General features: G+C 45.0%; 2 protein-coding genes across 2 annotated transcripts; one reads left to right on the forward strand and one right to left on the reverse strand.

Moving 5' to 3' along the window:
* Positions 1–23,065: 23,065 nt before the first annotated feature.
* LOC119317416 (F-box protein PP2-A13-like) lies at positions 23,066–26,245 on the forward strand. The gene is made up of 3 exons (XM_037591865.1): positions 23,066–23,832; positions 24,044–24,162; positions 25,469–26,245. The coding sequence occupies exons 1-3, from the start codon at positions 23,485–23,487 to the stop codon at positions 25,896–25,898; spliced, it is 897 nt and encodes a 298-aa protein (XP_037447762.1). The 5' UTR covers positions 23,066–23,484; the 3' UTR covers positions 25,899–26,245.
* A 1,358-nt stretch (positions 26,246–27,603) lies between these two features.
* Positions 27,604–33,119, reverse strand: LOC119317417. The gene is made up of 6 exons (XM_037591866.1): positions 32,996–33,119; positions 32,620–32,706; positions 30,468–30,728; positions 29,237–29,368; positions 28,899–29,015; positions 27,604–28,183 (listed from the first exon to the last, which is right to left on the reverse strand). The coding sequence occupies exons 3-6, from the start codon at positions 30,726–30,728 to the stop codon at positions 27,845–27,847; spliced, it is 849 nt and encodes a 282-aa protein (XP_037447763.1). The 5' UTR covers positions 32,620–32,706; positions 32,996–33,119; the 3' UTR covers positions 27,604–27,844.
* Positions 33,120–72,089: the final 38,970 nt, after the last annotated feature.

The following is a 72,089-nucleotide window of genomic DNA, read 5'->3' on the forward strand; positions in this document are numbered from 1 at the left end:
CTCTGTCCATATGAACTTGGTATCCTTTTTCAACAACTCCGTCATAGGCTTCGCAATCTTTGAGAAATTCTCAATAAATCTCCGGTAGTATCCTGCGAGTCCAAGAAAACTCCAGATCTCTCCAACTGTTGTTGGGGCTTCCCACTTGGTCACGGTATCAACTTTAGTGGGATCAACTGCTATACCTTCTCTAGATATAACGTGTCCGAGGAATCCTACTTCCTTCAACCAAAATTCACATTTGCTGAACTTGGCATATATTTGATGTTCTCTGAGCTTTCCAAGTACCAAACGCAAATGCTCCTTGTGTTCCTCTTCATTCTTCGAATAAACCAGGATATCATCAATGAACACTACGACGAACTTATCCAAGAACTCCATAAACACTTTGTTCATCATGTTCATAAAATAGGCAGGTGTGTTAGTCAGACCAAATGACATAACGGTATACTCGTACAGCCCATACCTGGTGGTAAAAGCTGTCTTAGGAATATCCTGTTCTCGAATCTTCAACTAGTGGTATCTTGATCGTGGATCGATCTTGGAAAATACCTTAGCTCCTTGCAATCGATCAAACAGATCGTTGATCATTGGTAGTGGGTACTTGTTTTCGATCGTGACTTCATTCAATCCTTGATAGTCAACAACCATCCTTAATGATCCATCTTTCTTCTCCACTAGTAGTACGGGCGATCCCCAAGGCGAAGAACTTGGGCGGATATATCCCTTATCCAGTAACTCCTTAATCTGCTTCTTAATTTCCACCAAATCCTTTGCTGGCATCCTATATGGTCTCTTTGATATTGGCCCTGTGCCTGACAATAGCTCAATCAAAAACTCAATATCTCTATCCGGTAGCATGCCTGGCAACTCCTCTGGAAATACTTCAGGGAAATCCCTTACCACTGGTACTTCCTCCTGCACAACTCCTGTTAGGCAATTTACTTGAGTCCTCTTTGGCACATGTCGGGATACATACTTGATCCTTCTCCCTTCTGGGGTGGTAAGCAAAATTGACTTGCTAGCACATTCAATATTCCCTTCATACTTTGATAACCAATCCATGCCTAATATCACATCCAATCCTTGGGATTCCAACACTATTAGGTCTGAGGGAAAAACATAGTTACCAATCCTTAATGGTAACCGATCACACCATAGACTAGCCACATACTCTGCTCCAGGCGAGGTTACTAACATGGGTGACCTAAGGGCTTGGGTTGATAGGTTATACTTATCCACAAATCCCCTTGAGATGTATGAATGTGATGCACCAGTATCAAAAAGAACGAGTGCAGTAAATGACTTAACCAAAAACTTACCTATTACTGCATCGGGCTGAGCTTCAACCTCCTCCACGCTAACGTGGTTCACCTGTCGCCTGTTGAAAGGGTTCGGCTTCTTCCCAGAACTTCCATTGCCATTTTGGCCTTCAGGACATTCATTGGCATAATGTCCGGTCTTCTGACACTTAAAGCAAGTGACTTGGCTTAGATCCTTCTTGGCTGGGGTTGATGGGTTGGTGCGGTTCTGGCCGTTGCTTCCTCCATTGCCATTACCATTCTTGGTGCCATTGTGATTGTGCGAGCTACCTCCTCCATGGGTATGCTGAAAATGTCCTCCCGGTCTAGGGGTAAAACATGGTTTCTGCTGAGCTCCTGAATTGTACTTTCCTTGTCCATACTTCCTCTTGCGATTCTCAATTTGTTGTTGCTTCCCTTCAATCATAAGGGCACGATCTACCAACTCCTGGTAGTTGTTGAAGGTTGCTACCATCAACTGCATGCTCAACTCATCATTCAGTCCTTCCAGAAACTTCTCCTGCTTTGCTGCATCCGTAGCGACGTCATCTGGGGCATAACGTGCTAACTTACTAAAGTCCTCCACATACTGGCCAACTGTCCGTCCTCCTTGGCGCAAGTTGCAAACTCACGGTTCTTCATGGCCATAGCTCCTGCTGAAACATGTGCAGTACGAAAAGCCTGCTGAAACGGGTCCCATGTGACAGTGTCGACTGGGAAAGTGGCTGTGAAATTCTCCCACCATGATGTTGCGGGTCCTTCTAGCTGATGCGCGGCAAACTTCACCTTCTCCGCATCTGTGCATCCTGCTGTGGTCAACTCCCTTGCTGTCTTGCAGAGCCAATCATCTGCTACTATCGGCGTGGTGCTACTGGAAAACACCGGCGGATTCAGCCTAAGAAAACGGGCTAAGTGGTCAACAGGTAGTGGTGGTGGTGGTGGGTTGTTGTTGTTGTTCCCCTGATTCTGATTCTGGACTAGCAACTGCATCAATGTGTTCTGCTGCTGGATCAACTGGGTGAGCTCCGGTGGAAAGGCAAATCCGGGGTCACGTCTCGGAGGCATCTGAGGGTTTAGAAAAGATGAGATGTAAGAATAGAGGGGGTCTAAAGAGAAAACACTACCCATATGCACATGAGGCAAAAGCAAACAATTCACTTCATTCAATCAAACAAGGGCATACAATCGATCTATCTATTGCAAAAGTGCTCGGACTACTATATTTACATGGTGGACTACTACTACTGATGGGGTGGTCTACTAGAAATATTCTTCGGTTGTAGACTCCATGATATCTGCTCCAGCTTCATCAACATAGTCATCATCGCTACTATCTCGATCCGAGTCGGTGTTGTCGATGATGATGTAGTCTTCCGGGCTAATATCCTTGGGTTCTTCGTCTTCATCTACTGGCGTAGGGCCTCCCATAAACATTCCAATCTTCTTGATCAGGTCGTCATTCTTCTCCACCAATACTTCAATTTCCTCTTCATAATCTTCACGTGTAGCCTTGAGTTCTTCCTCCAGTTCCTTGATTCTTGTCCTTGCCTTCTTCAGGTCTATCATGTCGGTGCACATCTGGTTCTCCTGTCGTCGAATGTGCTGATTTAACTCCTGGATAAAAGCTGCAATTGATCTATCCTTCCTAGTGTTGATCATCTCCCAATGCTCATCTCGGCGACCACAAATCTGGTAGATAGTGTCCTTGAGATCCTTGCGGTAGACTTCTTCAATGCGTCCCATGGCGATGTGAGCTGCCATGCTCTTTCCTAGACTCCAAGTTGGTGCATCAAAAGAAAACTCTATGGGATCAGTGACTGGCATGAACGTCCTTCCTGGAACTTGAACTTGAATCATCCAGCGCTCTTCTTCAGGTAAAGTGGCGTTGTAGGTTCCGGTGAAGCTTGGTACTCCTATGTTCAGGTATCTAGTGACTTCCTTCAAGTGACGTCCAAAGGGTGTATCTTCATCCGGTTGCGTGAACTTGTTCCTTGCATCCGCCATCCTAAAGAGTAGAAAAGATGAGGAGTCATAAGAGAAGAGGGTGAATAGTGATCTAGGTCTTTAGCTTAGTGGTCGTGTCCTGCAGTCAGCGTGTGCTCTGATACCATCTCTGTAGCGACCAGACCTCAAACAGTCTGATCTCTGTGCTCCGGTGTCATCCCTGGATCAGTAATGCTAACACCACACAGTACTCGGAGGATTTATAGCAGAGTAGCAATCACACACTTATTACATCGAGTGTCTCAAAAGAGAGCTTATTACAATAAATATGGCTTAAGGCCATCTAATAACGATAACAGCGGAAGGCTTGGAAGATAAGTGAGTCCATCAACTCCAACGGCATCACTGAGTATAGAACCATGACCTAAAAACTCCTTAATCATCGTCTGAAAAGTCTGCAACATTAACGTTGCAGCCCGAAACGGGTCAGCACATGGAATATGCTGGCAATGTAACACATAGAGAGTAAGGAATGAAACAGCTATACTATATGCATATTTGGCTGGTGGAAAGCTCTATGGTTACAGTTTTGTGTAAAGCCAATTTTTCCCTACTTCAAAGGAATAAAATTTTATTTAACTATCATGGTAGTTGTTAAACATTGAGAATGGTTGACAGCATTCTCAATCCCAATTAAGCATCATCATTAAACATAACCCAACAAAATTAATTTAGAGTAACATGTTGAGATTCACATGATAATCCAAGTACTAGATACTCAAAATGTCCATAACCGGGGACACGGCTAACCATGATTAGTTTATTACACTCTGCAGAGGTTTGCGCACTTTTCCCCACAAGACTCGATCACCTCCGTTTGGTTTCTCGCACTACATGGTGTCTGAGAAACGGATGACCGAGACATAGTCTTTCAGAAGCGCTAGCACCTTACGATCGGGTAGACCGTACCACCTATATCCCCTACATCTGCTAGTCTACCACTGTAAGAGTTCGCACGACTTAGTCAACTATGCTAGAGCCCATAATAGCTTGTGGCTGCACACGGAAGTTTCTAGTATGAATAGTCTCATGATCCCTTTAAGCCTGGGTGGCGGTCCAAAAGAAAACAGGCAAGTCCTGGAGTACCCAGGTGCCTCAATCCACCCAGATGTGTGTTTAATTTGACACCTTAAGTAAACCATTAATTAATAAAACTCACATCTGTCATGGGTATCACTCACCCAATCCACGTCTACTAGCATAGCATGGCATAATAAGCAAACGTAGAAGTAACTCCCCAAGGTTTGATAATAAACAGGTAATAGGTACTACCTCATCTACTTCCCATCCCACAATTTAATTAGATCCTGACCATGCAATGTGTGAGGATTGATCTAATGCAATAAAACTGGGTAGTAGACACGGTATGATCAAAGTGTTACTTGCCTTGCTGATGATCCGGGAAACCTAGCGATTCAAAGTAACAAGCGGCGCACTCTGGGTATTCTATCACAAACAAACAAACAAGCATACAATAAGAACTCATCTAATGCGCGGGTAAAACTCAAATAAGAGATCTAAATAGAAGTTTCAACTTAAGAACTCCGGTTGGCAAAAAGAATCAAATCGAACGAAGCAACGAAAGTCAAACGGTGAAAGAAAACAACTTCGTTCTACTAATCTGGATCTAGGGCAAATTTTTATAGTAGCAAAAACTGGTTTCAGTTGGTTAAACGGATAGAGGGTTTCGAGACGAAACTCTAGGCGCTTGAATCGCCTGATTCCGATAAACGAGCGAAAAGTTATACTAAAACGAAAATCGGATCAGGAATCGCGATCAGAAAAATCGCGGATTAAATCCGAGAAAAAGAAAAACGACGAACGTTCGCTAGAACGAATGAACGGACGAAAGCTCGCTATTTATATAAACCGGAAAAACCGATCTATTTAAAAAACCGAATCTAAAAAAATAAACCGACTAAAACCGACGGCATGGATTTCGAGGCACGGCGAACCTCGGGCGGCGGGATCGACGGCGGCGTCCGGCGAGGCGGCGGACGGTGGCGCGGTGGCGGGCGACGGCGGCGCGGCGCGGGCGGCGAGGCGGCGCCGGCGGCGGCTGGCGGCGGCGGCGGCGGCTGGCGGCGGCGGCGGGGCGGGGCTAGGGTTCGGCTGGGGCTGGGGCTGGGCCTCCCCCGGCTTATAAAGGCTAGCCGGGCCGGAGTCCTAGTCGGACACGGCCCGTAGGTCGGTTCATTTTTTTTAATAATTACTCGCAGAAGAAAAATAAAAAGAAATACTAAACGGACTCCAAAAATTCCGAAATAAATTTTCATGGGCTTCTAAAATCAATCCGCACAAGGTGAACATTTATTTGGGACCTAAATGCAATATTGAAAAACACACATTTTCCTAAATTCAAATAAAACACCGAAAAACTCTGAAATAAAATCTTATTTGATTTTATTATTAAATCCTCAATATTTCTTTATTTTGGGAAAGTCATTTTATTCCCTCTCTCATATTTTTGTAATAGAAATAATTGATGATAAAATAAATAAAATCAAATGATCCTATTCTCAAAATTTGAGAAAACTCAAATATGAAAATAACAAAATCCCAAACTCTCTCCGTGGGTCATTGAGTTGCGTAGAATTTCTAGGATCAACCAAAATGCAAAATAAAATATGGTATGCAATGATGATCTAATGTATAACATTCCAAATTGAAAATTTGGGATGTTACACTACATCATGTCATCTTGCCTAATGCGTTACTCTGTTCTTATGAACTTAATACTCTAGATGCATGCTGGATAGCGGTGAATGTGTGGAGTAATAGTAGTTGATGCAGAATCATTTCGGTCTACTTGTCACGGACGTGATGCCTATATACATGATAATGCCTAGATATTCTTATAACTATGCTCTTTTCTATCAATTGCTCGACAGTAATTTGTTCACCCACCATAGAATTTGCTATCTTGAGACAAGCCACTAGTGAAACCTATGGCCCCCGGGTCTATTCTCCATCATATTAATCTCCCGTCAACTAGCAAATTCTATCGCCGTTTATTTTGCAACCTTTATTTTCCAATCTATACAACAAAAATACTAGAAATATTTATCTTATTATCTCTATCAGATCTCACTTTCGTAAGTGACCGTGAAGGTATTAACAATCCCTTTATCACGTTGGTTGAGAGGTTCTTGTTTGTTTGTGCAGATACGAGGGACTTGCATGTAATCTCCTACTGGATTGATACCTTGGTTCTCAAAAACTGAGGGAAATACTTATGCTACTTTCCTGCATCACCCTTTCCTCTTCAAGGGAAAACCAACGCATGCTTAAGAGGTAGCAGTTACTTTGCAATATTTGCTAGTAGATGCTTAATTGGTCGCGGGAACAGTGGAAATCTCAATGCCCCTGATATTGTTATTTTGCGACATGCTTTGTTTCGTGATACAACTTTCAGTCTAGGCGTTATTGTTGTTAAACGATTAAATCTAAACCGAACAAAGGGTCCCATCTTCGGAGGCATCTTTGCTTCGCGCCTTGCTGCACACTTTAGGATACCTATTAGGCATTATGAGAAAGAGGAAAAGTTGTTGCCTCCTATTTTTCTAGATTATAAGAGTATGGTAGCACATGATTTTATTGTTAAGGATAAAAATAAGATGCTTAAGTATAGGTTGATATTTGATAAAAATTACTATGAGATTATTACCTTGCCTGCTCCCTCCTTGTTTAACATATTTTCACGCACGTACCTCGTTTTGCCGGAGGCCGTTCATGCACACTAGAGCCTGACACCAGCTCCAGAGCCTGAGCAGGAGCCACCCCTTGACCCTTATCGACAGTCTGTTTATCAGTGGGATCTGGAGGAGATCGCCAACCAATGGCACCCAGAGGACACTCCTCCGTACACCGGAGAGGGCAGCTTTGAGCCATGGCCCTAGACCAACTTAGGCCAAAAGCCTAAGCTTGGGTGAGTACGTATTTCTCACCGACATTACATTCACATTCACACACTCATTCCAGTTGTCGGTGCTCATACTTTTTCATTGTATTATCCATGATAGTTTACTTTCTTTTTAAGCCTTCTTCTTGTGTGTTTGAAAAACCTTAATAAAAACCAAAAAAAAAGTTGTAACTTTTAGCTAGTTTACTTTCCATGCTTGTAGTAGTAGTAATTAAAAGAAAACCCAAAAGGATTTCTTGTTCTTCTTTTGCTTGTTGGGAGTTTTCCCGTGTAATAGTTTTGTTTCTTTTCTTTTCTTTGGGGGTCAAGAGGAGAAGACCATGATGAAAATGTTGAGTGGCTCTCATATGCATTATTGTTGTTCTAACAAAGAGCCCATATTACCTTGTCTTCTCCCTTGTATTGAATGCTTGCAGATTCCAGCTTAGTCCAATGCACATGCACTATTATTATTATCCACACTGTTCGGTTGTGCAAGTGAAAGGTAATAATGACGATGTATGATGAACTGATTGAGATGAGAAAAGCTGGTATGAACTCGACCTATCTTGTTTTTGTAAATATGATTAGTTCATCATTCCTGATTCAGCCTATTATGAATGAAACATGTTTAAAATGACAATTAGAGATTATAGTTGCTTATGCCATGCTTAATTAGCTAGGAGTTTATAATGGTTTACCTTGTGTGCCAACATGCTATTAAAATGGTTGTGATATGGTATGATAGGGTGGTATCCTTCTTTGAATGATTCGAGTGGCTTGACTTGGCACATGTTCACGCATGTAGTTGAAACAAAATCAACATAGCCTCCCCGATATTTATGTTCATGGTGAATTATATCCTACTCATGCTTGCACTCAGTGTTGATTAATTTTAATGCACGTTCATGACTGTTGTCGCTCTCTAGCTGGTCGCTTCCCAGTCTCTTTCTAGCCTTCACTTGTACTAAGCGGGAATACTGCTTGTGCATCCACTTCCATCAACCCCAAAAGTTATTCCATATGAGTCCACCATACCTTCCTATATGCGATATCTACCTGCCATTCCAAGTAAATTTGTATGTGCCAAACTCTAAACCTTCAAATGAAATTCTGCTTTGTATGCTCGAATAGCTCATGTATCAACTAGGGTTGTCTATATCTTCCATGCTAGGTGGGTTATTCTCATGAGGAGTGGACTCCGCTCCTCATTCATGAGAAAATGGCTGGTAACCGGGATGCCCAGTCACATGCTTAAATTAAAATAATTGCAAAGAAAACACCCCCAAGATTGTTGTTAGTTGGAGGCGTTGATACGTCTCCGTCGTATCTACTTTTCCAAACACCTTTACCCTTGTTTTGGACTCTAACTTGCATGATTTGAATGGAACTAACCTGGACTGACGCTGTTTTCAGCAGAATTCCATGGTGTTATTTTTATGCAAAAATAAAAGTTCTCGGAATGACCTGAAAATCAACGGAGAATTATTTTGGAATATATAAAAAATGTCGGAAGAAGAATCCACGTCAGGCGGGCCTCCACCTGTCCACGAGGGTGGGGGGCGCACCTGCCCCCCTGGGCGCACCCCCTGCCTCGTGGGCCCCCTGACACTCCATCGACCTCAACCTTGACTCCATATATTCACTTTCGAGGAGAAAAAAATCAGAGAGAAGGATTCATCACGTTTTACGATACAGATCCACCGCCAAGCACTAAACTCTCTCGGGAGGGCTGATCTGGAGTCCGTTCGGGGCTCCGGAGAGGGGAATCCATCACCATCATCATCATCAACCATCCTCCATCACCAATTTCATGATGCTCACCGCTGTGCGTGAGTAATTCCATCGTAGGCTTGCTGGACGGTGATGGGTTGAATGAGATTTATCATGTAATCGAGTTAGTTTTGTTAGGGTTTGATCCCTAGTATCCACTATGTTCTGAGATTGATGTTGCTATGACTTTGCTATGCTTAATGCTTGTCACTAGGGCCCGAGTGCCATGATTTCAGATCTGAACCTATTATGTTTTCATCAATATATGAGAGTTCTTGATCCTATCTTGCAAGTCTATAGTCACCTATTAGGTGTTATGATCCGTTAACCCCGAAGTGACAATAATCGGGATACTTACCGGTGATGACCATAGTTTGATGAGTTCATGTATTAACTATGTGTTAATGCTTTGGTCCGGCACTCTATTAAAAGGAGGCCTTAATATCCCTTAGTTTCCAATAGGACCCCGCTGCCACGGGAGGGTAGGACAAAAGATGCCATGCAAGTTCTTTCCATAAGCACGTATGACTATATTCGGAATACATGCCTACATTACATTGATGAACTGGAGCTAGTTCTGTGTCACCCTAGGTTATGACTGTTACATGATCGATCGCATCCGACATAATTCTCTATCACCGATCCATTGCCTATGAGCTTTTCCATATATTGTTCTTTGCTTATTTACTTTTCCGTTGCTACTATTATAATCACTACAAAACCCAAAAATATTACTTTTGCTACCATTACCTTTTGCCACTGTTACCACTACTATCATATTACTTTGCTACCAAACACTTTCCTGCAGATATTAAGTTTCCAGGTGTGGTTGAATTGACAACTTAGCTGCTAATACTTGAGAATATTCTTTGGCTCCCTTTGTGTCGAATCAATAAATTTGGGTTGAATACTCTGCCCTCAAAAACTGTTGCGATCCCGTATACTTGTGGGTTATCACGACTATTTTCTGGCGCCGTTGCCGGGGAGCATAGCTCTATTCTTTGAGTCACTTGGGATTTATATCTGCCTATTATTATGAAGAACTTTAAAGATCAAAGAACCAAGATTTTTCCCTCAACTACGAGTGGAGGTAAGGAGCTGCCATCTAGCTCTACACTTGATTCACCTTCTGTTTTGAGTAAACTTGTGACACCTAAACCTGCTTCTGCTATTAATTTTGATATGTCGCATGTCATTGATGATGCCACTTCTTCTATGCATGATACTTATGATGAAACTACTTCTATGCTTGATACCACTGTGCCACTTGTTGAATTTCTTGATGAACAACTTGCTAGGGCTAGAGAGAATGAAATTATTGAAACTGATAATATTGATGAAAGTGATGATGAAGATTCTTCCCCTAGATATGAATTACCTGTTGTTCCTGAAGGTTATGTTATGGATGAAGAAACTGCTAGAGACTTTCTTGCTTGCAATGATAGGAGTGATCTTAAGAAACTATTAGCTAAGCTGAAACAAAAATCTCTGAATGCTAGAATGAAATATGATCTCGCTTATGCTACTTCACCTATCTTTGTTACTGATAAGTATTATGAATTCTATGTCGACCCTGATATAATTACTTTGGTTGAATCTGATCCTTTCTATGGCTATGAATCTGAAACTATTGTGGCACATCTTACTAAATTAAATGATATAGCCACCCTGTTCAATAATGATGAGAAAACTCGCTACTATTATATCCTTAAATTATTTCCATTCTCATTAAAGGGTGATGCTAAGATATGGTTTAATTCTCTTGATCCTGGTTGTGTGCGTAGTCCCCAGGATATGATTTATTACTTCTCTGCTAAATATTTCCCCGCTCATTAGAAACAAGTTGCTTTAAGGGAAATATATAATTTTGTGCAAATTGAAGAAGAGAGACTCCCACAAGCTTGGGGGAGGCTTCTCCAATTACTTAATGCTTTGCCTGATCATCTTCTCAAGAAAAATGAAATACTTGATATCTTTTATAATGAACTAACCGATGCTTCCAAAGATTACCTGGATAGTTGTGCTGGTTGTGTTTTCAAGGAAAGAACGGTTGATCAAGCTGAATTGTTATTGAATAATATGTTGACTAATGAAAATAATTGGACACTTCTTGAACCAACTCCTAAGCCAACTCCGAAGAAAAGGGGTATTCTATTTCTCAGTCCTGAAGATATTCAAGAGGCAAAGAAATCTATGAAAGAAAAAGGTATAAAAGCTGAAGATGTTAAGAATTTACCTCCTGTTGAAGAAATACATGGTCTTAATTCATCACATATTGAAGAAACACACGGTCTCGATAACCCGACACATGTAGTAAAGGTAAATTCTCTCTATAGATATGATAAAGCTGAAATCCCTCCTGCTAACTTTGCGAGCCAATGTTTGGATGAATTTGATAACTTTATGGTTAAGCAAGAAGATTTTAATGCTTATGTTGGTAGACAATTGAAACATAATGCTTATATGATCGAACACTTGAGTGATTGTATGGCTAGTGTTAAAGGAGAACTTAAACTTATTAGTAAACATGCTTCTATGGTTACCACTCAAGTAGAACAAGTACTTAAAGCTCAGAATGATTTGCTCAATGAATTAAATAGTAAGAAAAATAATAATGCTGTTAGAGTTGTGATTAGAGGTGGTAAAATGACTCAGGAACCTTTGTATCCCGAAGGCCATCCTAAGAGAATTGAGCAAGATTCTCAGAGAACTAATGTAGATGCACCTAGTCCTTCTAAAAGGAAGAACAAGAAAAATGATAGGACTTTGCATGCTTCTAGTGAACCTATTGTTGACACACCTGAGAATCCCAACGATATTTCTATTTCTGATGCTGAAACACAATCTGGTAATGAACATGAACCTAGTGATAATGTTAATGATGATGTTCATGTTGATGCTCAACCTAGCAATGATAATGATGTAGAAATTGAACCTGCTATTGATCTTGATAACCCACAATCAAAGAATCAATGTTATGATAAGAGAGACTTTGTTGCTAGGAAGCATGGTAAAGAAAGAGAAACATCGGTTCAGAAACCTATGCCTTTTCCTTCTAAACCATCCAAGAAAAAGGATGATGAGGATTTTGAGCACTTTGCTGAAATGATTATACCTATCTTTTCGCGTATGCGTTTGACTGATATGCTTAAAATGAATCCTTATGCTAAATATATGAAAGATATAGTTACAAATAAAAGAAAGATACCGGAAGCTGAAATTTCCGCCATGCTTGCTAATTATACTTTTAAGGGTGGAATACCAAAAAAACTTGGAGATCCAGGAGTACCAACTATACCATGCTTCATTAAAAGAAACTATGTTAAAATTGCTTTATGTGATCTTGGAGCCGGTATTAGTGTTATGCCTCTCTCTTTATATCGTTGACTTGATTTGAATAAGTTGACACCTACTGAAATATATTTGCAAATGGCTGATAAATCAACTGCTATACCTGTCGGTATTTGTGAGGATGTGCCTGTTGTGGTTGCAAACGTTACTATTTTAACGGATTTTGTTATTCTTGATATTCCTGAGGACGATAGTATGTCTATTATTCTGGGAAGACCCTTTTTGAATACTGCAGGGGCTGTTATTGATTGCAACAAAGGCAATGTCACTTTTCATGTTAATGGTAATGAGCATACGGTACACTTTCCAAGGAAACAACCTCAAGTTCATAGTATAAACTCTATTGGAAAAATTCCATCGATTATTTTTGGAGGTTTTGAATTTCCTCTACCTACTGTCAAGAAGAAACATGATATTATTATTATTGGGGATGTGCATATCCCCGCTGAGGTAACCTAGTGTTATTCGAAAAAAATTTGGTTTCATGTTATTCGAAATGAGTTTGTTAACAAGACTTGATCAACCTTGTTAGTGGATTCCTTTTGATGAGCATGAGATGGATGAAGTTAGAAGGCACAACTCTCTGTACCCTCTTTTTACTTTCTATTATTTATATTAAATAAAGCAAAAATAGTATTTTTCTGTCTGTTTTCTGAATTATCCATGCAATAAAAAATACCTCGAAAATAAAAGTTCTTCAAATGCCCTGAAATTTAAATATGATTTTTTGGAATATTTGAGAATATTTGGCACTGAGAACACAGCGGGGGGAGCAAGCACCTGGCCATGAGGGTCCAGGGCGCGCCCCCCTGCCTCGTGGGCCCATGGTGGCTCCCCTCCACTTATTCCAACCACCACACACTCCTGCTTCCTCCCAAAAAAATCACTAGCCAGCTCAAACCCGAGTCCAAGCTCATCTTGTTGTCATTTTCGATCTCCTTGCTCAAAGCTCCATTCACAAAACTGCTTTGGGGGATTGTTCTTTGGTATGTGACTCCTCCAATGGTCCAATTAGTTTTTATTCTAGTGCTTTATTCATTGCAAATTTTTGCTGCTTAGGTGACCCTGTTCTTGAGCTTGCATGTCAAATTTATATGGTCAAAAGTAGTTTTAATGCATGATATTGCCTCTAGGCACTTGGAGGAGTAGTTGCTATTAATTTTGTTGAGTTTGGTTCACTTTTATTTTGAGTTGCTAAAATTTTCAGAAAATTTCAGAAAAAGATAAAGAGATTTTTGAGGGGCTCATTGAGCCGAAGCTCGAAGGATAAACAAAGTGAAGAGAACAAGAAGCCCAAGTATAATCTCCCTCGCACCGCAGAGGTTCGGCCGTGTGAATGACCTTGTGATGATTTCTTGAGAGCAGCCGGGATCTATGATGACTTCTATGAGTTGGCTGAGAATGCGGGCCTCACCGCCTTCCTCCACGACCAACGCGAATAGTATCTCTTACTCACCAATATCTTTGTGCAAAACTTTCATTTCCATGCTAGGAGCTCACCACCTACGGTGGAATTTTATTTATATGATGAGCATAAGGAGATGTCACTTCATGATTTTTGTCGGGTTTGTTTGATACCTTTTGAGGGCAGTGTAGAGGAACCACATTGTGACGATGTGGAAGGGTTTATTGATACAATTGTTGTAGGGGAAACGAGGAAAGTTTCTGATGCAAGAATTACTAGCATACATTTTCCTATTTTACGTTACTTCACAATATTTGCTAGTAGATGCTTAATTGGTCGCGGAAACTGTGGCAACCTTAGTGCCCTTGATATTGTTATTTTGTGCCATGCCTTGTTCCGTGGTGACACATTTAGTATGGGCGCTATCGTTGCAAAGCGGTTAAATCTTAACCGTACTAAGGGCCCCGTCCTTGGAGGCACCTTCGCCTCGCACCTCGCTGCACACTTTAACATACCTATTAGGCATTATGAGAAGGAAGAGAAGTTGCTGCCTCCTGTTTTTCTATACTATAAGAGTATGGTAACACATGATTTTATCGTTAAGAATAAGGAAAAGATGCTTAAGTACAAACTAATATTTGATAAAAAAATCACCCTGAGACTATTACTTTGCCTGCTCCTTCCTTGTTTGACTTATCTGCAGGCAAGTACCTTGTTCCGCCGGAGGCCATTCACGCCTACTGAAACCCCACACCAGCTACAGAGCCAGAGCCGGAACCACAATTAGATCCTCACCGGCAGTCTGTTTATCAGTGGAATCCGGAAGAGATCGCCAACCAGTGGCACCAGGGGGATTCTTCTCAGTACGACCCCAACTATTACTTTGGATATCCGCCAGACCAGCCGTGGCCATAGACCAACTTAGGCCAAAAGCCTAAGCTTGGGGGAGTACGTATTTCTCATCGATATTACATTCATGTTCACATACTCATGCTAGTTGTCGGTGCTCATACTTTTTCATTGTATCATCCATGCTAGTTTATTTTCCCTTTTTATGCTTTCTTCTTCTGTGTTTGATAAACCTTAAGAAAAAACAAAAAAATAGTTGTAGCTTTTTAGCTAGTTTACTTTCCATGCCTGTAGTAGTAGTAATTAAAAAGAAAACCCAAAAAGATTTCGCGTTCTTCTTTTGCTTGTTGGGAGCTTTCCCGTGTAAATAGTTTTATTTCTTTTCTTTTTCTTTGGGGGTTGAGAGGAGAATACCATGATTAAAATGTTGAGTGGCTCTCATATGCATTATTGTTGATCTAACAAAGAGCCCATATTACCTTGTCTTCTCTCTTGAATTGAATGCTTGCAGATCCAGCTTAGTCCAATGCATGTGCACTATTATTATTATCCACACTATTCGGTCGTGCAAGTGAAAGGCAATAATGATGATTATATGATGAACTGATTGAGATGAGAAAAACCGGTATGAACTCGACCTCTCTTGTTTTTGTAAATATGATTAGTTCATCGTTCCTGATCCAGCCTATTATGAATAAACATGTTTGCAATGACAATTAGAGATTGTAGTTGCTTATGCCATGCTTAATTAGCTAGGATCTTATAATGGTTTACCTTGCATGCCAACATGCTATTAAAATGGTTGTGATGTGGTATGATAGGGTGGTATCCTCTTTTGAACGATTCGAGTGGCTTGACTTGGCACATGTTCACGCATGTAGTTGAAACAAAATCGACATAGCCTCTACGATATTTATGTTCATGGTGCATTATATCCTACTCATGCTTGCATTCAGTGTTGATTAATTTTAATGCATGTTCATGACTGTTGTCGCTCTCTAGCTGGTCACTTCTCAGTCTTTTGCTAGCCTTCACTTGTACTAAGCGGGAATACTGCTTGTGCATCCAACTCCATAAACCCCAAAGTTATTCCATATGAGTCCACCATATCTACCTATATACGGTATCTACCTGCCGTTCCAAGTAAATTTTTATGTGCCAAACTCTAAACCTTCAAATAAACATTTTGTTTTGTATGCTCGAATAGCTCATGTATCAACTAGGGTTGTCTGTATCTTCCATGCTAGGCGGGTTATTCTCAAGAGGAGTGGACTCCGTTCCTCACTCACGAGAACATGGCTGGTCACCGGGATGCCCAGTCCCATGCTTTATGCAAATCAAATCAAAATAACTGCAAACAAAACTCCTCCAAGATTGTTGTTAGTTGGAGGCACTCGTTGTTTCGAGCAAGCCATGGATTGATGCTTGTTGGTGGAGGGGGGGTATAAACTTTACCATTCTATTTGGGAACCACCTATAATGTGTGTAGCATGGAATATATCGAGATCTCTCGGTTGTTATGTTGATGATGAAAGTATACGGCTCAAAATATTATTCATATCTATTTCAAAACCGAGCTCTGACACCTCTACAAATCTCTGCTTCCCTCTGCGAAGGGCCTATCTATTTACTTTTATGTTGAGTCATCATCCTCTTATTAAAAAGCACCAGTTGGAGAGCACCGTTATCATTTGCATCCATTACTGTTAGCTTACATTGAGTATGACTTGATTGGATCTCTTTTACCATGAATTACAATTTCTAGTCAATCCTTGATCTTTAAAGGTGCTCTGCATTTATGTTTTGTGGTCTCAGAAAGGGCTAGCGAGATACCATCTTGTCATATCATATTATGATTGTTTTGAGAAAGTGTTGTCATTCGAGATTTATTATTATTGCTCGCTAGTTGATTATGTCATTGATATGAGTAAACATGAAACCTAAGTTTTATTGTGAATATGGTTAGTTCATAATCTTTGCTAAAAAATTGAATGCTATCTTTACATGTTTACAACAACAAGAGCAAACAGAGTTTGTAAAAGTTTTTCTTTATCACTTTCAGTTTATCAACTGAATTGCTTGAGGACAAGCAAAGGTTTAAGCTTGGGGGAGTTGATACGTCTCCGTCGTATCTACTTTTCTAAACACTTTTGCCCTTGTTTTGGACTCTAACTTGCATGATTTGAATGGAACTAACCCGGATTGACCCTGTTTTCAGCAGAATTGCAATGGTGTTATTTTTATGCAGAAATAAAAGTTCTCGGAATGACCTGAAAATCAACGGAGAATTATTTTGGAATATACAAAAATACTGGAAGAATAATCCACGTCACGGGGGCCTCCACCTGTCCACGAGGGTGGGGGCGCGCCCAGGGGGGCAGGCGCGCCCCCCTGCCTCGTGGTCCCCCTGACGCTCCACCGACCTCAACCTTGACTCCATATATTCACTTTCGGGGAGAAAAAAACAGAGAGAAGGATTCATCCCGTTTTACGATACGGAGCCGCCGTCAAGCCCTAAACTCTCTGGGGAGGGCTGATCTAGAGTCCGTTCGAGGCTCCGGAGAGGGGAATCCGTCGCTGTCGTCGTCATCAACCATTCTCCATCACCAATTTCATGATGCTCACCGCCGTGCGTGAGTAACTCCATCATAGGCTTGCTGGACGGTGATGGGTTGGATGAGATTTATCATGTAATCGAGTTAGTTTTGTTAGGGTTTGATCCCTAGTATCCACTATGTTTTGAGACTGATGTTGCTATGACTTTGCTATGCTTAATGCTTGTCACTAGGGCCCGAGTGCCATGATTTCAGATCTGAACCTATTATGTTTTCATCAATATATGAGAGTTCTTGATCCTATCTTGCAAGTCTATAGTCACCTATTATGTATTATGACTCGTTAACCCCGAAGTGACAATAATCGGGATACTTACCGGTGATGACCGTAGTTTGAGGAGTTCATGTATTCACCATGTGTTAATGCTTTGGTCCGGTACTCTATTAAAAGGGGGCGTTAATATCCCTTAGTTTCCAATAGGACCCCGCTGCCACGGGAGGGTAGGACAAATGATGTCATGCAAGTTCTTTCCATAAGCATGTATGACTATATTCGGAATACATGCCTACATTACATTGATGAACTGGAGCTAGTTCCGTGTCACCCTAGGTTATGACTGTTACATGATCGATCGCATCCGACATAATTCTCTATCACCGATCCATTACCTACGAGCTTTTCCATATATTGTTCTTCGCTTTTTTACTTTTCCGTTGCTACTGTTATAATCACTACAAAACCCAAAAATATTACTTTTGCTATCGTTACCTTTTGCCACCGTTACCACTACTATCATATTACTTTGCTACTAAACACTTTGATGCAGATATTAAGTTTCCAGGTGTGGTTGAATTAACAACTCAGCTGCTAATACTTGAGAATATTCTTTGTCTCCCCTTGTGTCGAATCAATAAATTTGGGTTGAATACTCTACGCTCAAAAACTATTGCGATCCACTATACTTGTGGCTTATCAGGCACCCGTTGTTTCGGACAAGCCATGGATTGATGTTTGTTCGTGGTAGGGGGAGTATAAACTTTACCATTCTGCTTGGGAACCGCCTATAACGTGTGTAGCATGGAAGATATCGAGATCTCTCGATTGTTATGTTGACAATGAAAGTATACCACTCAAAATATTATTCATCTCTATTTCAAAATCGAGCTCTGGCACCTCTACAAATCCCTGCTTCCCTCTGAGAAGACCTATCTATTTACTTTTATGTTGAGTCATCATCCTCTTATTAAAAAGCACCAGTTGGAGAGCACCGCTGTCATTTGCATGTATTACTATTAGTTTACATTGAGTATGACTGTGACTGGATCTCTTGTACCATGAATTACAATGTTTAGTCAGTCCTTGATCTTCAGAGGTGCTCTGCATTTATGTTTTGCGGTCTCAGAAAGGGCTAGCGAGATACTATCTTGTTATATCATATTATGATTGTTTTGAGAAAGTGTTTTCATCCGAGATTTACTATTATTGCTCGCTAGTTGATTATGCCATTGATATGAGTAAACATGAGACCTAAATGTTATTGTGAATATGGTTAGTTCATAATCTTTGCTAAAAACTTGAATGCTGGCTTTACATATTTACAAAAACAAGATCAAACAGAGTTTGTAGAAGTATTTCTTTATCACTTTTAGTTTGTCGACTGAATTGCTTGAGGACAAGCAAAGGTTTAAGCTTGGGGGAGTTGATACGTCTCCATCGTATCTAATTTTCCAAACACTTTTGACCTTGTTTTAGACTCTAACTTGCATGATTTGAATGGAACTAACCCGGACCGACGTTGTTTTCAGCAGAATTGCCATGGTGTTATTTTTGTGCAGAAATAAAAGTTTCGGAATGACCTGAAACTTCACAGAGAATATTTTTGGAATTTATAGAAAATACTGGCGAAAGAATCAACGTCAGGGGGCCCACACCCTGTCCATGAGGGTGGGGGCGCGTCCACCCCCCGGAATTGCCATGATGATATATATGGAGCCTCCTAGCCTCCTCTCTTGATGGGCTTCATCCAAGGGCTCTCAATGAGCCAAATCCTCTCCCAATCTCTTCTTTACGAGACAAGGATCTCGTGGGATCGGACGGGGACGAAATCGGTGAAGAATCCTGTTTAGAAGGGAAACTTTCAGAGCTGTGTGCACAGCAAACGACCGCCTGTGGTCGTTCAAAAGGCCTTCTTTTGATCTGTTCTCCTCCGGTAAAACACCATCAAATCTTCATACGAACTCAAAATTTGACATTCTTGGGCTCATTGGATTCGTACGAACGAGGCAGATCCACTTCTGGCCTTAGTCTTGATTTGGAGCACTTTGGAAAAAATGACTTCTTTCCGACCTTAGAAATGGCTAAGTCTGACCCCTTGCTGACTCCATATCGATCCCATCCTTGGTCATTTCATCGTTCTTGGTCCTAGGTTGCTCCAAAATACTTGTAGACATAAGAAGACAAAGAAAACTAATAACAACTAAATAAAATACTAAATGTGCAATACTCATAATGAAAAGTGTAAATACTGGTAATCATCCATAATGGACAACTATTCAGTTCAATGGGACATAATATATTAAGAGAGCATGCAACAAATGAGCTCTAAAATGCGTAAACTATAGAGCCATCGGTGTTCTTGTCGTGTTTGTCTCTTGATTTTCTCTTTCCCCACCTCCAAGTGGGAAAAATCATGAACTAGGGTTCCACCCTACATCACCAATGCTCGCTATCTATGTGTCCACGTGCAGGATGACATGTGGACGTGTACCCATCATCGAGTGTTGATAAGTGCATAGCTATGGTGCGTGTGTGTGCACGCGCGTGTGTGTGTGTGTGTAGGCTGCCATGTTGACGTGCAGGGTCGTCAGCTAGTGCAAACTAGGCACGTGTTTGTAGGTGATACATCCCCAATGTATCTATAATTTTGATTGTTTCATGCTATTAATTATATTACCAATCTTAGATACTTTTTATGCAATTTTATATCATTTTTGGGGACTAACCTATTAACTCAGTGCCCAGTGCCAGTTGTTGTTTTTAAAATTGTTTTTGGCTTTTCAGAAAATCAGTACCAAATGAAGTCCAAACACGATGAAACTTTACGGTGATTTTTTCTGAACCAGAAGGAACCCTAGAACGTTCGGGAGGAGGCCAGAAGATCTACGTGAGAGCCATGAGCTCACACAGCGTGCCCCGGGGGGGCGCCGCCTGAGCTCGTATGTCCCACGTAGTCCGTTGACCTAATTCCAACGCTATAAATTCCCATAAATCCCCAAACCAACAGGGAACCACCTGAAACAATTTTTTTGCCGCCATAGTCTTCTGTTCTTCCGTAATCCCATCTGGAGGCCTTTTTCGGTACTCTGCCGAAGGGGGAATTAATCACGGAGGGCTTCTACATCATCCTTGTTGTAAATCCAATGATGTCTGAGTAGTTTACCACAGACCTACGGGTCCATAGATAGTAGCTAGATGGCTTCTTCTTTCTCTCCGATCTTCAATACAATATTCTCTTCGGAGATCTATGATGTAATCTTCTCTTGCGGTGTGTTTGTTGGGATCTGATGAATTGTGGGTTTATGATCAGATTATTCATTGAAAGTAATTGAGTCTTTGTTGAACTTTATTATGCATGATTGTTATAGTTTTGTATTTCTCTCCTATCTATCCATTTGGTTTGGCCAATTAGATTGATTTATCTTCAGTGGGAGAGGTGCTTCGTAGTGGGTTCAATCTTGTGGTGTCCTCACCTCGTGACAGAATGGGTAGCGAGGCACGTATGTGTATTGTTGCCATTAATGGTAAAACGACGGGATTCAATAATATTGCTTGGTTTTATTTTGTCTACATTATGTCATCATACTTCATGCATTACTCTATTTGTTATGAACTTAATACGTAGAGATGCAAGCATAGAAGCGCTCTCGAAGTGGAGTAATAATAGTAGATGCAGAATCGTATTGGTCTACTTATCATGGACGTAATGCCTATATACATGATCATTTCTATGAATAACATCATAACTATGTGCTTTTCTATCAATTATCTACTTGTACTTTGTCTACCTACCGTATGCTATCTTTATGAGAGAGAAGCCTCTAGTGAAAACCATGACTCCTGTGTCTACTTTTATCATATTATAAAAAACAAAAATACCTTGCTGCAGTTTATTTACTTTTTAATTTACCATTATCAGATTTAATCCTTGCAAGTAACGAGTTCAAGGGATTGACAACCCTCTTGTCCGCATCGGGTGTAAGTATTTGCTCTTGTGTGTACATAATGTTGACTAGGCATTTGCGTGGTTCTCATATTGATTCGATAACCTTGGTTCTCATCGAGGGAAATACTAGCCGCTACTATATTTTTTCGCCCTTCCTCTTCGGGACAAATCCCAACACAGCTGACAAGTAGCAGTAGGTATCAAATACTCCATCCGGATGGTAATATAGGTCGGACACGGAAATTTAGGCTATCAGTCTAACTAGCAATATGTATATATCTTTCCTACTTATAAAGATTGGAGTTGGTAGTGAATTAAGATATAGGTCCAATATTTTTAAAAAAAATAAACAAATACACGCATCCTCACATGTGAAACTAGCGATCTTTCAAGAGACGTATAAACAGATGTAATAAACAAATATACTATTTTTTAAACACAAAAGTGCGACTTCAACTCAAAATTGATCTTTGTTTTAGTTTTTCTTCCCACCTATTATGGTCATTTAAAATCCTCTGACATTGCATGCCTCTCACCGTATTTTTTATATTTTTTTTAAATCATAAATCACGCAACGGCCACAAAGACACAAACGTTATTAGACCACCTCCTATGTCAATGGCTTCATGGCAACACACCGGGATCTTGCTAGTGCCACAAAAATTATAGGTTTGAATAATTTATTTGACAATGAATCTAGAAATATAATAATTTTTATGGTACTATTAAATCTGCCCATGCAATATATTAACTGCATGTAGATAGATAGGATATTGTTTGTGTATTAATTATGTAATTTGCGCTAGAATTGATATTTTGTATGATATTAACTACATGGTAAATGTGTTTTGCGTTCACCATCGAAGCAATGCGAGCCATTGAATTGATCAGGTTTGATGGCTGAGATTGATTGAATCTGCTGCCCTTTTAAATCTTTTTATATTGGTATAAATACAACACATGTTTTGATAGTCAAATAGAGAAACTAAAAACTCGTGCCCGAGTTATACTCCCATCCGGAGAGAGTGATCGTTTTCTTAAGTGAGTAACATAAGGTCGACAATCCATAAAATATAATGAACTATTCTTCCTTCACACGTCTAACAACCCAAATAATATTAAATACAGTATAACATACTCCCTCCGTCCTAAAATATAAGAGCGTTTTGTATACTAGTGTAGTGTCAAAAACGTTTTTATATTATGAAACAGAGGAAGTAGTTCTTTGTTTCAGCTGCAATTGCACTAATAATTATTTTCACACTATACCAAAACATAATTTCATTCGCAAGATAAACACAATTACATAAAAACCATTTTTGTATGTTTACAATGATGAATATCTAAAAAAATAAGTTTTTCTAATAAAATCGGATTTTATCAGTTTAATACCAGCATCTCTCGTTTAAGCGACCGCATGGGACATGTTCTTAGCAAACTCAAAATTCACATACAGTACTAAATTCGATCCCAATTCAATCGAATCAAATCCGGGCAAACTACTTGCACGTAAATGTGCCACTATCCTACATTATCCACTGTCGTCCCGTCCTATGCCATTGTGCTAATCTTCCGGGGCCGAAGATAATAACTACTCTACACAATTGGACCCAAACGGCAATGTTTGTTATACGGTCAGTGGGTAAGCGACCTACCGTATGGCCGTGTATCAATACCCGGACAGGGGGGGCGGTGGACCGATTCTTCTCTTCTTTAAAAGGCCTCCGAAAAATCTCCCCGTTTCCTCCCAGCGCTCCTCCCCTTCCATTCGAGGAAATCTTTTGTCGCGGGGTTCGATTCGCCTCTCGATTCAAGCCCAGGTTTTCCCATCAATTTGGGTTCCATTCTCGCGAAAGTTGGGAATTCGGAAGCATTTTCCGGTCGATTTGAGGCCGGCGGGGGTCGGAAGGTGCGACCCTTTGATCGAATAGCCCGCGCAAAGGCTTGTATTCGTCTGTAATTTAGCTCCGCATGTGATTCTTGATTTCTGCTCGCCCGGGTAGAAGGCCAATTGGCGGTTTCTTGGCTCCAATCCTACCTTCGCAGTTCGCTCGGCAAATCTGAGGCGCCGGGTGCTCCGTCTGCAAGGAGGGCTGCCATAATCCGCGCAATTTGGTCTTAGATGGGGACGGGATCGAGCATCCTTGGCGCGGATGCCGATTGGGGTGAGACGTCTCTCGGCGACATGCCGGAGAGCTGCGTGGCGGCGGTGCTGCTCAACCTTGACCCGCCGGAGATCTGCCAGGTAGCCTGCCTCAACCGCGCCTTCCGGGGCGCCGCATCCGCGGACTGCGTCTGGGCCGGCAAGCTGCCCGCTAACTACCGGTACCTTGCGGCCCTCGCAGCTGCCGCTGATGATGAGGGCGATGGTGACGGAGACGGCAATGTCAAGCCCTGCTCCCCTATATCGACTAAGAAGGGGATTTACGCGCGCCTGTGCCGACCTACTCCATTTGATGGCGGTACAAAGGTAGCTCATTTAACTATAATCTTTTATGGCAGCTGATCGTATGCGTAGATGATTAATTGAGCAGATATAGTGTTTAATACTGGAAACTGGAGAGGATTTCTATTTCCTTTTTTGTTCATGTTTGATTGATTTGGCTGTAGTTCTGTTCATGGACCCTTCTTGCTTGGAATGAATTCTTCTGCTTAAAAGGCAACCATGCTGTGATTTGCAGGAATTCTGGATCGAGAAGAACAAGGGAGGCCTTTGTATGTCCATCTCCTCAAAAGCGATGGCCATCACAGGTATAGATGACCGAAGATATTGGAGCCACCTTGTCACAGAGGAATCAAGGTATGTTCTTCCTCTTGCTGACCTTTTTCTCTGTATACATTTTATCTCTGAGATGTGATTTCCAATAGTTACCATTGAAGAAACCATCTCAGCAGTTGGTTTTCTGATTCAGGTTTAAAGCTGTATGCACTGGAGTATCGCTGACATGTTCTTTCCTAACTCCTAAGAATAAACTCTATTTTGCATACTGTTTTTACTTCATTGTTGTTTTTCTTTTCTTTCTTAACTCTATTTTAACTAATGTATACCCTTTAATATGATTATAGAATGTTGTAGTTCTCTGTAGCTGGTTAGGCTATTGCATAATTTCATGGTATACTTAGTTGATGAGAGCCATTTTTTCAAATTAGACAAATCATTTTATAGCCAGCAGTTAACCTCACATTGCCTAAATGTTGCTCCTTTTTGCAAGCTACTTGATTCCATTCATTGGGATGTTAACCTTGTATTAGCATAAACTAGATGTTAGTCAAGTGAAATATGCAACACTATTAATTCAGGAGATAGTGATCAGTGAGAATGAAAACATTTCCTTTGACACGGATCTACTATGATGTAAGAAAGGTTAAAATGAATGTTCATATTTGCTCTGTAGGGCTGGAAATTCCCGTATTAATCAGCTAAGAAGAGAACAACATACTATAAAAAGAAATTCCCACATTAACCGACTACAAACAAAGATAGATCAATAGAAGAGGTTCTCTGAAAGGAAAAGAAATATTGGAAAATATATGGTGGCCTGGTGGGAATAGAATTATTTTATGAAAGAACCTTCGTGCCTTGAGCGTATGGAATATGGAGAGTGAATAATCTAAGTGAGACATGGTCACACATTAGAGGGGGAAATTTTGGATGCATTTATAAGGTATTTGAAGACATAGTTTACTTTTGCATTTTAAAATTTGAATACATGTATATTGCCTTAAAAGAGTATTTATCCCTTTGTCTCAAAGTTGTTTAATTTTGATGTACATTGTAGCAATTTGTGTTACTTTGTACTGGCATTACTTTTTTCATAAGTGAGCTATTTGTCAAGTATGTTTCTAAGTTCTAACTGGAAGTGCTTATCTTGGAGTGTACCTAGTATTCCATTATAAAGCGTTGTATGTACTGTTGTTTTCTTGCATATAGTCAGCCATATACTGGGTTTAGGGTTATCAGCTTCAGAGATTGTGACTTATGAAACGCTTGATTAAAAGTTCTGCTGTTAGGTTATTAGTTCATCTTTCATGATATATTTTTGGTACAAACTGTACCTTTCCTACATATTATACTTTTGCTGAGTTTCTTCCGTGTGCTATTTCAGATTCCATAGTGTTGCCTATCTTCAGCAAATTTGGTGGCTTGAAGTGGGTGGGGAGCTTGATTTCTGCTTCCCTGCAGGTTCATACAGCCTGTTTTTCCGTCTTCACCTGGGTCGAGCTCACAGACGCATGGGTCGCCGGGTTTGTGGAACTGAGCTCATTCATGGGTGGGATGCCAGACCCACGCGGTTCCAGCTCTCAACATCGGACGAACAGCAGGCTACATCGGAGTATTATCTAGATGGACCGGGAAGCTGGATTCTCTACCATGTTGGTGATTTTGTCATCTCGAACTCGGATGAGCTGACCAGCCTGAAGTATTCAATGATGCAGATTGACTGCACCCATACTAAAGGTGGTTTGTGCGTTGATTCGGTTGCCATATACCCGAAAGGGTATCGGCGCGAGAACATGAACATGGTCTACATGTGATGAGATTTTGCAGAGTGGTTGCGGTGCTGCAGCGACGCGAGGCAATTCAGAGGGAGATGGCTAGTATTTTTCCTGTCCATTCTTATCTGAAGGTCCTTGTATATATCATTTTCTTTCTTCTTCCTTTCTGATGAGAGTTTTGCATTTTGTTCTGTATTCTTTGTAGTGTTAGTTACACAGCTAGGGAGGTAGGGGAGATCTAGAAGCAGGTTAACTTGACATGCTATTTGCGGAGTGCACAGTACTAGTCGTGTAATAAGCGGTCAATACCATCTTCATGTGTAATTTTCATCAGCATAATGATGTTTGGCGAGCTGGGTGTTCCTCTCTGCGTCGCCCTATGATTATAACTAATTTCTTCTTCTTGACCATTTGGGTGTTCCAGCCCTTCGTTTGTTTTCATGCGTCAGCTTGAATGTATGGGAATGATACTCTCGGGGTGATGTTGATGTGCTCGGAGAGCCGGTGCCTAACCTCGGGAACGGGGACATGTTTGCCATCAAACTTGTTGAATACATATCTAAATTGGATGCTATCAAACTTGTTGAATATATATCTAAATTGGATGCTGAAAAAGATGGTTGGATGCCTCTTGAAGCAAAAGGCATCGGGGACAAATGCAAGGATGGTGCTTCCATGATACAATTGTCTAGACTGCAAACGTTGGCTCCCATGTGTCTATTGTCTTTGTTATTGTATCCGTCTCAAGTTGTTGTGGGTCGATGGGTTTCATTGATATGACCAAGTGTCTGAGGCTGCATTGAGTCTGTTGGGTGTGTTTGTTGGGGTCCTGTGGCTCCATAGTCAGGAGTAGTATGCATGAGTGAGCAAGTTCGTGATGATTTTAACCTGGTTTTTCGTCAATTAACCGGCAACTTTATCCTTCCTAACTAATGGATGTCTTTCACATCTCTACTTTAAAATAAAAATGTCAAAGGAAAACAGAGAATATTCAGTTTTTACACTACACAGCGCCTCATATCTCCAAAGCACTCTGCTGATCTCGACCACTCATGCCCTGAGCATGCAGCTGGACCTCTTCCGAACGGCCCCTTGCTGTTCGGTAGCTCTCATCAGCCCAAACAAAGCAGGCAGCTTCTTAGAGCACCTTCAATAGGTGCCAACTTTAAGGCACCAAAATTGATTTGAAGCAAAATTTTCAGCATCAAAATGTTCATCTTCAACCGTTGCTCCAAAATTGATGCCCTAAAATACATCATGGTCGTCTTCTTGTGGGTGCTCTATTTTAAGGCACCTGTTGAAGCAACAGTGTGATGTAAAGCAATTGTTTTCTTATGGTCTTGCGATGCCTCTTTGCCTTAAAAATTTGCAGCACTGTATGTTGTATTTTGCAGTTGCTCTATCCTTGAAGTAATTTTTTGGCATCTGGTGCACTTGAAGCAACGTTTTTGCCCCCTTGTGATGTAAAAATCGGCTGTGCCTATTTTAGACAATCTGCCCAAGATGCTCTTAGAAAACCAGAGCTGAGTTAACTGATCATTCGCCTCAACAGTTTCCGCTTCTCATGATAGCACAGACTGGAAGCCTTCCACTTTGTCACCTGGGCAGCAAATGCCTGTAATTTCATACTAGTACTACTTTATTTTTTAGTAAACACAGAACAAACATATACTACACATACATACACTCATTCCGGTTAACAAACACATGCACGCCCTACCACTAGCAGCCAAACATTCCACCGGAACGAAACAACCCGTTCCATGGGGCATGCTACACCATGACAATTTTGAGAGGATTATGATCATCAAGAACAATCTCAAACTCTTCAAGTCAGATTATGCTACATACAACAGGGCTCTCGGATCAAGATCTTGGAGCTCACATAACCACAAACTAGGGTTGCAGGCACACATAAAATTGTGATGACATTAACTAGAGGTAGGATGAAACGAAATACATCGGAGTTGCTGATAACGGCACAATCAAGATTTAAGATGTTGGAACAGCTCAGGCAGATGGGCATTCGTGAGCTTGGTCCGTTTAGTTATCTCGCGTTGCTTCTTCTTAGGCTTAGCCTTGGGTTTCACGCCATGGATCTGGGCTGCTGCTCGTCGTTTGGTGGTGTCGGTCATCGGCTTCATGCCGTTCTTCTGGAGCTCCTTTTCGATATCAACCATATCACGCGGTAACTCAATCCCACGGAAGAGCTCCTTCAGGTCATCATCAACCTTGATCTTCACTTTTGGATCGTTAGGGTAAACAATGTCCTCCTGTGAATCCATGTTTGACAACAGCCAAACTTCACCTGCTGCCTTCAGAGCCTAGAAGCCAACAATATGGGCTATAAAGATATACGCAATGTATAACATATGTAGTGTACACAAATCATGGCACTCAAGATTACCCATCATAAAAAAACATATGTACAGAAACACATGCACTCTAAAATTAAAATTTACCTTTAATACTTCAATAGGCACCACATATTTAACAAAATTTAAGGGCGATTAAACTCGTATGAAACCAAGTTGAACAGGCAATAGATATGCTACCAGACCAAAAGAAACCCATATGAAACAACTGTTATTTACGGAGCCCTCTTGTTGTTCAGAGCTAGCAGAACTGATTTGTGCCCTCTTACAGAATTACTTGGAAACTTCCTACATAAACGAATATTCTCATGATGTCAACACAACTCATGGTACCTCAAAACTGTCCAGGAGTACTGACAGCATTTCAACAAGGTATGCCATTGGTAATTTTACCAGGTCTAGATGCTAAGAAACATGAGTGACCACTAAACCTCCCACCGTGGTACTCTGAAGTCCAGAGTTAAAATGAGAAATATAAAGTACCATTGGGTGAAACAACAAATATCCAAGTAGATTGGGGATAAACCAAGCTTTAGGCACATGGCTGCAAGATTGATTGAAACATTACAAAGTCTGGGTACCATAAAAAGTTAACTAGCAACTGGTTAACCAAGAAACCACAAAGTATATCACCTTCAGGAGAATTAGGGTCACATATTCTCACCTGCAAATCTTCCAACACACTTGGGTATGCATCCTTCACTTCCACAACAGCAAGACCCTCCTGGTGACACCTTATCAAATCAAGTAGTTGATCTTTCCCCTCCAGATCATGCTTGGACTGCACAAGTTCCAACAACCAAATAACAATGACACCTTTGAACTAATTCAACTTCAAACAGAAAGATAAGTCTATGGACATAACACATTTCTGATGTTTTGTTCAGTAATACAATTAAAAGTATCTTCATATCAATTACAAAAAAATATTATATATGAAGCAAGAAGCGCCTAGAAGATTCAAGCTACGTATTGAAAGCATAACTAGTAAGTAGCAATTACCTTGTACGAGAAACGCCTCCCATCATACTGTACTTTGAGGTTATTCCTCAGACTGTCAAAGAGAGCCTTATTAGCATTGATATCAACGTAAGTTGCATCATTTATCTGCTCTGCCGTAAAAGCTTGTCTTGTCTGCAGTAAAATATCAATTCCAGGAGTGAGACACAGCACTGCAGTTTATAACGAAGGTTCACATAATGCTCTTGGTGAAGATATTTACAACTTCTAAGCACCAAAGAATATTAATGCGCAGAAAGCAAACCATGGTAGAAAATTGTTATAATACGACAGCTACATACAGAAGAGAGAGGGGCAGACGGGCTTAGCCCAGATCATCAAGCCAGCCTATAAGGGGAAATGTTAGGCTCCTACTCCATAGTTCATTCTGAAAGGAAAAAGGGAAAGGCCCCACTTCAAGAGGAAGGGCAAAGCGCCTAAACTAGGGTTCATTGTCAAAGATTTTACAGTTTCTTTGTTTTCAAATGCTCCAAACAGAGAAAGCCTCCATGAAGAAGGGTTTGCTGAAGGACCCCCTGGGTAAAACAATCATGTTCTCCATCCCCAGATCACTATCCAAATGTAGATTGATCGGCACCCAACACTCCATGCTCAAGTGGCAATTCAAGAAGAGGTAATCTCTGGTATCAAGGTGGCCATCCTCGCAGAGCACATAGTTAACAACTGTTCCTGACCTGGAAATTCCGTCTCTGCAACATGCCCTTATTATTGAGACTGTCATTAAGCAGAAACCAAACAAATGCCTTAATCTTGGAGGTGCATTTAGAGTTCAAGAACCGGTTTGAGAAAAATAAGGGCCTGAATATGATCGAAAGAGAACCTATAGGTTTTGGAGGCAGAGGAAGATGGCCCCCACTTATAAATCCAAATGTCAACTCCAGTGTTATTAGGGTTATGCTGGAGAATCATCTACCTGAATTCATTGAATTCATCAAAAGCTTGCAAGAGGATCCTGAGAGAAAAGACATCACTGACCGAGGCCAGAAAAGAAGGTGGAATAAATTATCAGCCTAAAATATTAATTAATTCCACATGGAGAATCATAACAATTACTGGCATATAAACTCAACTAGCAGAATACTTCTTTTAGAATGCATTACCATGATGATTTGCAGGATCAACGAAAGAATTTGCAACGCCTTAACAGGGGAAGAAATTTGCCAGTTTACATTAGTGTGGGGAACAAATAACGTTCTAGCTTAGCAAGAAGTACCTTGTAAAGCAGTTCAATGACAAGTTTGATCTGTGCCCCAACAGGAGATTTCCTAATCGAATTAATATGTTGCAGCCTTTCTGTATCGTTTGAAAATTTAATAGGTTGTGCAGGCCTTGCTGGAGCAGATGGAGCATTAATCGGTTGGGCCCTGTGCTTTGGTTTTGTGGTTGAAGCTTGGCTTGCAGCTATGCTGGCCAAAGATGACTGGCACCTCTCCTGTTGCTGCTTAAATCTGGAGAGGCTGTCCTTCAAATCCATCTACAAATGGCATGCTCATAAGCAATTAGTGTAAAAATCATAAATGCAGACACCTGAACAGGAAAAAAAAACTGTATGCTATGCTCAACTAGACATATGCTATCGAACACCTTAAATCTGGTATGGGGTGATACAATCTGAGTTGGTAAAGGCAAACTCTGGATGCTCTTACATAAATGCAACTAGAAATGTATCATTGCTGAGGTTTTGTGCAGCTATTTACACCAAATTATTATTATTTATTAACGCATTGCAGTTCCACGTCATTATCTGGTGACGCGCAACAGAAGCCACGCCAGTGGCGGATACTCTTGTTGACCGGAGGCATTGCACATTGAAGTACTGGCTTCACCTTTTGTAGCATTGACCCAGCCAGGTGCAGCGCAGGCCACCACGAGTCTGCGAAAGCTGAAGGAAGAGAAACCAGTCGCACCTTCCCTGTTCTTGCTGAGTGCAAGTGAATAAGCATCCCTGTTGTCTCATGTCCCCTTTCATCATCCATACTATGGATGACTTAATGCATTATCCATTGCTTCTCAGAGTTGAGATTCAACGGGGCATGAGAAATGTGCACGTGATGACTGGGTGATGCTGACCAAACTAGTTATATATATTTAGCTGTGTACCTTTTGTATTTTCCCCGTTCTATAAGGGGCTTTCTGCATATTGTACCACACATATACTGGCCTATGGCCACCTGGGAATACAAGTTGCATATTTCCTAACATGGTATTAGAGCCCTAGGGTTTTTTTTCTCTTCGGACGAGCAACTTGTGCTTGATCCCATCTTGTGCCGCTGCCTCCTCCTCTTGGACGACTGATGCTGCTCCCGCCGTTGCTGCCTGGCCACTGCCGTTCTCCACTGGCCCCGTTGAAGCTCGCACATGATCAGGAGGAACCCCGCCTAAATCTAGAGGAGAGCGTTGACCTTGGCGACGACGCGAACACGTTGGTGGATGTGGACGAGGGCAGAAGAAGGCAGCAGCGAGGAGCAGGAGAAGGTGGCGATGGCGACGAAGGCTACTCTTTGCTCGGGAGGGGAGAGGATGAAGACCACAGCTTGAAATTTCCATCGGGACACAAATTTTGTGGACGGAGCGCACTCCAAAAATGTGCTTGCGGACTGCAAATATGGAGGCTGGAGAGGCAACCATGGAGGGCGCTTCAAAAATTATGGCAATGAGTGTGGAATGACGAATCTACTAGAGGAACCTTTTGGCCAAAAACTCCAAACTGATGGTAAATATGGAGTTCAGACTGTTTCGACAATTTTGCTAGAGTTGCTCTAACAAGTAAAGAAAATAATTCAAATGTCAAGAGAGAGAGAGAGCCGTACCATTTGGTACAACTAATCTTTCCCCTGCTTCTCTTATTTTCAGCATCCATACAAGAAACCAACTCTAAAGACCGCTTGTAAGTGCCACACAGCAACCTCATTCTAAGACCATGTACAACTACCAACAAGAACATAGCAACCTTTTCTTCCACGGTAACATGTACAACGTCACAGAAGCCACACTTCTCACGCAATATGGTGCACAAGTCATGGAAGTTTTACTTAGTTAAACACAATGCATCATAGCAAGACACTTCGGAACCATCATACATCTCTTTGGGCAAATACTTCCTAAGATTATGCCTCATCGTCACTAAAGCTGCCTAAATTATCCCCTCCCCTCTGTGTACTGAGATATGCTAGCGCAAGAACACATAATTCAAAATACAATTTTGTCAACACAATTCTTCTCCTGCTACTTCTTTTATGTTCAGCATCCATGCAAGAAACCAACTCTAATTAATCTGACATGATTCTGCTACTATCTGCTTGTAAGATGTTGCGTACAACAAGACAGCGGTAAATTCTTTGTGGCAAGTTTGGATGAAGAATTACCTTCAAACTGCGAGAAGAACACCACTGCAATCAGCTGGAAGAGCAGGACAACCAGCAGTGCAAAATCGGATAGAACAACAGGACAACCTAAAAAAAACAGCAGCAGAGGATTAGGGTTCATGTCGAGCTGCTCCAATGGAGAAGGTTGTAAGAGGGAGGGGCGACGGGGGAAGGGGTGGACATGGGGCTCGGGAGGAGGATGGCCGGTGGCAGGCGGCGGCGGCGAGCAGCCCGCCACCGCCACGGAGGCCGAGATGCGGGGCAGCGGGGCGTCTACTCGGACTCGTGCTAGGCGGCAGCGGTGGGGGACTGCGGCGAGGGATGTTGGAAGACGTCCGGAGAGAGAGGAACCAAGGAGGAGACGGAGGGCACTGACCTGCTCGCCGCCGGGAGTCTCTCCGTCGCTTTTGGATAGAAGGACACGGGGTGGAGCACCAGGCCGCCAGCCAATTGCAGAAAACCGAGACCGCGGGCACGCAGGGTTTTTTTTTTTTTTTTTGAGACAACCGCGGGTAAGTAGTTTTTCAGGAGTGGATTCCACAGCGTGCAGCTGACCTGTGGGCAGCAGCGCAAGGCTAACCACCTCGTACGTAAAACACGGAGGGGCGATTTGAGGCGATCGACTCAAGCGCTAGGGTTAGGGTTTTGCGAACGGTGGTGGTGTGGATCATGGCGATACGGGAGGGGACAACGGCGTCTCTGAACGTGATTGCGCCGGGGTGCGGATCTCTCTCCAGTGAGGAAGACATGGAGGAGAGGAAGAAAGATGGTGGACCGGCGGCACGGAACGCGTCGGTGGCGGCGGGGCAGGGAGCGGCGGCGGCAACAGGGATGACCTCGGGGAGGACGGGAACAACGCCAAAGCAGCCGACACAAAAGGAGACACCGGACAACGAAATGAGGACGCCACTGGGCTCCCATAGCATATACGCCTCTGTGTCCCCGGGGATTGATGGCGCGACTGGGGGGTTTGGCGCTGACAGAGAAAGAGGCTAAAGGCTTCGTCTTCAAGTAGCCTGGGCAGGAGCAGGTCAAAGCGGCGAAGTGGTCGGCGATTGGTAAAGCATTCACACCCAGGCCTATGAATAAGAGTGGCCTAGAGAACTCCATGTCCAGGGCTTGGGGGTTACATAAGGAGGCGCGGTTCAAGATCATTGGGAGGAACCTGTTTGCAGTATGGTTTGGTAGCGAGGGAGATTGGAAACACGCCCTAAATAATGGTCCATGGCAATTTGATTTCAATACTCTGGCTCTTAAGGACTATGATGGAGAAACGAGACCATCGGAGATGAAGTTTTACAGTATTGATGTTTGGGTTCGTGTGGAGGATCTGCCTTTGGACAAAAGATCGAAGGCGTTCGGGGAAGCACTTGGGAACTGGCTAGGAAAAATGGTTAGGGTTGATGTGGAAAAGGATGGGTTCGTGAAAGGCTCGAAGCTGAGATTCAGAGTTAAATTGCCAATTTTTGAGCCTCTAGTGAGAGGATTCCTGCTAAAGAAATCGGAGGATGATCTGGAAAAAACTTGGTATGACTTCAAGTATGAGAAAATCCCACACTTTTGCTTCAAGTGTGGACGACTCGTTAATGGTGAGAATGGCTGTGTTCCGGCGGTGGATCCTGATCAACAGTGGGGGGAGTGGCTCCGAGCATCCCCAGGGCGTTCGTGGGGGCCGAAGGACGGGGTTCACCGTGGCCCTTCGGGCAGTGCAAACTGTTTTGGCAGTGTAAGGTCCAGTGAAGGGGAGGGACACCGAAGGAATCCTGGAACAGTCCGGGATCTTCCAACCAAGCGCAATTTGCATAATGAATTTACCACTCCAGCAGCCTCCCGCACTGGCGGGGAGGCAATGGGGAGTTATGATCATGATGCTAGACCCAATGAGCAACGACACGAGAAGGATTCAGTGAGGGAAAGGGACTTGCGGGAGGATCTTGAGCAGAAGAGAGAGAGAGAGAGAGAGAGAGAGAGAGAGAGAGAGAGAGAGAGAGAGAGAGAGAGAGAGAGAGAGAGAGAGAGAGTTCTTCGGTCCGAACTGAGACAGAGACAACAAGAAAGGCAGACTGAACTAAGGTTCAGGTACAAGCAGTACGGGCAGTGGGATCATGGTGATGCTGGTACATCGAATTCTTTCAGTGGAAGGGAACGAAAACAAGGATACTATGTGAGAAAGCCTAGACCAGAGCATAATGGGGAGGCGAGGCCTACTAGCAGCCCTAGACATGAAGGCCCAAGGGATAGGAAGAGGAGGCCGAGGCAGTATTGGGTAGTAAAGGGCGATCTAGACAGACAAGTAGGCAATGACACCTTTGTTAGAGACACAAGGCAGAAAATGTCCTCGGTGTTTGAGCGCATTAGGGAGAACAATGATTCAGCGGCGGACCCTGCTAGGAGGCAGGGCCGCCGGGAGCAATGAATATATTAGCCTGGAACTGTCGGGGATTGGGGTTGGACCCGACAGTAGGCGAACTTCGGGACCTGGTTAGGTCACACAACCCAGCGGTGGTTTTTTTATCTGAAACAAAAAAAATCTTCAAGCTCAATGGAGAGACTGAAATGGAGCCTAGGCTTCAAGCATGGTGTAGCTGTGAACTGTAATGGGAAGAGTGGGGGTCTTGCTTTGTGGTGGAGAGATCATGTGGAGGTGACAGTGAGGCCTTGGTGCTAGTATTATATTGATGCTCAGATGGTGGTGGACAATGTTACATTTAGATTCACTGGAATCTATGAGGAGCCGAGTGTAGATACGAGAAAGAAAACGTGGGAAGTGTTTCGTTATTTCCGATCACAAGATAATCTCCCATGGCTTTGTGCGGGGGATTTTAACGAATCCCTCTTTCAAAAAGAGCAGATTGGGGGCAATCCGAGAAATTTGAACCAAATGGCGCAATTTGCTGACTGCTTGTCCGACTGCGGACTGGCAGACCTTGGGTTCTCGGGGTACCAATTCACATGGGATAACAAGCAAGATGGCAGCAAGAACATTCAAGCCAGATTAGACCGAGCCACGTGCAATGCGGAGTTCGCGCAGTTATTCCCGGCGGCCGAAGTGATTCATGTTATGACAGAGGAGTCGGACCATCAGGCTTTAATTGTCAAAGTGCAGGCGGCATAGGCCGTAGCGCACTCTAGAGGCCAGCGGCCATTTATCTATGAAGCCGCTTGGGCACGGCACAAGGGGTACGAGGCCATGGTGGCCAGTGCATGGGCCGATGCCCATGCAGCCAATCAGGAGGCTGGTGGACTCGGCGCGGCATGCAGCCGCCTCCTTTTCACGTCGAGAGCCATGCACAAGTGGAGCCGCCAAGTCTTCGGCTCAATTAAAAAACAGATCGCTCACCTCAAGATTCAGTTAGTGGATGCTAAAGAGCAGGCCGCTCGGACGGGATACAGATAGGAAGTAAAAGACATAGAGGATCAACTACATGAATTATATGAAAGAGAAGAAGTGTATTACAAGCAAAGATCCCGGATTGATTGGTTAACAGAGGGGGACCAGAACACGAAGTATTTCCAGAATCGCGCTTCACACCGTAAAAGGAAAAACACTATCAAGGCTTTGAGGAGGGATGATGGATCAAAGTGCACGGACGACGATGGTATGAGGAAGATGGCTGCTGAGTTCTATGCCAAGCTGTTTGCTTCGGAGGGTTCTCGTGATGGTGATAGAATTTTGCAACATATTAGCGGGTGCGTCACAGATGAGATGAATGCAAAGTTGGGGGCGCCATTCACGGATGATGAAATTGAGAAGGCGCTCTTCCAGATGGGCCCCACGAAGGCGCCGGGGCCAGATGAGTTGCCGGCCATGTTTTTTCAGAAGCACTGGGCATTAGTAAAAAATGATGTGTGTAACGTTGTTCGCGAGTTCCTTGCCGGTGGTGCAACCCCAAATGGATTTAATGACACAACTCTAGTGTTGATTCCAAAAGTAAGCTCACCGGAGCTGCTTTCACAGTTCCGCCCAATTAGTCTCTGTAATGTCTTGTACAAGATCGCCGCGAAAGCACTGGCTAACCGGCTAAAGGGGGTTCTACCTTTTATGATATCTGAGGAACAAAGTGCTTTCGTCCCGGGAAGGTTACTAACAGACAATGTCTTGGTGGCATATGAGTGTGTGCATGCGATTAGAAAGCGGAAACGAAGAAAACCTTTATGTGCAGTAAAGCTGGATATGATGAAGGTGTATGACATAGTGGAGTGGGATTTCCTAGAGCAAATGTTACTCAAATTTGGCTTCTCCAGTCACTGGACAGAGATGATTACGAGGTGTGTGAAATCAGCTACCTTTGCGGTCAAGTTGAATGGCGGGCTATCTCATAGGTTTTGCCCGTCTCGTGGACTTAGACAGGGAGATCCCCTATCCCCCTATCTCTTCCTTTTTTGCGTAGAAGGTTTCTCAGCTTTGCTAAAGAATGCACGCAGTAAGAAGGAAATCAAAGGGGTGTCGTTTGGATGCAATGGGCCGACTGTTACTCACCTCCTCTTTGCAGATGATAGTGTGGTGTTCTTGGAGGGATCCCGGGATAACTTTGAGGCTCTTCACGTCATTTTGCAGGAGTATGAAGTGGCGTCGGGACAGAAAGTTAACCTTCAAAAATCTGGTATTTTCTTTGGGAAAGGTTGCCCGGATGCATTGAAACAGGAGGTGAAGAAGACTATTGGCATTTCTGAGGAGGCCCTAAGTGAGAGGTATCTAGGGCTCCCCACAGTTGTTGGGAAATCGAAGGAAGGAACGCTCAAGTATGTAAAGGAGAGTGCTAGAGGGAAAGTAGGCGGATGGAAGGGGCAAGGTCTATCCAAGATGGCGAGGGAGGTGCTTGTCAAGTCGGGTCTCCAATCAACACCAACCTTTACCATGAGTTGTTTTCAACTCACGAAGAAAATGTGCGGGAATCTGTCATCTATCTCTTCGAACTTCTGGTGGGGTGAAGCTAATGGTCAAAAAAAGGTACATTGGATCGCTTGGGATAAAATGTGTGTTAGGAAGCATGAGGGCGGACTCGGGTTTCGTGACCCAGAAGTTTTCAACCAAGCGATGCTTGCCAAGCAAGCCTGGAGAATACTTCAGGTGCCAAACTCCTTGTGTGCACGAGTCTTTTTTTTCGAGAGTACGCAATGGCGTACCGTAATTTTATAGAAGGAAGAAAGTGATATACAAGAGGCTAGCAAAGGATGCGTACATCCTTGCAAGCGGACTCCACACAACACGCTAGGCTACTCTTTCACGAAACGATCTAATCCTCTTACTCCAACCCCTGCTCTCTTGAGGTCCAAAATGTCAACGACAATAAGATGCCATAGCTGCGTAGGCGTCACGATCTGTTGCCTCCTGTCAAAGACTCTCGCGTTGCGTTGCTTCCAGAGAGCCCACGCCGTGATCATGACCAAAGTATCGAACCCACGTCGCTCGGCGCGGTGAAACTGCCTCCTCGCTTGCAACCACCACTCCAACATCGTGCTACCGGCGTCCGGCACCGGGATATCCATGTTGCAGTCATTGATGGTGTAGTACCAGACCTCCCTCGCAAAAACGCATTGCAAGAGGATGTGCTCAGCGTTGTCTTCCTCTTGGAGACAGGTGTAACATGACGATGGCAGGGCCTGCAAACCGTGCCTAGCCCGACGATCCGAAGTCCAAATGCGATGTTGGATGGCCAGCCACATGAAGATCTTGCATCTAAGGGGGGCCCAGCTCCGCCAAATGCACGCGGCGAAGGACGATTTCTCCATCCCGAGACAAAGTCTGTGATATACCGAGCGAGCCGTGTAGACTCCAGAAGCGTCCGCAGGCCATGTGAAGAGATCGTCCGAGTGGGCGTCTCTCGGGACCATGGCAATTGCCCGACCAAGATGTAAGAGCTGCAGATGTGCCGAAAAAGAAAGATCACCCTTGATGCCCTGCAGCCAAGCATCGTTGTCAAGTGCTTGCTCCACCGTGCGCCGATTGCGGGTGCGTGTATCAACCAGACCGTAGATCAGCGGCGCGATGTCAATGGCAGCGAACCCGCGAATCCATCGATCACTCCAAAACAAAACTCTGCTGCTCGCCCCCACCTTGATGCACACCAGGCTATCAAAGACCCTCTTCGCCATGCAGTCCGTGACCACGGGAAGGCCCTGCCAAGGTCTATACTGGTCTGTGCGGCGCAGCCACTCCCAACGGACTCTCAGCGCCAGTGCTTGTTGCTTGAGGGATTTGATTCCCAAACCGCCATACTCCGTAGGACGACAGATAGAATTCCACGCGACGAGGCATTGTCCTCCATTGACCTTCTCCTTCCCCTTCCAGAAGAAGGCTCTCATCCATCTGTCCAGCTCATCAAAGACCCAATTTGGAGCCTCTGTGACCATGAAGTGGTGGACCGGCTTGGCAGCCATCACGGATTTGACAAGGATAAGTCTGCCAGGCCGTTGGATGAGCCCTTGTTGCCATGCAGGGACGAAGTGCTTAGCATGATCAAGCATTGGTTGCCACTCCGCACGGGTCAATTGCCTGATCGCGAGCTGCAGACCCAAGTATTTGCATGGGAAAGCTCCCTCCTGGCAATGGAGCATATCGGCCATGCGCCGACGATCCGCATCGCTTCCTCTGATAAGAATAGTCGAAGACTTGACATAGTTCACCCTCAGGCCTGACGCCTGGCCAAAGATCTGTAGCACTTGTCTGACGAACTGTAGATCAGTCGCCGAAGGTCTGACGAAGAGCGCGACGTCGTCCGCATATATAGATAGGCGCTGCATGGCCGAAATCCCCAGGAACAAGCTGATAACTCCCTCCGTCGCTGCTATGCTGATGATCTTCGACAACACATCCATGGCGATGACAAATAGGAGGGGTGAGACCGGGTCACCTTGTCTAAGACCTTTGGCATGAGTAAAACTCCTTCCTGGCACTCCGTTAACTATCACTTTGGTGTTTGTCGTGGGGAGGAGGGCCGCAATCCAAGAAATCCACTTTTGCCCGAAACCAATGACACGAAGCACCTCAAAAAGGAATGGCCAAGATAGGGAATCGAAGACCTTCGAAATGTCGAGCTTGAGGAATACTCCAGGGATCTTGCGGGCATGAATCTTCCTCGCAACTTGCCTAACTAAGAGGAAGTTGTCGTGCAACGATCGACCGGAGATGAATGTCGACTGGTTGGCACCCACGATCTCAGGCATTTTCCTTCTGACCCTGTTAGCCAGCATCTTGGCAAAGAGCTTGCTAGTGCTATGCGGGAGGCTAATGGGGCGATAATCTCCAATTTCCTTGGCATCTTCCTTTTTAGGGATCAGGACGATGTGTGCGCGGTTCAGTCTGCAAAACCCACGAGAATCTCCCATGTAGAGCTTTAGTAACACGGCCATGACATCCCGCTTGATAATAGGCCATGCTCACTGATAAAAGGCACCTATGTAGCCGCCAGGGCCCGGCGCCCGATCCGGGGGCAATCCTTTGATTGTTTCCCAAACTTTGTCCTCCGAGAAGATTTGCTCCAAATCATGCAGATCGCTGGCTTCATAACCAAGAAAATCTAGATCGATGCCGGCCTCTCGTGCCTGCGCCTGCCCAAGGGAATTCTCAAAAGCAGCAGTGAAGATCTCCCCCTTGCGATCAAGATCCGTGGTGATCTCGTCTCCGTGCTTGATGTGGGGGATGAAATTCTTAGATCTCCTTCCGTTAGCCACCGCCTGGAATAGTTTAGTATTGGCGTCCCCTTCCCTGATCCACCTGATCCTGGATCTCTGTCTGTCGATGGTCCTTTCGAGCGAAGCAAGACCCAGTAGCGCAAGTTTCAGAGATCTCCTCAACCACAACTCTGCCTGCATGAGCTGCCTCGCCTCCTGGGCACGATCAAGCCGCAGAATGACGTAGTTGGCCACCGCCATTTGCACTTTGATGTTGCCCGTCTTGCGCTGACCCCAGGCCTGGAGCGCAACAGCCGCATTCCTCAACAGCGCATCCAATCGCTTGAAGGGGTCCACAATGGTCTCGTCACACACCCAGGCCTCTCTCACAGCCTCCTCAAAGCCCTCGAGCTTTGTCCAATAGAGCTCAAAGTGAAAGCGTTTTTTTGGATGGAAGGGAGCGCTTGTAGAGAGGTGGAGTGGCACATGATCCGAGACGTTAGTCGCTAAAGCTTGCAAGAGGCAGTCAGCGAAGGTGAGCTCCCAGTCCACAGACACAAGCACTCTATCAATTTTCATCATGGTCGGAGAGTCCCGTTCGTTCGTCCAAGTGAATCTTCTGCCATGCATGTAGACTTCCTTAAGCTCCTGCTCATCAACAAACTCTCTGAATTTGCGCATGATTCTCCTGTTAAGATTTAGGTTGTTCTTCTCCGAAGCTCTGAGGATCATGTTGAAATCACCGAGAACCATCCATGGCCCTTGGCAGGTGGCTCTTCTGGCCCTAAGCTCATTAGAAACTCCAGCTTTAGTTCGTCTCCTTGCGGGCCGTAAACTCCCGTGATCCACCAGTTGGACCCATCTTTGTTGTGGACTAGCCCGGATAGACAGTTGGTATCGTGCACGAAACTGTCGATGCCCATGACCGTGGAGTCCCACGCCAACAGGATCCCTCCCCTCGTCTCACAAGCCGCAAGTAATCATAGCCGTCGAAGGACGGACCTAAACATTGCATAACATCAAAGTGGTTAACAGTCTCCAACCTAGTCTCCTACAGGCAAACCAAATTAACTTTGGCTGCCTGCACAAACTCCCTAACCGCCGAACGCTTAGCCGGGTTGTTAAGGCCCCGCACGTTCCAACACAGAATCTGGGGATTTAAATCCATAAGGAAGCGTAGCACTCCGGGACCGAACCACCTCAATGGACCAGCACCTCCTGCACCGTATCCTTCTCCATGTCACCATCGCTTGGCGTCACCTTGCCGAAGAGAACGGCAATGACGCGGACATGCTGATCTCTAAGCGGGGAGTCGAACATGCCGCGGAGCTCTTCCACCAGCCCCTCATCAATGTCCATGTCGCCTGGCGCCATCCCAAGTGCCCTCATGAGAACATTCTCTACCTTGGTCACCGTGGTGTTTCTGCTGATCGTAGGACGTTTGTTCCCCCTCGTGCTACGACGCGGCGTGAAAGGAATGGCCTTCGGCCTCAGGGACGAGGCTTGAACTTCCTGAAGTAGGGGTGGCGCCAACTTTTTCATCAGCTGCGAGCAGAACCACTTAAGCTTGGAGAAGGCCTCCACCTCCTTGGCAGTCATGCCTTCGGTGCATGTCGAGTTGACGATCTGCATGTCCTGGGGAACGCTTGAAACCGCTGTAAAATCAGCTAAAACTCCCTGAGGCACCACGTGTGAAGCCCTACCCGCCGGACTAACCGCCTCCTGGCCATGATTGGCTGGCACACACATGGGGGTGCACGAATCTCCCAGGATCTCCCCAACCTCGCCTGATTGGCCCGCATCCGTCTCCTCCGGAACCGCAATCATGATCCTCTGGCAAGCATCATTGGTCGCCTGCTCAGGTGGGTCCAAGCGTGTCGGGGCCACCCGGTCGGCCTGGGAAGGCTCCAAGCCAACAAATGTCGCCCCCACCAATACAGGTGGGGCCTGGGGGATGGGACAAACCCGTATCTCCTTGTGGCCAGGCCCACCCTGGAAGGCCACCAGCGCTCCTGCCCCAATCATGGCGGGCTCTTGGCTGGCCGTGCCGGTCTCCTCGGGGTCCATCTGGTCAACCGCGCCAATGGCCACCCGCTCCCTTTGGCCCTCATTGGTCATACTCGCATCGGGATCCTCCTGGACACCCACGTGAAGGCCCACCTGTGAAGGAAGGCCCACAGATGCAAGGATCACCAGATCCTGAACTATCGGGGTGATCGCAGTGCCGGCTGTCGGTGGGACCCGTCCCGCTACAGCACCCTGAGGAGCCCGCGAGCAATGAAAACCCGCCACCTCACCAACCAAATTTACCGTCCGCCTGTTTGAATCCTTGTCCACTTATGCCGCTCCCTGCGACGGCCGAACGGCAACTTGTGGGGGGCACCACGTAGGCACAGCAGACAGCTGGGGCGCATAGCTTTTCTGCATGGGACCAGCCCCAACAGCTTCCTGCATCGCTGGCAGCCGCCAGCTTGACTGCCCGAGCCGACCCACCAAAGCCTGACAGTAAGTACGGCCATCACCACCAGCTCCGGCGAAGCTCGCCGGACTTCCAGCACCATGCCTGTCCGGGACCCCTCTCGTCCATGGCATGACCACCGTGTCACCTCCCTCAAAGGAATCGTCCGAATCATCTGGGAGCCCGCTTTGCCCGCTACCATCTGAGCTCTCTGGCCGACGCCAGTTTTCTGGCGGGGTGAAGTCTCGCATGCACGCGATGTGGATCAGGGCCGGGTACTCCAAGAGGCGGCTGCCGGCCGGACGCGCGTACTCCACCTGCGGCTCCGGGATCCAGATCTTCTTGTGCACCGGAACGAGGTCCGGGTCACGACACCATGCCTGCAACTTGAACAATGACAGATCCTCGCGATTTGCTGTCTCCGAGGCCAAGCTGATAATGTCACACGAAGCGCCAAGAAGCTTGGCCGCCGTCTCCCACTCCTAGGCACGTGAAGGAATGCCCTCAATCATGATATCCACCAGAACTCTCATGACCCTAGCGGTGGCCTGAGCTTGGCGCAGCCACGGCTTGAAGAAGAGCTTGAAGCCAGCGTGCTTGATGAAGTCGTAGCCCGTGGCCAGGTTGCGCAACTCTTGCACGACGAAGACCACCAGGAAGTCTTCAGGGTGAAAACGATGAACAAAGAACCTGTGCCGCAGAATACCCAACTGCGCCGAAATCGCCTCCGCAGCCTCGACGCATGAGACCGCCGGATGTGCCCCACCAATGTAGGCCACAACCGCCAAGTGAAGCCTGTCCTCCATATCATCCATGGCCGGCGAGCGGCGGAGGACGCAAATGTCTCCGTCGGTCCCCTGCACCGTCAGCGGCGGGGGTTGGGGGCAGAGCGCCGGCAAGCCCGACACTGATCGTGCCGGCAGCTCCAGCAACGAATCCTGTCTGGGCACCAGCGAGATCCGCCCCGCGAGCCTGGCTGACGAGTGCTCAAAACCCGACCTTGCCACCTTGCCGATGGCCGCCTGGCGCAGCTCCTCCACCGGGACAGGGCTACGAGGTCTCTTGCACTGGCCCGACGTATGGCCCTCAAGGTTGCAGCGGATACACAACGGGGGAAAGGTGCAGTCTTGCTTGCGGTGGCCATCTCGAAAGCAGTTAAAGCACGAGGGCCGCTCGTGCTCCGACGAGGAGGCCGACGGAGGCCGCGGCATGCCACGAGCCGCGCCGGCCTTGCGCAGCGCCTTGCGCCGACACCAACGCGCCTTCCTGGACGGACCCGGCCGTCGCCAGGCAGACCCCGCCTCGTCAGCTAGCGGCACGGCTCCCGCCTCCACGGAGCAGGCAGCGGCCGAAGCCTCAGATGGCGACCGGGCGACAGGCGAGCCCGAGAGGTCCAGACCAGAGACCACCTGCCGAGGCTGAGGAAACACCGATGAGACTGACTTCGGGCTCGCAGATCTGGCGGCCATGGTGCGCGAAGAACCAGAACCACGACAGGACGAGGGACGCGGAGACACGAACAGAACCGGGACCGGAACAGAGGAGGGTGGCTGCCGTGGCCGGAGTGGCCGCTGGCGGGAGGGGGTGGACGCCAGGGCTGGAGTGGCCAGCGGCGGGCGCTCAACGCGGGGAGCAGGCGCTCAACGCGGGGAGCAGGCGCTCAACCAAAGACTACTACTTATGTTTGCTTAAACCTCCTAGCTAGGTGTGCATGAGTCTTGAAAGCTAGATATTTCGGGGATGGTTCGATCCTTAATGCAACTTGCCCGAATGGCGGTTCCTTCACTTTCAGAAGCATTATTCATGGGAGGAATCTCCTATTAGATGGGCTCATTTGGAGGATTGGGGATGGAACAAGAATTAAAATACATCATGACAATTGGATACCAAGGAAGTGATGCCTAAGGCCACTGGGCCAGAACTATATACATGGGATCATGAGGGTCTGTGATCTACTCAATGATCAAGGAAACGCTTGGGATCACAGCAAGGTGCAGTCCATGTTTGCCCCGGACGAGGTGGAGGAGGTCCTGCATATCCCGATTGGGGGGCCAGCAATGGATGACTACTTAGCTTGGAACTTCACCAAAAACGGGGTGTTCACGGTGCGGTCAGCTTACCACTTGAGAATGGCACAGAAACGCCTAAAAGCATGTAGGCCGGAAACCTCATCTCCGGTGGCAGAACACAAATCTTGGTTGAGCCTATGGGATACTGTAGCGCCGAGCAAGGTTAAAATACACATGTGGCATCTTATTCGAAATGGGCTAGATGTGGGCACCGAGCTACAGAGGAGGAAGATCAAGGAGGGAGTTGTTTGCGTTGCATGTGGCAGAGATGAAACCAACTATCATAGATTTTGGGGCTGCTTTCACTCAGCAAAATTCTGAAAGATCATGCAGTCGGAATTGGGGGTATCGGTGGCGATCCCACCGGAGTCAGCACGCCCCCAGAGTGCATTGTCTAGGTGGCTCATGGCGTGGTTTCCGGCAGCATCCGATGATGAGAAGGCCGTCCTGGTCCAAGGTGTGTATGCACTATGGCTAGCCAGGAATAATGCAAGAGAAGGACAGAGGATCGAAGATGCTGCAGCAATTGCGAGAAGAGTTTTCCAGTTACTTGCGGAGTGGCAGTCCATCCATGGACAAAAATGCAAGCAAGACAACCCTGCTCCAAAGGAAAAATGGCAACCACCTGATGAAGGGGGGGGTGAAGGCAAACATGGACGGAGCTACATCCAAGGGCGGGGAGCTGGGAGGCGTAGGAGTGGTCCTCAGGAACCAGGAGGGCGCGTTCACGGCCGGGGCGTGCCAGGTCTACCCTTAGTGCAAGGATGCGGCGATGGTGGAGTTACAGGCATGCAAAAGGGCAACACAACTAGCTCAGGAGCTGAACGTTGGAAGCCTGCATGTGGAGATGGACTCCCGTGAGATTGTCAGCAAGCTAAATGATGTCTACTACACAACCTTCTTCTTGTAGACGTTGTTGGGCCTCCAAGTGCAGAGGTTTGTAGGACAGTAGCAAATTTCCCTCAAGTGCATGACCTAAGGTTTATCAATCCGTAGGAGGCGTAGGATGAAGATGGTCTCTCTTAAACAACCCTGCAACCAAATAACAAAGAGTCTCTTGTGTCCCCAACACACCCAATACAATGGTAAATTGTATAGGTGCACTAGTTCGGCGAAGAGATGGTGAAACAAGTGGTATATGGATGGTAGATAAAGGTATTTGTAATCTGAAAATATAAAAACAGCAAGGTAACTAATGGTAAAAGTGAGCGTAAACGGTATTGCAATGCTAGGAAATAAGGCCTAGGGTTCATACTTTCGCTAGTGTAAGTTCCCTCAACAATACTAACATAATTGGATCATAAAACTATCCCTCAACATGCAACAAAGAGTCACTCCAAAGTCACTAATAGTGGAGAATGAACGAAGAGATTATGGTAGGGTACGAAACCACCTCAAAGTTATTCTTTCCAATCAATTCGTTGGGCTATTCCTATAAGTGTCACAAACAGCCCTAGAGTTCGTACTAGAATAACACCTTAAGACACACATCAACCAAAACCCTAATGTCACCTAGATACTCCAATGTCACCTCAAGTATCCGTGGGTATGATTATACGATATGCATCACACAATATCAGATTCATCTATTCAACCAACACAAAGGACCTCAAAGAGTGCCCCAAAGTTCTACCGGAGAATCACGACGAAAACGTGTGCCAACCCCTATGCATAGGTTCGTGGGCGGAACCTGCAAGTTGATAACCAAAATATACATCAAGTGAATCACGTGATATCCCATTGTCACCACATATATCCACGGCAAGACATACATCAAGTGTTCTCAAATCTTTAAAGACTCAATCCGATAAGATTACTCCAAAGGGGAAACTCAATTCATTACAAGAGAGAAGAGGGGGAGGAGAAACATAGGATCCAACTATAATAGCAAAGCTCGCGATACATCAAGATCGTGCCAAATCAAGAACACGAGAGAGAGAGAGAGAGATCAAACACATAGCTACTGGTACATACCCTCAGCCCCGAGGGAGAACTACTCCCTCCTCGCCATGGAGAGCACCGGGATGATGAAGGTGGCCACCGGAGAAGGATTGCCCCCTCCGGTAGGGTGCCGGAACGGGTCTAGATTGGTTTTCAGTGGCTACGGAGGCTTCTGGCGGTGGAACTCCCGATCTATTGTGCTCTCGGATGTTTTTAGGGTATATGGAGATATATAGGCGGAAGAAGTACGTCAGGGGGGGCACGAGGGGCTCACGAGGGTGGAGGGCGTGCCCAGGGGGGTGGGCGCGCCCCCTGCCTCGTGACCTCCTCGCAGATCCCCCGACATGCACTCCAAGTCTTCTGGGCTTCTTTCCTTCCAAAAATGAGTTTCGTGAAGTTTCAGGTCAATTGGACTCCGTCTAGTTTTCCTTTTCTTCGAAACCCTAAAACAGGGTAAAAACAGAAACTGGCACTGGGCTATGGGTTAATAGGTTAGTCCCAAAAAATGATATAAAAGTGTATAATAAAGCCCATAAACATTCAAAACAGTAGATAATATAGCATGGAGCAATCAAAAATTATAGATACATTGGAGACGTATCAACATCCCCAAGCTTAATTACTGCTCGTCCTTGAGTAGGTAAATGATAAAAACAGAATTTTTGATGCGGAGTGCTACCTGGCATAATTTCAATGTGATTCTTATTAATTGTGGTATGAATATTCAGATCCATAAGATTCAAGACAAAAGTTCATATTGACATAAAAACGATAATACTTCAAGCATACTAACAAAGCAATTATGTCTTCTCAAAATAACATGGCCAAAGAAAGTTACCCTACAAAATCATATAGTCTGGCTATGCTCTATCTTCACCACACAAAATATTTAAATCATGCACAACCCCGATGACAAGCCAAGCAATTGTTTCATACTTTTGATGTTCTCAAACTTTTTCAATCTTCATGTAATACATGAGCGTGAGCCATGGACATAGCACTATAGGTGGAATAGAATGGTGGTTGTGGAGAGGACAAAAAGGGAGAAGATAGTCTCGCATTGACTAGGCGTATCAACGGGCTATGGAGATGCCCATCAATATATATCAATGTGAGTGAGTAGGGATTGCCATGCAACGGATGCACTAGAGCTATAAGTATATGAAAGCTCAACAAAAGAAACTAGTGGGTGTGCATCCAACTTGCTTGCTCATGAAGACCTAGGGCATTTTGAGGAAGCCCATCATTGGAATATACAAGCCAAGTTATAAAGTGAAAGTTTCCCACTAGTATATGAAAGTGACAACATAGAAGACTCTCTATCATGAAGATCATGGTGCTACTTTGAAGCACAAGTGTGGTAAAAGGATAGTAGCATTGTCCCTTTTATTTTATTTTTTATTTTTTTATTTTTATTTGGCCTTTCTTTTTCTTTTTTTGGCCTTTCTCTCTTTTTTGGGGACAATGCTCTATTGAATGATGATCATCACACTTCTATTTATGTACAACTCAATGATTACAACTCGATACTAGAACAAAGTATGACTCTATATGGATGCCTCCGGCGGTGTACCCGGATATGCAATGAATCAAGAGTGACAAGTGTGAAAGAATCATGAACAGTGGCTTTGCCACAAATACTATGTCAACTACATGATCATGCTAAGCAATATGACAATGATGAATGTGTCATGATGAACGGGATGGTGGAAAGTTGCATGGCAATATATCTCGGAATGGCTATGGAAATGCCATAATAGGTAGGTATGGTGGTTGTTTTGAGGAAGGTATATGGTGGGTGTATGATACCGGCGAAAGTTGCGCGGTACAAGAGAGGCTAGCAATGGTGGAAGGGTGAGAGTGCGTATAATCCATGGACTCAACATTAGTCATAAAGAACTCACATACTTATTGCAAAAATCTATTAGTTATCAAAACAAAGTACTACGTGCATGCTCCTAGGGGGATAGATTGGTAGGAAAAGACCATCGCTCGTCCCCGACCGCCACTCATAAGAAAGACAATCAATAAATAAATCATGCTCCGACTTCATCACATAACGGTTCACCATACGTGCATGCTACGGGAATCACAAACTTCAACACAAGTATTTCTCAAATTCATAACCACTCAACTAGCATGACTCTAATATCACCATCCTCATATCTCAAAACAATTATCAAGCATCAAACTTCATAGTATTCAACACACTCATAACAAAGTTTTATTATTCTTGAATACCTAACATATTAGGATTTTAAGCAAATTACCATGCTATTTAAGACTCTCAGAATGATATAAGTGAAGCATGAGAGTTCATCTATTTCTTCAAAATAAAACTACCACCATGCTCTAAAAGATATAAGTGAAGCACTAGAGCAAATGACAAACTACTCTGAAAGATATAAGTGAAGATCAATGAGTAGTCAAATAATTATGCAACTATGTGAAGACTCTCTAACATTTAATAATTTCAGATCTTGGTATTCTATTCAAACATCAAGCAAATCAAAATAAATTGACGCTCCAAGCAAAACACATATCATGTGGCGAATAAAAATATAGTTCCAAGTAAAGTTACCGATGAATGAAGACGAAAGAGGGGATGCCTTCCGGGGCATCCCCAAGCTTAGGCTTTTGGCTATCCTTGAATATTACCTTGGGGTGCCTTGGGCATCCCCAAGCTTAGGCTCTTGCCACTCCTTATTCCATAGCCCATCGAATCCTTACCCAAAACTTGATAACTTCACAACACAAAACTTAACAGAAAACTCGTAAGCTCCGTTAGTATAAGAAAACAAAAGACCACTTAAGGGTACTGTAATGAACTCATTCTTTATTTATATTGGTGTTATACCTACTGTATTCCAACTTCTCTATGGTTTATAAACTATTTTACTAGCCATAGATTCATTAAAATAAGCAAACAACACACGAAAAACAGAATCTGTCAAAAACAGAACAGTCTGTAGTAATCTGGATCAAACGTATACTTATGGAACTCATAAAATTCTCAAATAAATTTCTGAACCTGAGTAATTTATCTATTAATCATCTGCAAAAAGAATTAACTAAATAGCACTCTCCAAATAAAAATGGCAGCAATTCTCGTGAGCGCTAAAGTTTCTGTTTTTTACAGCATGATCAACAAGACTATCCCCAAGTCTTCCCAAAGGTTCTACTTGGCACAAACACTAATTAAAACACAAAACCACATCTAAACAGAAGCTATATGGATTATTTATTACTAAACAGAACCAAAAAGCAAGAAACTAAAATAAAATTGGGTTGCCTCCCAACAAGCGCTATCGTTTAACGCCCCTAGCTAGGCATGATGATTTCAATGATGCCCAGATAAAAGATAGGAATTGAAACATAAAGAGAGCATCATGAAGAATATTACTACCACATTTAAGTCTAACCCACTTCCTATGCATATGGATTTTGTGAGCAAACAACTTGTGGGAACAAGAATCAACTTGCATAGGAAGGTAAAACGAGCATAACTCCAAAATTTTCAACATGTAGAGAGGAAACTTGATATTATTGCAATTCCTACAAGCATATATTCCTCCCTCATAATAATTTTCAGTAGCATCATGAATGAATTCAACAATATAACCAGCACCTAAAGCATTCTTTTCATGATCTACAAGCATAGAAATTTTACTACTCTCCACATAAGCAAAATTCTTCTCATGAATAGTAGTGGGAGCAAACTCAACAAAATAACTATCATGTGATTGAAAATTAAGATCAAGATGACAAGTTTCATGGTTATCATTATTCTTTAAAGCATACGTGTCATCACAATAATCATCATAGATAGGAGACATGCTTTTATCATAATAAATTTGGTCATCAAAACAAGGGGGACAAAAATATCATCTTCATCAAACATAGCTTCCCCAAGCTTGTGGCTTTGCATATCATTAGCATCATGGATATTCAAAGAATTCGTACTAACAAAATTGCAATCATGCTCATCATTCAAATATTTAGCGCCAAACATTTTAATGCATTCTTCTTCTAACACTTTGGCACAATTTTCCTTTCCATCATACTCACGAAAGATATTAAAAAGGTGAAGCGTATGAGACACACTCAATTCCATTTTTTATAGTTTTCTTTTATAAACTAAACTAGTGATAAAACAAGAAACTAAAAGACTCGATTGCAAGATCTAAAGATATACCTTCAAGCGCTAACCTCCCCGGCAACGTCGCTACAAAAGAGCTTGATGTCTACTACACAACCTTCTTCTTGTAGACGTTGTTGGGCCTCCAAGTGCAGAGGTTTGTAGGACAGTAGAAAATTTCCCTCAAGTGGATGACCTAAGGTTTATCAATTCGTAGGAGGCGTAGGATGAAGATGGTCTCTCTTAAGCAACCCTGCAACCAAATAACAAAGAGTCTCTTGTGTCCCCAACACACCCAATACAATGGTAAATTGTATAGGTGCACTAGTTCGGCGAAGAGATGGTGAAACAAGTGGTATATGGATGGTAGATAAAGGTATTTGTAATCTGAAAATATAAAAACAGCAAGGTAACTAGTGGTAAAAGTGAGCGTAAACGGTATTGCAATGCTAGGAAATAAGGCCTAGGGTTCATACTTTCGCTAGTGTAAGTTCCCTCAACAATACTAACATAATTGGATCATAAAACTATCCCTCAACATGCAACAAAGAGTCACTCCAAAGTCACTAATAGCGGAGAACGAACGAAGAAATTCTGGTAGGGTACGAAACCACCTCAAAGTTATTCTTTTCAATCAATCCGTTGGGCTATTCCTATAAGTGTCACAAACAGCCCTAGACTTCGTACTAGAATAACACCTTAAGACACACATCAACCAAAACCCTAATGTCACCTAGATACTCCAATGTCACCTCAAGTATCTGTGGGTATGATTATACGATATGCATCACACAATCTCAGATTCATCTATTCAACCAACACAAATGAGCTCAAAGAGTGCCCCAAAGTTCTACCAGAGAATCACGACGAAAACGTGTGCCAACCCCTATGCATAGGTTCATGGGCGGAACCCGCAAGTTGATCACCAAAACATACATCAAGTGAATCACGTGATATCCCATTATCACCATAGATATCCATGGCAAGACATACATGAAGTGTTCTCAAATCTTTAAAGACTCAATCCGATAAGATTACTCCAAAGGGGAAACTCAATTCATTACAAGAGAGAAGAGGGGGAGGATAAACATAGGATCCAACTATAATAGCAAAGCTCGCGATACATCAAGATCGTGCCAAATGAAGAACACGAGAGAGAGAGAGATCAAACACATAGCTACTGGTACATACCCTCAGCCCCGAGGGAAAACTACTCCCTCCTCGTCATGGAGAGCACCGGGATGATGAAGGTGGCCACCGGAGAAGGATTGCCCCCTCCGGCAGGGTGCCGGAATGGGTCTAGATTGGTTTTCGGTGGCTACGGAGGCTTCTGGCGGCGGAACTCCCAATCTATTGTGCTCTCGGATGTTTTTAGGGTATATGGAGATATATAGACGGAAGAAGTACGTCAGGGGGGCCACGAGGGTGGAGGGCGCGCCCAGGGGGGTGGGCGCGCCCCCCTGCCTCATGATCTCCTCGCAGATCCCCCGATGTGCACTCCAAGTCTTCTGGGCTTCTTTCCTTCCAACAATGAGTTCCGTGAAGTTTTAGGTTAATTGGACTCCGTCTGGTTTTCCTTTTCTTCGAAACCCTAAAACAAGGTAAAAACAGAAACTGGCACTGGGCTCTGGGTTAATAGGTTAGTCCTAAAAAATGATATAAAAGTGTATAATAAAGCCATAAACATTCAAAACAGTAGATAATATAGCATGGAGCAATCAAAAATTATAGATGCGTTGGAGACGTATCACTAAACAACAAGGAGAGGGACTTATCTTTGCTGGGACCGGTCATAGAAGAGGTTAAGCAACTCTTGTCATTGAGGGAGAAATGGAAAGTCACTTCGGTTATACGCTCTGCTAATAATGCAGCTCATTTGTTAGCTAGACATAGTGTGGCAAATAATTTGTGTAAGGTTTGGTTAGCCGAACCCCCGGACTGCATTTTGCAGGCTGTTTCTGATGAGATCCCTGGGTGGGACATTTAAATAAAGTTAAAGTGAGCTTAAAAAAGGAGTGGATTCCATAGCCATATATGTGGAGTATCAATTTTGAACTAGAGCTAACGCACCTTTGCCGCCTTGTTTTTCATTCATGGGTTAGAGCAACTCCAACGGGGCGACTTAAACGGACGTGCGCTTTGTCCGCTTTTTGTCCGTTTGGGTCGGCCAGCGGACGTGCGCGTCCGCATTTTAAAATGGGTCGGTTTAACTGCCCAAAAATTTGCATGAAATAAACATAATTAAACATAAAGTGGCCGGTCAAACGCCAGCCAAAGTCCACCTAAATCTAATAAATCATTAAAAAAAGTCTGCGTCCGCCTGCTGCCGCCCGGCATGCTGCCCTAGACGCCAGCGGCCTTGCTCTTTCCCTTGCCATCGACGCCGCCGTCGTCAGTGAGGTCGATGAAGACCGGAGCAGGGCCAACCCACCCAAACGCCGCCTGGTACGCTGCCAGGGCAGCCTCCTCCGGTGTCTGCTAGGGCGGCGGCATTGCGGCAAGCCGCGCACGCTCCTCCTCCTCCTCCTCGAGCTGGAGCGCCTCCGCATCGCGTTAGAGCATGGCGTCGTAGGGCATCTGCTCCTCGCCATTGGCCTGCTCTTGGCGGAGTCAGTGCTCCTTCCATCGCTCAAGGTGGGTTGCCTCCTCCTCCGGCATCACGGTGAAGTGGACGGGAGGCGCACTCACCCACTCGCGGTACTGGCCTGTCCACGAGTAGGCCTCCTCCGACTAAGTGGGTGGAGGCGGGGAGCGCTTACGCGTCGGCTCCGGCTCCGGCTCCGGCTTGGGCTGGACGGGCGGCGACGGTGGCGGTGGCAGCACGAAGAGCGGGGGTGTGGACAGAGTCCCCCGCTGCCGACAGGGCAAGGGCTTGCTCCAGCCCATCCTAGTGCGCGTCCTCCTCAAGGCGGCTAGCCTCCAATGCGTGTTGCAGGGCCTCCTCGTGGGCGGCTTGGTACTCTGCCTCCGCCTCCATGTCCTCCGGCTCTACCTGCGGGGGCGGCAGTGGGAACGGCGGCGGGACGACGTCAACACCTGAGCGCCGTTGCTCCTCGTGTTCAAGGGCGAACCACGCCTCCCAGTTGGGGGAGTCAGCGGCTTACTCTGGCAGCCGACATTGCTCCGACGTGAGCTGCGCACGGCGCCTGCGCACCTCGTCGTCATGCGCCCACTGTGTACGAGGAACCGCCGGCACTGGGATCCGCTGTCGATCCAGATGCCAATGGTGCGGCAGCATGACATCGGAGTACGGCAATGGCTGCCTGTACTCCCAGTGCCACCGCGCTTGGTGCACCGGGATGTGCAGGCACCGGCGACCAGGGCGGAAATGCGTTGCCGCCGGAGGAGGGGGAAGGGGAGCACAGGAGGACAAGGCGCCGGGGGTGCCCTTGCCCTTCCCTTGCCATTGCTGCTGCCGAAGAGGCCTATGGATAGGGTTTGCGGTCGCCGGCGAGGAAGCAAAGGGAGTAGTGGGGGATCCAGATGTGGACGGGAGAAGTGGATGAGGCCGACCCCGTCGCACGCGTGGTTAAAAAAGGACGCTTCCACTGGCTGACGCGTGGGCCCGCTGTCGGTGGTTGTCATAAATAAGACGACCGGTGGCGGTTGGGTGGCCGCCAGGTGGGGACACGGCGGACGGTGTGGAGACGCACGGTGCGCCCGCGCCGACATATTCCAGGCACAATTTTGGGCCAGAAATGGGTCGGCTCGGACGCCAGGCGGACACGATTTGAGGTTCGGTCGGCGCATTGGGCCTCCACTTTTGTCCGCACCGACCCAAACGGACGCGGGCGGACTAAATGGGTCGCCCATTGGACTTGCTCTTAGGGCATCCCCTAAACCCCAAACCGGACACCGCTTGTCCGTCCGCGGACCGGTGGAGACCAATTTGTTGACATTGATGCAGGAGCTGGCCATCCAACCGTAGCATCATACATTTCAAACCATATTTCAACAAATTGAACAAAATTCATCAAGCACGATGAATTTCGTTGAAGTTCAGATAGAAATGAAAACTTTTTGTTTTTGCCACTCTAAATTTTGTCAATTTTCCTTATGTTACTCTAGATTTTGACATTTCACTTTTCCCACTCTTAGTTGTTGACAATTATCACAATTGCCATTATGTGGCAAAAGCAAAATAATTTTATTTTACTTTTGTCGCTCTTAGCTTTTAACAATGTATCACAATTGCTACTATGATATTTTTTGATTTTGCCATGAAATGGCAATTGTGGCAAAAGAGAAAGGTCAAAATCTGGAGTGGCATGAAAAATTGGCAAAAGCTAGAGTGGCAAAACCAAAATTTTCCCAACAGAAATAGCACGATTCATCCATAAATAGCATGCAAATATTTCTAGTACTACAACAATAGTTCACCATCTAAAAAACAACAATAAGTTTGAAAATAAGCTCTGTAGGTCATGGTGTCTGCCATGGACCGTGTCAGCAGGGGGGCGTATCTGGCTGAGGACGGATCCTGGGTGCGCGGCGGCGCAGTACAAGGCGAGCAAGCGCGTGGGTGGGGCTACGGACATCCGGTAATGTCTGGGCGGCGGTCGGAGAGATACGACGGCGGAGGCGGACGAGGAGGGTGTGTATGCAAAGCAAGAGGAGCAGGGCGGGTGGAAGAGAGTGGCACCGAGAGGAGGGATTTGAGTGGGTCGTGTGTGTCAAAATCCTACGTGGTGACGGTCCGGACTCCCGCAACCCCCCCCCCCTCCCCGTTTGCTTGCGATTTGCGGGAAAATGGACTTCTGGATCGCTTCGTGGATCGATAGAATACCGTGTTGAATGACAGAATGAGTCCAAAAAGCTCAATCCAGATGGATGCAAGCGGATTAAGGATCAACATTGGAGATGCCCTTAACTCTTTTTTCTTTAATACTACGACAATGTCAGTGCACTGCAACGGGATATACATATTATGATACATCAACTTGTGATATACTTGGACGTATCAATGCATGTAAAAAATGTTTATGAAATCCTGTATGTGATTTATCTTATGTCTTATATTTTTATGAGAAGTTCGGTGTGTAAATTAAAGTAAAATTGGTTCAAAAAATAAGTAAATTAAGGTGATTATAATTATTATGCGGGGAAGGTTGGACGAAGGGATGGTGAGAGAAAATATGAAACATGAAACCATACATTCTTTTTAATTAGTATAATATAGAGATGGAGATATACTTCCTCTATAATATTTTATAAGTTGTTCTTAGAGTCCATGACAGTGTCAAAAAACACCTGATATTAAGTTATAGAGGGAGTAGGTTATTGTAGTCGGGTTTTTATTTTTGGTTTAATTTGCATTAGCTTAGGTATATAATTATGTTCTTGCGGTGTTTTCTTTGTTTGTATATGTATATCATGTTGCAGATGGTGTTTGTTATGAGAGGAGAGTGGAGTGATCCGTGCATGGTTGTGTTGCCCTTAAACGTTTCAGCCTCGCTGTAAGTTTTTTGTGGTTTTGTGAGCCCTTGGGAGCTCCTATTCCAGTTAAAATTATGAAATTGTTGTTATAACACTCAAATGGGCAAGCCCACAAAGCTCTCACTTGCTTAGCTTTCCGTCCGCTCGGTCCACTGCTAGCTCAGAAAGAAAAAAAGGCTTATCTTTTTTCCTAAAAAAGTTTGTCAAATCAAAATACTTTCATGGATATTTTTTAAAAAAATTTTGCAAACTAAAAAACCACATAAAATTTAAAATTTATTAATTTAAAAAAACAGTTCAAAAATTTAAAAATAATGCAAAATTAAAAATTATTCACAAACTTTTGAAATGCTCATAAAATTTAAAAATATTCATGGATTTTTTTAGAAAAATGTTTGCCGATTTAAAAAACATGATTTTTCTAAAAAAAAATAGGAATTTTAATAAATTTTTAGGAATTCTAATAAATGTTCATGTATTAAAATGTGAAAATGCAATTAAAATTAAAAAGATAAGAAGAACAGAAAAAAAAGAAAGATATAGAAAATAAAAAAACAAACAAGAATATAAAAAAGAAGTAAAAATATTAAAATTGGTAGAGAAAACGTATAAAAGAAAGAAAAATAGAAAACTAGGAATGCCTCCAAAACCTTCTCAAAACCGGGAATACTAATTAGAGCATCTCCAGCCGTTGGCCCCCCGGGTGATGATTTTACGCGCCCCCTGGGGGCGAGCCGGCGCTAAAATTAGCGCGGGGGCCAGCGAGTTCCCAACCGCTCGCCCCAGGGTCGCCCCGGACGTGTTTTTTTATTTTAAAAAAGCTTAATTCGGTGAAGTTCGGCTCAAATTCGGCAAATTTGATATTCATATTAAACATGATCGGTGTTTTACATAAATTATTTAAAAAAACTAATATACGAGGCGAAGAACTCGATCAGCTCGGCGGAGTCACCGACGTCGCCGCCGTCCTCGTCGTCGGCGGCGGCCTTCTCCTTCTTGATCGCGCGGCCGCCCCTGCTGGACCCCTGCCCGGCGTCTCCATGGCGGACAAGCGGTGGCGGCGCGTCATCGTCGTCGTCGTTGTCCTCAAGGACGACGATGCCTCCCTCGTCCCGGCCACGGCAACGAGCTTCGAACCGTGCGAAGGCGGCGCTGGCGCTCCCTCTCCGTCTGCACCCAATCGTCGGGCGCCCATTTGAGGGCTGCTTCATCGTCGAGCGCCTCCTCCTTGACGGGCTCTGTCTTCACGACGGGGAGCCCCGGCTCCGTCTTTGGCTTGACGAAACACGGAGGAGCCGAGGAGGTGGCACGCCGGCCAGCCTCCTTGATGACGATGCCGACGCTGCGGGTGCGCCGGCCGAGCGGCGTCTCCGTGGCGGGCTCTGCCTTGACGCCGAAGAGTGCTGGCGAGCCGGAAGAGTGGGAGGAGGAGCGGGAGGAGGAGGAGGCGGCGAACCTCATGGGCACCAATGGCCCGACGCTTCGGCGAGGGGCCGGCACGGCCACCGCGGTGGGGTACGCCAGCGGCGGGTTGTTGCCGCCCTCAAGGTGTGCGATCACCTCGTGCAGGGTGCGGCCGGGGACCCCCCACCAGATGCAGCGGCTGTCACTGTTCTTCGGACCACTAACCACCGTCGCCCCGTTCATCGACGCCAGCCTTTGCGCTTGCCGCCGGTGGAAATAGTTCGCCCATGCCGCGTGGTTGCCGGCGGCGAATTGGGGTAGGGTGCGCTGCTCCTCCGTTAGGACGACCGCACGCGGTGGACCTCGGCGGCAAAGAGGCCGGGGCGCGCATCGGCGTCGGGCACCGGGGGGATGGGGACGCTGGCATTGCTGAGCCACCACCCCGTCGGCCCGGCGCACATGTCCAGCGGCGCCAGGATGTTGGCCTCGAAGAGAAGCCACGCCTCGCCCTCCTGAAGCGAGTGGCGGCCGAAGCCGTTAGCCGCCGCGGCATCGCCAGGGAAGCGTTCGGCCATGGCGAGGGAAGGGGAAGGGAAGAGCGGCAGAGCTCGGCAGCGGAAGGGAGGGACGGTAGCTGGTTTGGGCTCGACGGTGGAAGGGAGGGACGGCGGCTGGTGTGGCCAGCAGCGAGGGAAGCCTCTGTTTATATAGCCGCAGGCCGTTTGAACGTGTGACATAAGTGGAGGCGTCGCCGCACCTGCCCGCCCGTGAGGAATCAATAGCAAGGCTGACCGGCCGCAGCCTTGCCATTGATTCCCTGCAGGAAACCGAGGTGTTCTGGGGAGGACGAGACGCGTGTCGCTGACTCGGCGGGCCCGCCAAGTTTTCGCGCCTGTCGGTGTTAAAACCGGCGGTCTCGGGTAGGGGGTCCCGAACTGTGCGCCAAGGCCGGATGGTAACAGGAGACAAGGGACACGATGTTTTTACCCAGGTTCGGGCCCTCTCGATGGAGGTAATACCCTACTCCTGCTTGATTAATATTGATGATATGGGTAGTAAAAGAGTAGATCTACCACGAGATCAAGGAGGCTAAACCCTAGAAGCTAGCCTATGGTATGATTGTTGTATATGGAGTTGTATATGTATCGACTAGCCTGGCCTCGGTTTATATAATGCACCGGAGGCCTAGGATAACAAGAGTCCTAGCCGAATACGCCGGTGGGGAGAAGTCCTTGTCTTGACGCCAAGTCTTGTGGAATCTTCCTTGTATGCGGTAGCCGCCGAACTGGCCCATGAGTATACGTCCACAGGGGTCCTCGGACCAATCTAATAGATCGGGAGACGACGTGGTGAGTACCCCCTAGTCCAGGACACCGTCAGTAGCCCCCTGAACCGGTCTTCAAGTTAGGGACGCTCCTCGATTCTTCCGAACTGTTCTTCATCTTCGGTTGCCGGTCTTGAAAACTGGTTCAACAAATCTTCTTTATCTTCGATCTTGAGGATCGCCGAAATGCATTCGACGAGTTTAGACGTCGGGTATCCGAGGAGCCCCTTTAAGTTTCCGGCCTTTATCAATGCCTTGTTTATTTTTATGCCACACCTCGGGTTTGAAGTTATTCCCGGGAGGCAGGGTCCTCTTGCGTCTGAGCTCCAACGCTGGACTGCATTCGAGGTATCTTTTGCAGCCGAGCACCAACACCGGACCGCTTCCCAGCTCTAGCGCCGGAATGTATCCGAGCTCCAACGCCGGACTATGTATCCGAGCTCCAACGCCGAACTGTATATCCGAGCTCTAACGCCGAAATATATCCGAGCTCCAACGCCGGACTGTGTCCAGGCTCCAATGCCGGACTATATCCGAGGTGTCATATCACCTTGGTTCAAAAAAGTTGAAGGAGTTTAGCCGAGCTTAATGCCGGAAATGCCCTCTATGGAGCCAGCCACTAGCGCCTGAGCTTTATGCCGGACTGCTTCCGAGGTGGTGCACCACATCGACTATGGGCCGATTTTTTGTCAATATTTTTTATTGGTGCAATTTATTCTCTGCCGAGATATATAGCCAGTAGCCCTCAAGGTGTGTATCGGTCTAAAACCCGAGATGCACATGAAGGATGACATAAGATCGCTGATCCCAGTAGCCGCTGAGACTCAGGTTGATTTGCAAAATCGGCCTGAGGATCAAGTCCTAGCTCGGCAGAATACTTCGGGACACAAAAGCGGCGTGCTCAGTCCTCAAGACTCAGGTTGGGTGCGGCCGACCAACCTGAGGATCAAAATCTCCTCGGAAACTATATTGCACATAAAAATTTTCTGCATTGGACAAGCAATGCAGTAGCCCCCGAGACACTGGTCGGGTGGCAACACCAGATCAGGGGATCGATGTGCCCCTTTAATATTTGTAAATAATAAGCCCGAAGCCCAGTAGCCCCCGAGCCTTAATGCGGGCACGGGTGGCCGAATTAAGGATCAATATCCATAGTAAAATCACAAATTATGTGTAATGACTCTATGTATCCAAGTACTTTACGTCATTAATGCTCGGATCCGCATTGTACAAAACTTTGTTGACCGACCATCGGCTTCCACCTCCTTGGCCAGTAGTCGAGGAGTGTTTGTCCTACTTTATAAAGCCTTTATGAGGGCAAAGATTTACGACAAACAAGGCAATCTGGCCACACGGTTTTATAAACAAAGGTACGCAGAGAGATATGTTATATTACTGTTTAACAAAAGAAATGTATTCCAAAGAAAATAGTCCCGCTATCGGTTCCTTTCTGTGGGTTGTCATGCTAAACATGATCATGAAACCTCAGCTCGAATGTAAGAGCAAAATATCGAGGATTTAGTTTGGGAGGCCAGTTAATAGCCCCCGGTAGTGTTCGGCGACAGTCGAGGTCAAGCCGTAAACACTTCGGCAATGTTATGAATGGCCCGTCATAGTCATCGAATCGCTGACCAGTTTACGCTTATTGTGACAGTCAGTTTTCGGCTTTCTCCACTAAGGTGCTTAACCATGTGAGCTGGAAGCACAATCGCAGTGGTTCTCCCTTTGCACGCCTAGCCGAACAAAACGGAACGTAGGAAGCAAGTGCAGGAGCCGGGCAACCCAACTATTGACCAAAGACACAATTCGAAACTGATGCATATATAGCAATATCTGAGAATGTTTTTGCCGAATTCCTAAAGGTGTCCGGCGTTGCACTGCGAGACTAATGATGGAAAAGCACAAATAGTTTAAAAGTGCCAAAAAGCTTGGAAAACCAAGAAACGTCATTAAAAACATGACGTCCGAACAAGATCAAGTGTTCGATGCCAATCCGAAAATTGGTCTTAGAAAAAAAAGAGTGCTTCTGTCGTGCTTTAACATTACACATCCGATCTCAAGACTTCAAGCGGGTCAGCCTACGGCTGGCTATTGACCACACACTCACGTCGAAAAAGGAGCGATAGAAAAAGACTTTGCAACGACCAAGAAGAAAACACATTTACTATAAAATAGCTCATATAAATTTAAGAGCCCCCAAGTGACTTTGGTGAAAGAATGATTTCATGTACCGAAGTACTTATATCATATCTATGTTCAACCGAACTTTAAACGTGTCTTAACCGACCGTCAGCTTCTCCCTCTTCGGTCAAGGACCGAAAAGTGTTATGTACTCCATCGGTCAAGAATATCGACGGCGTTTCCAATAACCAGGCAATCAGGCCATAAGGCTGTAACAGACAAAGCGCGCTCAGGGAACTTATGCTATATTACTGCGAAGAGTAAGAAGCATCTTCGAAGAAAATAGTACCCCCACCAATACCTTTCTTCGGTGCTCATTGTTATTATGAGACTTGTGCAATAGATTTTTTATACTCATGAGTTCCATTGCGTGCCGACCATCATTGAATAACTATAAGAGCGCTAGCTTTCGGCTTCACCCAGTCTAAGGTCCGGCTCGGGCGACCCGATCGTGACAATTGCAGAGGTGCTCCCTTTACTCCCTAGCCGAACAATCGGGAACGTAGGGGTAAACACAGGAGCGAGGCAACCCAGCTTGCAAATCGCTTAAGTCAATGTGGTGCATATTGTGGCATAGTACATGAACAAGGAACGAAGCCGTACAAGTATAATCATATGCAAGTGGGTATTTGAATTTATGCGTCACAAACAAAGTTTGGACAAAAAAATTTACAAGCAACTTTTTTCCAAAAAAGTATAATGCTTGGTCGAACCGAACACAAGTTAGAAATTAAAGCTTTGAGCATGAAAGCGACTTAGCTGGTTAATGTGTTCGGTATTGATGGCGCGGTCCAAGCTTGATGCGGGGCGAGGTTCCATCCCCAAGCCGGTCTCGAGGTGGTGGCGCGGAGAGCTCGACACGCCGAAGTGGTGACATAGCACGGTCAATGCAGACCGGCAGAGTGACGCCGAAGTCCCCGAATCATTTTCCTATGCACAAAAAATAGTGCAAACCGAAGATAGTAGTAATAATGATAATTTAAAAACAATCATTGCATAATAAATAATTTATGCAAAGTGAGTAATAAAAGAAATATGGCCTGGCGCCGAAGTCAATGTCGATGCAGGGCGTCGGCGTGATGTAGTAAAGGCGTGGCAAAGCCTGAATTCACAGGTCGGTCCGAGTTCTGGATGCGACATTCGCCGGACTATGTACGGAGACTGACCGGACCACCATGCGACCGTCGTTAATGCGGCCACCATTTGATAGACCTGTGTACATATGATGGACAAACCAGAGTAATAATTCTTTGGGGGAAAATTGAACCCAAACAAGCAAAAAATACTAGGATTAATAGCACCTGGTTTATTTGTTGTAGCAATCCGAAGGAAGGTGATTCCCAAAATTGGGACTCGATCCGCACACCCGTTACCGAAGTAGGTTGATGAAAAGATGATGAAGCCCCCGGTCCAGCCGAGATGTCGAAGTAGGTCGGCGTGATGGACACCAGCTCGGAGGAGCAATAGTGCGGCCATGCCGATGTAGGTCGTGACGTGGTCAATGCTGGCTTGATGAAGTGACCGTGCGGCGATGCCGGTATGCCCGCTCCGTGTAATCCGTGGGGCGGCGATGTTGATGATGATTTATCCTTCGCAATGCCGGACTCTTGTTCGGCTTGCCGAGATGATGATCCGAAGAAGTCGAGCTCGGCTAAAGTGACGACGTGTCTAGCGCAGGTCGGCAGCCGTGGAGTAATATTGCCGGACTGGTTTGACACCAGCATGATGTTGAAGATCATGTTCATAAGATCTTACAGTTAGTGGGATGCGTTCGGGAACAAAACACAGTACCCCATACAAAACCTCCTTCAAAAGGGATGTCCGAAATCCTGTTCATAAAAAAGATGAACTCGGGTCGGATTTGTTTTCGCGCAGAAAACAGATCCGAAAAGTGATGCACTAATCGGAAGGTTTCCGGAGTTTGGACGGTCGGATCGAGCCGAAATTTTGAGAGGTGGTAGACATAGGAATTCCGCAGTCGATCAACGGTTGGATCTTCCAAAGGATGTCCGAGATAGAAGCTGGACACCACGCCCTAAACTCATTCAAATTCCCGTCCAGATTTGACAGGGATCCAATATATCATGGATTGCCAAAGATTCCTCCATCGGAACTCAACAAAATTTTCCAGGGTTGTTGTAGACTCAATTCCGCACAATTCCACCAAAGCGATCGTCAAAACGATACTCGAGGAGGTGGTGGTGGCAGATACGAGTTCGCTGTCCAGAAAAATAGCACGGTCGCTTGAGGGCAGTGTTGATGTTGAGCCCCCGAGCTCCATAGATGATTCCTCCGTGATCTTGATAGAGATCGGAGTTGATGTTTGATGAAGGCCCTTGTCCGGACATGGTGATCCGAACACGGGGTGCAATTCTTGGTCGAACCAAGGTGACCAGTCGAGCTGGTGACGAAGATGCCGAAGTCGCAGTTGATCTGCAGGCGAGCCATCGATCCTTTTGTCGATCACACAACGGAACTCTCAATGAAAGCACCAATGTCGGTGTCAAAACCGACGGATCTCGGGTAGGGGGTCCCGAACTGCGCGCCAAGGCCGGATGGTAACAGGAGACAAGGGACACGATGTTTTTACCCAGGTTCGGGCCCTCTCGATGGAGGTAATACCCTACTCCTGCTTGATTAATATTGATGATATGGGTAGTACAAGAGTAGATCTACCACGAGATCAAGGAGGCTAAACCCTAGAAGCTAGCCTATGGTATGATTGTTGTATATGGAGTTGTATATGTATCGACTAGCCTGGCCTCGGTTTATAGAATGCACCGGAGGCCTAGGATAACAAGAGTCCTAGCCGAATACGCCGGTGGGGAGAAGTCCTTGTCTTGATCACCAAGTCTTGTGGAATCTTCCTTGTATGCGGTAGCCGTCCGAACTGGCCCATGAGTATACGGCCACGGGGGTCCTCGGCCCAATCTAATAGATCGGGAGACGACGTGGTGAGTACCACCTAGTCCAGGACACCGTCAGCGCCAAAACCCCTCGCCCCGACGCCCCCGAGCGCCCCCCAGCGCGTCATGTTCGGCCTGGGGCCGCTGGCACCGATTTCGGCCCAAGCCGGTGAAAAAACGGGTTCCTGGGGATGCGACTGGGTCGAATTTTAGGCGTCGGTGCGGCAAAACTGCCTGGGGAAGGCCTGTTGGGGCCGCGGCTGGAGATGCTCTTAGCCCAATACACCTATATAGATTTATAGGCTTATAGGCAGGGCCCTATGTGACCCCCACAGCTAGCGACGCACCATAGCTCGTGATGCACCAGGAGGCTCCAAAGCTCAGAAGCTTAATATTTGGATATATTTCAGCCCTACATCCAAACAGTCACTATTGTGGAAATTTCCCTAACAATAGATACTAGGGTATGTATGGAGGAGTGTGGGGACTACCAGTTGAACAGATGTGTGTACAAACATGGGAATCTATTGAAATATGGAGTGGGCTTTAGGCCCATCCAATAATTTCAAAAAAAGGGCCCATGTATTTGCGTGAACAAATACAAGAAGCTAGGACAGGACTCCAAATATGCTAACACGATTGTGAGCAACATGAAAGCGGGGCATCTAGGTACGAAAATTTATTTACGGCATTTTCAATATTTCAGTCTAACGATTGGTGGGTTGACGCATGATACGTCTCCAACGTATCTATAATTTTTTATTGTTCCATGCTATATTATATTCTGTTTGGACATTATTGGGCTCTATTATACACTTTTATATTATTTTTGGGACTAACCTACTAACCGGAGGCCTAGCCCAGAATTGCTGTTTTTTCCCCTATTTTAGGGTTTCGCAGAAAAAGAATATCAAACGGTGTCCAAACGGAATGAAACCCTCGGAAACGTGATTTTCGGAACGAACATGATCCAGAGGACTTGGACCCTATGTCAAGACATCAACTAGGAGGCCACGAGGTAGGGGGCGCGCCTACCCCCCTAGGCGCGCCCTCCACCCTCGTGGCCCCCCTGTTGCTCCACCGACGTACTCCTTCCTCCTATATATATCTACGTACCCCCAAATACCAGATACGGAGCCAAAACCCTAATTCCACCGCCGTAACTTTCTGTATCCACGAGATCCCATCTTGGGGCCTATTCCGGAGCTCCGCCGGAGGGGGCATCGATCACGGAGGGCTTCTACATCAACACCATAGCCCCTCTGATGAAGTGTGAGTAGTTTACCATACATGATTTGGAATTTGTTAGAATACTCTATGTGCTTCGCTTATATCTTTTGAGTTATATAGTTTTGCTCTAGTACTTCACTTATATCTTTTAGAGCACGGTGGTGCTTTTGTTTTATAGAAACTATTATTCTCTCATGCTTCACTTATATTATTTTGAGAGTCTTAAATAGCATAGTAATTTACTTAAATAATTCTAATATGCTAGGTATTCAAGACTAGTAAAACCCTTCTTATGAGTGTATTGAATACTAAGAGAAGTTTGATGCTTGATGATTGTTTTGAGACATTGAGGTAGTGATATCAAAGTTGTGCTAGTTGAGTAGTTGTGAATTTGAAAAATACTTGTGTTGAAGTTTGCAAGTCCCGTAGCATGCACGTATGGTAAACGTTATGTAACAAATTTGAAACATGAGGTGTTCTTTGAGTGTCCTCTTTATGAGTGGCGGTCAGGGACGAGCGATGGTCTTTTCCTACCAATCTATCTCTCTAGGAGCATGCGCATAGTGCTTGGTTTTTGATGACTTGTAGATTTTTGCAATAAGTATGTGAGTTCTTTATGACTAATGTTGAGTCCATGGATTATATGCACTCTCACCCTTCCATCATTGCTAGCCTCTTCGGTACCATGCATTGCCCTTTCTCACATTGAGAGTTGGTGCAAACTTCGCCAGTGCATCCAAACCCCGTGATATGATACGCTCTTTCACACATAAAACTCCTTATATCTTCCTCAAAACAGCCACCATGCCTACCTATTATGGCATTTCCATAGCCATTTCGAGATATATTGCCATGCAACTTTCCACCATTCCGTTTATCATGACACGTTCATCATTGTCATATTACTTTTCATGATCATGTAGTTGACATAGTATTTGTGGCAAAGCCACCATTCATAATCCTTTCATACAAGTCACTCTTGGTCCATTGCATATCCCGGTACACCGCCGGAGGCATTCATATACAGTCATACTTTGTTCTAGTATCGAGTTGTAATCATTGAGTTGTAAATTAATAGAAGTGTGATGATCATCATTTTCTAGAGCATTGAACCAAGTGAGGAAAAAAAGAAAAAAAGAGAGAAAGGCCATAAAAAAAGAAGGCCCAAAAAATGAGAGAAAAAGAGAGAAGGGACAATGTTACTATCCTTTTTAACCACACTTGTGCTTCAAAGTAGCACCATAATCTTCATGATAGAGAGTCTTTTGTTTTGTCACTTTCATATACTAGTGGGAACTTTTCATTATAGAACTTGGCTTGTATATTTCAACAATGGGCTTCATCAAATGCCCTAGGTATTCGTGAGCAAGCCAGTTCGATGCACACCCACTTAGTTTCTTTTGTTGAGCTTTCATATATTTATAGCCCTAGTGCATCCGTTGCATGGCAATCCCTACTCCTTGCACTAACATCAATTGATGGGTATCTCCATAGCTCATTGATTAGCCTCATTGATGTGAGACTTTCTCCCTTTTGTCTTTTCCACATAACCCCCATCATTATTCTATTCCACCCATAGTGCTATATCCATGGCTCACGCTCATATATTGCGTGAAGGTTGAAAAAGTTTGAGATTACTAAAGTATGAAACAATTGCTTGGCTTGTCATTGGGGTTGTGAATGATGAGAGCATTCTTGTGTGACGGAAATGAAGCATGACTAAACTATATGATTTTGTAGGGATGAACTTTCTTTGGCCATGTTATTTCAAGAGGACATAATTGCTTAGTTAGTATGCTTGAAGTATTATTATTTTTATGTCAATATTGAACTTTTATCTTGAATCTTTAGGATCTGAATATTCATACCACAATTAAGAAGAATTACATTGAAAATATGCCAAGTGGCATTCCACATCAAAAAATCTTATCGTTTACCTACTCGAGGACGAGCAGGAATTAAGCTTGGGGATGCTTGATACGTCTCTAACGTATCTATAATTTTTGATTGTCCCATGCTATATTATATTCTGTTTTGGACATTATTGGGCTCTATTATACACTTTTATATTATTTTTGGGACTAACCTACTAACCGGAGGCCCAGCCCAGAATTGTTGTTGTTTTTGCCTATTTTAGGGTTTCGCAGAAAAAGAATATCAAACGGAGTCCAAACGGAATGAAACCTTCGGGAACGTGATTTTCGGAACGAACATGATCCAGAGGACTTGGACCCTACGTCAAGACATCAACCAGGAGGCCATGAGGTAGGGGGCGCGCCTACTCCCCCAGGCGCGCCCTCCACCCACCGATGTACTCCCTCCTCCTATATATATCTACGTACCCCCAAACTACCAGATACGAAGCCAAAACCCTAATTCCACCGCCGTAACTTACTGTATCCACGAGATCCCATCTTGGGGCCTGTTCCGAAGCTCCGCCGGAGGGGGCATCGATCATGGAGGGCTTCTACATCAACACCATAGCCCCTCCGATGAAGTGTGAGTAGTTTACCTCAGACCTATGGGTTCATAGTTATTAGCTAGATGGCTTCTTCTCTCTTTATGGATCTCAATACAAAGTGTTCCCCCTCTCTTGTGGAGATCTATTCGATGTAATCTTCTTTTACTGTGTGTTTGTTGAGACCGGTGAATTGTGGGTTTATGATCAAGTTTATCTATGAACAATATTTGAATCTTCTCTGAATTCTTTTATGTATGATTGGTCATCTTTGCAAGTCTCTTCGAATTATCAGTTTGGTTTGGCCTACTAGATTGATCTTTCTTGCAATGGGAGAAGTGCTTAGCTTTGGGTTCAATCTTGCGGTGTCCTTTCCCAGTGACAGTAGGGGCAGCAAGGCATGTATTGTATTGTTGCCATCGAGGATAACAAGATGGGGTTTTCATCATATTGCATGAGTTTATCCCTCTACATCATGTCATCTTGCTTAAAGCGTTACTCTGTTCTCTTGAACTTAATACTCTAGATGCATGCTGGATAGCGGTCGATGTGTGGAGTAATAGTAGTAGATGCAGGAAGGAGTCGGTCTACTTGTCTCGGACGTGATGCCTATATACATGATCATACCTAGATATTCTCATAACTATGCTCAATTCTGTCAATTGCTCAACAGTAATTTTTCTACCCACCGTGAATAGTTATGCTCTCGAGAGAAGCCACTAGTGAAACCTATGGCCCCTAGGTCTATCTTCTATCATATTAATCTTCCAATACTTATTTATTTCCTTTGCCTTTTATTTTACTTTGCATATTTATCATAAAATACCAAAAATATTATCTTATCATATCTATCAGATCTCACTCTCGTAAGTGACCGTGTAGGGATTGACAACCCCTTATCGCGTTGGTTGCGAGGATTTATTTGTTTGTGTAGGTGTGAGGGACTCGTGCGTGGCCTCCTACTGGATTGATATCTTGGTTCTCAAAAATTGAGGGAAATACTTATGCTACTTTGCTGCATCACCCTTTCCTCTTCAAGGGAAAACCAACGCAAGTGCTCAAGAGGTAGCAACGTAGGCGCAAATATTCATGTGTGTGTGTGTGTTGACATTTCATTGTTTTCTTCTTATCGGGTCGTAAGTCACGGGTCCATATTGATGGGGAATGGCGCAAGTGCTTTGTTGGGAACGTAGCATGCAATTTGAAAAAAATTCCTACGATCACGCAAGATCTATCTAGGAGATGCATAGCAACGAGAGAGGAGAGTGTGTCCACGTACCCTCGTAGACCAAAAGTGGAAGCGTTAGGTTAACGCGGTTGATGTAGTCGAACGTCTTCTCGATCCAACCAATCTTAGCACCGAACATACGGCACCTCCATGTTCAGCACACGTTCAGCTCGATGATTTCCCTCGAACTCTTGATCCAGCAGAGGGTCGAGGGAGAGTTCCGTCAGCACAACGGCGTGGTTATGGTGATGGTGATGTGATCCGCGTAGGGCTTCACCTAAGCACTACGACGCTATGACCGGAGGAGTAAACTGTAGAGGGGGGCACCGCACACGTCTAAGAGAACCATTGATGTGCCTTTGGGGTGCCCCTGCCCTCGTATATAAAAGGAGAGGGGGAGGAGGTGGCTGGCCTGGAGGAGGCATGCCAAGGGGGGAGTCCTACTAGGACTCCACTCTTAGTAGGATTCCCCCCCCTTCCTTCCAACAGAGAGGGAGAAAGCGGAAAGATGGGAGAGGGAGAAGGAAAGGGGGTACCACGCCCCCACCCCTTCTCCAATTCGGATTGGGCAGGGGGAGGCGCGCGCCACCTCTTGCGGCCTGCCTCACTCTCTCCACTATGGCCCATGAGGTCCATTAACTTTCCCGGGAGGCTCCGGTAACCTCCCGGTACTCCGAAAAATCCCCGAACCTCTTCGGAACCATTCCGGTGTCCGTATAACCTTCCAATATATCAATCTTTACCTCTCGACCATTTCGAGACTCCTCATCATGTCCGTGATCTCATCCGGGACTCCGAACAAACTTAGGTCACCAAAACACACAACTCATAATACAAATCGTCATCGAACGTTAAGCGTGCGGACACTACGGGTTCGAGAACTATGTAGACATGACCGAGACACATCTCCGGTCAATAACCAATAGCGGAACCTGGATGCTCATATTGGTTCCTACATATTCTACGAAGATCTTTATCAGTCAAACCGCATAACAACATACGTCATTCCCTTTGTCATCGGTATGTTACTTGCCCGAGATTCGATCATCGGTATCATCATAGCTAGTTCAATCTCGTTGTTGGCAAGTCTCTTTACTCATTTCATAATGCATCATCCCGCAACTAACTCATTAGTCACATTGCTTGCAAGGCTTATAGTGATGTGCATTGCTGGGAGGGCCCAGAGACACCTCTCCGATACACGGAGTGACAAATCCTAATCTTGATCTATGCCAACCCAACAAACACCTTCGGAGACACCTGTAGAGCATCTTTATGATCACCCAGTTAAGTTGTGACATTTGATAGCACATAAGGTGTTCCTCCGGTATTCGGGAGTTGCATAATCTCATAGTTAGAGGAATATGTATAAGTCATGAAGAAAGCAATAGCAATAAAACTAAATGATCGTAATGCTAAGCTAACGGATGGGTCTTGTCCATCACATCATTCTCTAACGATGTGATCCCGTTAATCAAATGACAACACATGTCTATGGTCAGGAAACTTAACCATCTTTGATTAATGAACTAGTCAAGTAGAGGCATACCAGGGACACTCTGTTTGTCTATGTATTCACACATGTACTAAGTTTTCGGTTAATACAATTCTAGCATGAATAATAAACATTTATCATGATATAAGGAAATATAAATAACAACTTTATTATTGCCTCTAGGGCATATTTCCTTCAGTATCCCACTTGCACTAGAGTCAATAATCTAGATTATATGGTAATGATTCGAACACCCATGGAGTCTTGGTGCTGATCATGTTTTGCTCGTGGAAGAGGCTTAGTCAACGGGTCTGCAACATTCAGATCCGTATGTATCTTGCAATCTCTATGTCTCCCTCCTTGACTTGATCGTGGATGGAATTGAAGTGTCTCTTGATGTGTTTGGTTCTCTTGTGAAATATGGATTCCTTCACCAAGGATATTGCTCCAGTATTGTCACAAAAGATTTTCATTGGACCCGATGCACTAGGTATTACACCTAGATCAGTTATGAACTCCTTCATCCAGACTCCTTCATTTGCTGCTTCCGAAGCAGCTATGTACTCCGCTTCACACGTAGATCCCGCCACGACGCTCTGCTTGGAATTGCACCAACTTACAGCTCCACCATTCAATATAAATATGTATCCGGTTTGTGAGTTAGAGTCATTCGGATCAGTGTTAAAGCTTGCATTGACGTAACCATTTATGACAAGCTCTTTGTCACCTCCATAAATGAGAAACATATCCTTAGTCCTTTTCAGGTATTTCAGGATGTTCTTCACCGTTGTCCAGTGATCCACTCCTGAATTACATTAGTACCTCCTTGCTAAACTTATAGCAAGGCACACATCATGCCTGGTACACAGCATTGCATAAATGATAGAACCTATGGCTGAGGCATAGGGAATGACTTTTATTTTCTCTCTATCTTCTACAGTGGTCGGGCATTGAGTCTGACTCAACTTCAAACCTTGTAACACAGGCAAGAACCCTTTATTTGACTAATCCATTTTGAACTTCTTCAAAACTTTATCAAGGTATGTGCTTTGTGAAAGTCCAATTAAGCGTCTTGACCTATCTCTATAGATCTTGATGCCCAATATATTGTTGGAAATATGCCCTAGAGGCAATAATAAAATGGTTATTATTATATTTCTTTGTTCATGATAATTGTCTATTGTTCATGCTATAATTGTGTTATCCGGAAATCATAATACATGTGTGAATACATAGACCACAACACGTCCCTAGTAAGCCTCTAGTTGACTAGCTCGTTGATCAAAAGATAGTCATGTCTTCCTGACTATGGACATTGGATGCCATTGATAACTGGATCACATCATTAGGAGAATGATGTGATGGACAAGACCCAATCCTAAGCATAGCTCAAAAGATCGTGTAGTTCGTTTGCTGTAGCTTTTCCGAATGTCAAGTATCGTTTCCTTAGACCATGAGATTGTGCAACTCCTGGATACTGTAGGAGTGCTTTGCGTGTTCCAAACGTCACAACGTAACTGGGTGACTATAAAGGTACACTACAGGTATCTTCGAAAGTGTCTATTGGGTTGGCACGAATCAAGACTGA

This window comes from Triticum dicoccoides, chromosome 6A, assembly GCF_002162155.2.
Source record: "Triticum dicoccoides isolate Atlit2015 ecotype Zavitan chromosome 6A, WEW_v2.0, whole genome shotgun sequence".
Classification (NCBI taxonomy): Eukaryota; Viridiplantae; Streptophyta; class Magnoliopsida; order Poales; family Poaceae; genus Triticum; species Triticum dicoccoides.

Excerpts from the sequence above, each read along its gene's own strand:
- LOC119317416 (XM_037591865.1), top strand. The coding sequence starts at position 23,485 with ATGGGGACGGGATCGAGCATCCTTGGCGCGGATGCCGATTGGGGTGAG. Across the intron at positions 23,833-24,043 it reads CATTTGATGGCGGTACAAAG|GAATTCTGGATCGAGAAGAA; the intron begins GTAGCTCATTTA and ends TGTGATTTGCAG. Across the intron at positions 24,163-25,468 it reads CTTGTCACAGAGGAATCAAG|ATTCCATAGTGTTGCCTATC; the intron begins GTATGTTCTTCC and ends GTGCTATTTCAG.
- LOC119317417 (XM_037591866.1), bottom strand. The coding sequence starts at position 30,728 with ATGGATTTGAAGGACAGCCTCTCCAGATTTAAGCAGCAACAGGAGAGG. Across the intron at positions 29,016-29,236 it reads GGAGGCGTTTCTCGTACAAG|TCCAAGCATGATCTGGAGGG; the intron begins GTAATTGCTACT and ends GAACTTGTGCAG. Across the intron at positions 28,184-28,898 it reads GTGTGTTGGAAGATTTGCAG|GCTCTGAAGGCAGCAGGTGA; the intron begins GTGAGAATATGT and ends GTTGGCTTCTAG.